This window comes from Rissa tridactyla, chromosome 2, assembly GCF_028500815.1.
Source record: "Rissa tridactyla isolate bRisTri1 chromosome 2, bRisTri1.patW.cur.20221130, whole genome shotgun sequence".
Lineage (NCBI taxonomy): Eukaryota > Metazoa > Chordata > Aves > Charadriiformes > Laridae > Rissa > Rissa tridactyla.
Genome location: NC_071467.1, coordinates 26,069,331 through 26,130,278, shown reverse-complemented (window position 1 = coordinate 26,130,278; position 60,948 = coordinate 26,069,331). Strand labels below are relative to the sequence as shown.

General features: G+C 41.1%; 2 protein-coding genes across 10 annotated transcripts; both read left to right on the top strand.

Moving 5' to 3' along the window:
• Window positions 1-4,491: 4,491 nt before the first annotated feature.
• Window positions 4,492-24,800, top strand: NDUFAF6 (NADH:ubiquinone oxidoreductase complex assembly factor 6). 3 transcript variants are annotated; one of them, XM_054190528.1, is made up of 9 exons: window positions 4,492-4,678; window positions 8,149-8,248; window positions 9,208-9,330; window positions 13,926-13,982; window positions 15,559-15,661; window positions 18,379-18,512; window positions 20,292-20,393; window positions 24,094-24,150; window positions 24,657-24,800. In XM_054190528.1, exons 1-9 carry the CDS (start codon window positions 4,497-4,499, stop codon window positions 24,783-24,785), a joined length of 987 nt encoding a protein of 328 aa, XP_054046503.1. In that variant the 5' UTR covers window positions 4,492-4,496; the 3' UTR covers window positions 24,786-24,800. The 3 variants fall into 3 exon arrangements, with proteins under 3 accessions (XP_054046503.1, XP_054046504.1, XP_054046505.1); XM_054190529.1 differs by having other exon boundaries at window positions 4,544-4,678; window positions 8,149-8,252; XM_054190530.1 differs by lacking the exon at window positions 24,094-24,150 and having other exon boundaries at window positions 4,544-4,678; window positions 8,149-8,252.
• On the top strand, window positions 20,292-56,971 carry PLEKHF2 (pleckstrin homology and FYVE domain containing 2). 7 transcript variants are annotated; one of them, XM_054190538.1, is made up of 2 exons: window positions 20,292-20,393; window positions 54,641-56,971. In XM_054190538.1, exon 2 carries the CDS (start codon window positions 54,655-54,657, stop codon window positions 55,402-55,404), a length of 750 nt encoding a protein of 249 aa, XP_054046513.1. In that variant the 5' UTR covers window positions 20,292-20,393; window positions 54,641-54,654; the 3' UTR covers window positions 55,405-56,971. The 7 variants fall into 7 exon arrangements, with proteins under 7 accessions (XP_054046513.1, XP_054046506.1, XP_054046507.1 ...); XM_054190531.1 differs by lacking the exon at window positions 20,292-20,393 and adding an exon at window positions 35,817-35,952; XM_054190532.1 differs by lacking the exon at window positions 20,292-20,393 and adding an exon at window positions 35,847-35,982.
• Window positions 56,972-60,948: the final 3,977 nt, after the last annotated feature.

Below are 60,948 nucleotides of genomic sequence, written 5' to 3'. Positions count from 1 at the left end.
GTTTACCAGCACACTTATCTACAGACAAAACTACAAAAAAATAAACAAATGCAGCAGCAACAAAGATGAAACCTCTTCACTGCAACATCCTTTTGGAACTTTCCATCTACTTTGTAATTAAAGACTTAAATGTACAAACCACGGAAAATGGGTAAACTGTGTTTTGAAGTGGCCCAGTGCTTGTTACCACATGCATTAATGTATTTTTCTGTGGCCAGCAGTAAAATGACTGCAGTTAGACATGTTTTCTTAGTGCACTACTTTAAACAAAGATTTTTTATTGAATATTTTTAGTAGTACAGGTAAAAATAACTGCATATGCTTGTTTGCTGTGGCATGGAACTGGACAGGAAACACTGTTGTTACTACACACAGATTTTTCCTTAACTCTGATACTGGAATGAATCCAGGATTATTCAGAAGAGGAAAATGAGAGAGAGGGAGAATATATCCTTGCCCATGTAAGCATAGAGAACAGACCTGTTAGATCACTGTTCATATTTCTGCTCTCATCGCTACAGATGAGGGATCCTGGTGCCAGTCTCCCATATTCCAGAGAACCCCGCAGCCTCTGGCCACTGGATATTCTGAGGCGTGTCTCTCTCTCCTCTCTTCTCCTCTGCATGAAGGCTTTTTTTGGTACAAGCATGTGAATATACATAGACCTCCTAAACTTCAGCCTCTGTTTGGCCATCATGGGACAGCTGAGGGTCTCTTTGTCTCATTTATATGTTGACAAATAATATCCGGATGTCCTTTTAACAAGGGTTGGCTGTAACTAATTGGTATTTCCTGACACAAAACTCGTTGGGTTTTTTTCAGAAATTCCGGGTTAGAGCAATAACTGAATTATCTCTACCTAAATCAGCCATTGCTGTCACTAACACTGCTGCCCAAGGACTTCAGAGTTTTATCTGAGGAGTCAGCTGGACAAAACACTGCAGTAAGAATTACACATCAGAAAGACAAGCAATCACCTTTCAACTTCTGAGAGAAATATTGAAAAAGGTGGTGAAATGTGCTTTTTGACAGAAGATCACGGAATCACGGAATCACGGAATCTTCAGAGTTGGAAGGGACCTCTAGAGATCATCTAGTCCAACTCCCTGCTAGAGCAGGATTGCCTAAAGCACATCCCTCAGGGCTGCATCCAGGCGGGTCTTGAAAATCTCCAGAGAAGGGGACTCCACAACCTCCCTGGGCAGCCTGTTCCAGTGCTCTGTCACCCTCACCGTAAAGAAGTTTTTCCGCGTATTTGAACGGAACTTCCTATGTTCTAGCTTGTGCCCATTGCCCCTTGTCCTGTCACTGGGAACCATTGAAAAGAGCCTGGCTCCGTCCTCCTTAAACCCACCCTTTAGGTACTTGTAAACATTAATCAGGTCCCCCCTCAACCTTCTCTTCTCCAGGCTAAAGAGTCCCAGCTCTTTCAGCCTTTCCTCATAAGGGAGGTGCTCCAGTCCCATAATCATCTTGGTTGCCCTACGCTGGACTCGCTCCAGTAGTTCCCTGTCCCTCTTGAACTGGGGAGCCCAGAACTGGACACAGTACTCCAGTTGTGGCCTCACCAGCGCAGAGTAGAGGGGGAGAATGACCTCCCTCGACCTACTGGCCACAGTCTTCCCTATACAGCCCAGGATGCCATTGGCCTTCTTGGCGACAAGGGCACACTGCTGGCTCATGGATAATTTGCTGTCTACCAGGACCCCCAGGTCCTTCTCCTCAGAGCTGCTTCCCAGCATGTCCGCCCCTAACATATACTGGTGTTTGGCATTCTTCCTTCCCAGGTGCAGGACCCTACACTTGCTTTTGTTGAACCTCATTAGGTTCTTCTCTGCCCAGCTCTCCAGCCTGTCCAGGTCACGCTGGATGGCAGCACGGCCCTCCGGAGTGTCGGCCACCCCTCCCAGCTTGGTATCATCAGCAAACTTGCTGAGGATACACTCTCTCCCCTCATCTAGGTCATTAATGAATATATTGAACAAAATTGGTCCAAGTATTGACCCCTGAGGGACACCACTCGTTACAGGCCTCCAACTGGACTCTGTGCCGCTGATCACAACCCTCTGGGTTCTGTCACTCAGCCAGCTCTCGATCCACCTCACTGCCACGTCGTCTAGCCCATACTTCCTCAGCTTCCTAATGAGGATGTTATGGGAGACAGTGTCAAAAGCCTTGCTAAGGTCAAGGTAGATGACATCTACGGCTCTCCCCTCATCCAGCCAACCTGTTATAACATCATAGAAAGCTATCAGATTGGTCAGGCATGATTTGCCCTTGGTAAATCCATGCTGACCGCTTCCAATAACTTCCTGTTCCTCTATGTGTTTGGAGACGACATCCAGAATGAGTCGCTCCATTACCTTCCCAGGGACAGAGGTGAGACTAACCGGCCTGTAGTTCCCTGGGTCCTCCTTCTTGCCTTTTTTGAAGATTGGAGTGATGTCAGCCTTCCTCCAGTCCTCAGGCACCTCTCCTGTTCCCCATGACCTTGCAAAGACAATGGAGAGTGGTCTAGCGATAACATCTGCCAGCTCTCTCAGCACTCGCGGGTGCATCCCGTCAGGGCCCATGGATTTATGAATGTTCAGCTTGGCCAAGTGGTCTCTGACCCGGTCCTCCTCAACTAAGGGAAAATCTTCCTCATTAAAAAAAGTTTGTAGACGCCCCTTACTGAGCATAAATTTTCAATACAGTGTTAAAAACTCACTAAAACATTAAGCCAAATCATTACTACCACTACGTTGGCAACACAGAAGGCTAACTTACTAGAATCAACACACACTTGAAGAACCTTTTCAAAAACTATACATGATAGGTGAAATATTTACTTAAGGGAAAAACGCAGTAATTTAATGAGAACAGTAAAGGTACAAAACAATACGAAAAAAATGTCAGCACACTGAGAAAGAGGTCAGGATTATTGTTTTTATATGACACCTGGTTTACACTTTCCTTACTAGGGGTTTAAATCAGTTTAGCACCATTTTGGTTCATTCAGAGATTAACAAAAGTTAATATTTTATAGGATTTATTTATAATACCCTTGAGGTTTAGAGTATGTTTATGTAACCCTTCTGCCAGGAATTGGCAGCAGCTGAAAGAGCTGGATTCATTTATCTAGGGGTTCTCTCTGAAAACTTAAACAACAGCAGTTTCGGCCTCCACCCAAAGCTAAATGACCTCCTTTGGGTGCCTTGACAAACAATAAATCCTGCTCAAGGCATAGCAAGGGTTTAAAACAAGGTCCAGAGTTTCAAGACAAAGAGAACTTTACAGGCGAGAGAATGGGAAGAAGAAAGGCTCAGGGGAAACCCGCAAGAGCCGCTAATCAATAAAATAAATAATGCTTAAGTGAGATCCCTAACCTCCCTCTCCTCCTCGCCTCTGTGACACAAAATAAAGGCTTGCTCTCATTTCCAAACAAATGCCTTGTCACATGAACGTCACAGCCCACTCAAAACTCTCCCCATATTTACTGTGTGGCTTCACTTTACAGCTAAGCTAATGAACATCTGTATTACTGTCCACAAACCGGGAGATCCTACCCTCTTTCCAGTGCACAGCCCCTGTGCTGGAGCTGGTGCTCTGACCGTGCAGTGAACTGATTCAAGGCACCAAACTGGCAGAGAAACGAACTCAGAAAAACCAAAAGCGAGCAGTGGATGTGTTTCTGCTGGTTTAACTCCCTGAAACAACTCACCGTACCATAGGCTGATGGTTAAAGCTGGCACCAGGGAAGAGGATGGCAAGGCTGGGGTTAGAAAAAAAAACCAGACTGCTGTTGCTTCTCATAATAACTAGGTTGGGCTAGTTATTAATAGGTTGGGCTGGCGTAGTTTTAAGATGAAACTGTTCTTAAGCATGGTGACACTTTTGTGTGAATTTGCTGGCCTGTCCCCATATAGGCCAAGCTTTGAGGGAGAACAGCTACTCTGTCCATGACTACAGGACTAACGGGCCCGTTGTGTCTCTAAATAAACTCCAGCCATCCTGTGCGGTATGGAGCCCCTCTGCCAGCCAAGAGGAGGAAACAGGGCCTCTGTTGCAAACCTGAAACACAACATTTTACTGAGGACTGAGGCCTGGGGTCAGCTCTGCTGCCCAGGCAGAACCACCCTGCTCCATTCCCGCATCCACCAAACCCACCCAGAGGCTTTCCCCCAGTCCCACAGCTGCTCCTCTAAGCCTCCTGTGCCCGTAGCTTGGACATTTTTACAATTCACCTTCCTCAGTTTTGGGGGGGTTACCGGCTTAAAACCCCAAGTGCCCGGTTTCCCGGGGAGCAGAGGAATTCACCTCAGCCGGGGGAAACTGAGGCAAAGGCGTCAGGACGGACGCCATTTGCAGGACAACAAAAGGCCGTAGGGCTCCCACAAAACCCCGGGTCGAAACCGCCGCATTCTCGGGTGCCATCTACTGGTGTTGCCTCCGTTAAACGTTTAGAGCGAGTGGGCCCCGGGCCGGCTGACGGGAGGGGCGGAGCGGCGGGCAGCATGGCGGCCGCCGCCATGGCGCGGGGCGGGCTGCGGTACGGGCCCTGCCACCCCAGGCTGAGGGCGGCGGGCGCCCGCGGCGGCCTCCCGTGGCCGGGGCTTGGCGGCGGGAGGGCGGCGGCGGCGGGCTGGGGCCGCCCGGCGCCCGGAGGAGAGGTGCAGTACTGCGCCGAGCTGGTGCGGTGAGTGACCGGGAAGGCGAGGGGGGAAGGGCCCGCAAGGCGTGGGGTTTCCTCTTCTTGGGGGTCGGCGAGTCTGTCGGAGGAAGGCTTGCGAGAGCTTCCCTCCTGACGGAAAGGCGGCAGAGTTTCCCGGAAAAAGAGGACTGGCGTTTTCCTCCTCGGCCTCGCCCGGGCTGCCGTGACCGCCAAAATAACCCCCGCGGCGCTGAAGCGAGCGGCGCCGGTAGGTGGGGCTGGGCCGGGGCCCGGCCTGCTCGGGGGCAGTAGCGGAACCTCGAGAAATACTTAAGCTTACATGGATGATTTAACCTGTGAACGGCAATTTCCCTCCCCCGCTTCCCGCACAGCTGCTTTTCTTCGGCCATACTGAACGTTTCCATGTCGTTGTGTCGGCTTTTTTTGGAGAGAAAGATCGCCGAAGTGGATTGTTTAAAAACAAGAGGTGCTTTGAGATCTTCTTGGCTACTGGGAAATAGCCGAGCTTCCAAAGTACTGCTTGGAAAAATGAGCAAAAGCAGAGGAAATCCAACAGCTGGGCAGACAGCCCAAGTAACTGACCTGGATACAGGAGGGGGAAGAAGTCTAGTTTTCAAAAGTACCCATTTTTGTCAAATCCAGAATGCTCCAAGAGGAGCAGGAGCGCAGCTCAGACACGTCCAGGCCAGGCAACGTTTCCTGCTTGGCATGTGGGCCATAAACAACGTGTGTAAACAAGGCCCTTCACTGCTTTTTAGTCCACAAGAGTTCAGAGGTACAAAGTAAAAAATTAAACAAGTCTCTGTGCAAAAAGACTTAAGTACTTTCTCTTTGGGTACAGCTGTCCTAGGTGGTTGACAAAAGCAGGGAGAAGGCTTCCAAGTGTGTATAGAAAGAGTGGAACAGGATCGTTTTCTCCAAGCTGATGCTTGCAAAAGATAGAAAGGTGTGTATGATCAGCAGTAATGTTTGAAGTAGGAAAACTAACGGGAAGAAGTGTGACAATCTTAGATTTTCTGTGCAGCACGAAGCAGCAGACCTTTACAAATGCATCAGAATGCATAGCCAGGTTGCATTTTTCTTGACAAAACTTCAGATTACAGCTTTTATTTTTCCTGGTTACTCTACCCAGGATTTACCTGTTACTCAGGTGATCAGTGGCTGTCTATACGGTTAATATACAGGTAAAATGTTTTCAAACAAACAACTGTGAATAGAGTAGTTAGGTTCCAAGGCACAGAAGCTGAGATGGCTGAATTTAAACTTTTTCTTCGTTATTTTTGTTAAAGCATAAGAAGGAATGCTTATAAAAATACACAAGCACAATACACAAAATTACACAATATTCAGAATAATAAAATGAAAGGCGGTTATGCTATTGACATCATTTAATTGAAGCTGCTGTTCACAGTAGCCCATATATTGCATGGAAATCATAAGTTATAATAAAATAAGAGAAAGAGAAAGGAGTTACTGTTCAAACAGAAATAAAACACTTGAGGCTATGCAAGCATCAGCAATTCTCTAGTCCTGAATTTGAGTCTCCCACACGTTAGGAAGAACAACAACTGAATTATGCTTTAATGGTGTAGATTGCAATATGGAAGGTGTCCTTTCTCTTCGGTTTTCCTTTTTATGTTAAATAACTCTTTTACAAGTAGCTTTAAGCTATTTGATTAAAAATACGTTTCCCTAGCAGGTAATTTTTCTGTCTCTTCCTGTTTATGATGTCTGCTCTGAAAGACAAGCTTGTGACTTGATGGTATAATAGAGTTTTGTAACATGTAAGAAATTCTTTTTAAGACTTTACATTTTTCATTATTCTGAAAGTCCAGTAATGGTCATAACCGACTTTTCTTCCCTCTGTAGGTTCACATGGAAGCTTATTTGAGAGGGAAACTCTGAAAAATAATACTAGACTTAAGGTCATTCCCTCCTTTCTTCATTCCTTACCCTAATACACAAAGAGAGTTGGGGTGGGACATGATCTATGGCAATATCAATTTTATTTTACAGGGTGAGGCTTAATGGATTTGCTTTTCTATTGTTATGTCCAAGAGCATGCTGTCAACATAAAATTCACGTTTCTTTCTGATTTTTTTCTTAGCTATTTTTTGCGACACTTAATTTTTAAGCTTAGAGTAATTGGAAAAAAACCCAACATGCCACCACCATTACTAGAGGGAAGACAAATTTCTCTATTGTACTGCTGCTTATTTTGTGTAATGTGTTTCTTTGTTTCCTTTCTGGAAGTAGAGGTGGTTCTGTGTTGTGTGAACAACGCAGTGTGACTGGAACTGGGAAAATGTAGCTGTGTAAACCTTTCAGTTCTGCCCAGGATGGGCATTATTGGATATTGCTACAGACGGGAAAAAAATAGTAGGTTTTGAGCTGAAAATGCTTTTCAGAAAGTGTCTTAACTGAGGGAGGTTTGATGCATCCGTTCTTTAATATGAAGGTAACCTTTAAGGCCTGGTAAAATTCACAAATGGCACTTTTTTGTTGATGCTTCTGGGTTTGCATCAAGCTCTAAAACAAGTTTCACATGTGTTGCGAAAACTCTAAGCATTTGCTAGTTGTCAGCTGCTGTGTTTGTAGGGGTAAGAACCCCTGTTAAATCTCACTTCCTTTTTGTTTGATGCTAAAAGTAGCAACCCTAATAACTCTTGGTTTTAGGTTGGCTTTGCTATTTTAAGCTCACATTCAAAAGAAAAATGAGTACATGTAAGAGTAGCAGACTTCATGAAAATAAGTAACTGTGTTTTCCTTGATACCTGCTTCTCTACTCCTGAGGCAAAACTTGGAGTTGCTGGTCCTGTTCTAATAAAGAATCAGGTTACAGGGTTATCAGAAAGTACACAAAAATGTTGTTCAAAACAAGCAATTTAGCTTTTCAGAGGTGACCCAAGTGTTTTTGTTAGCTACAGTTATGTATGATTTTGCGATGTATGATTTTGCGATGTATGATTCTGTGCGCTGTGATTGTTTTTAATTTAATGGCACACCCAAGTGGCCAAACAAAGGCATATCACTCTGGGTTGGCAACAAGTTACCTGCAGTGAAACTGCCAAGATCCAGAGTTTTTGTGCTTTGAAAATAGTTGCCAATAAACAAAAACGTACTGGTTAAGTGAGTGCTCTTCTGCCAAGATCCAAAGCACAATCTCTTAAAGAAATGCGGTTTCATGTTTGGAACAGAAGTCTGGAAGTTGGACAATCTGGATTCTGTTTGCAGTTCTGCCACAGCCTTGTTCTATGCCCTTAATCAAATATCTTGAGATCTGGATTTGAGAGGTGCACTGAGAGTTCAGGCAGCATCCCCTCTTTCTTGGAGTTTGTCTTATTTTAAAATAAGCTTAAAAGCCGCTACTTTTGCAGAGTCAGAGTTTTGAGCTATAACTTATTGCTACTATTTTAGGACTTCAGTGCTAAGCAATAGCACACCCAATTTACATAGAGCTATAAATAATAAAGTATTTTTTCATTCTTTTATAGAAAGCGTGACTATGAAGGGTTTCTGTGTTCTCTGCTGTTACCTGCGGAATCTCGAACCTCTGCTTTTGCCTTGAGAGCCTTCAATGTGGAGCTGGCTCAGGCAGGTATTAAAATATATTTATGAACTCTGGAAATGTAAAATAACAGTTTTAGTATTCTAAATTACACTAGGAGGTGGTGTTTTGCTGAGGTTAACTCTTTGTACTGTAAGGGGCAATGAATAAATAGTGCAGTATAAACCTCTAGTTTTGAATGGCCCTTGGAAAGTAGCTAGCCTCCCCCAATTTATGTTGTTTATGTATATAGTTTTTCATATACATAAACAACATAAATTGGGGGAGGCTAGCTGCTTTCCTCTTTGTTGTGCAATTTAAAATTAAATTATAACAAACAAGCTGTGGTACTTGATACTGTTATGTGATTGCATCTATGTCTTGGCTTCAAATGCAGTGGTTGAATTGGTAAACTGCTGATAAATCCTATATGTAGAAGGTCTGTCAAAAACTTGGATGATATAATCAGTCCCAGGTCTTTGTTGGCACAAGCTAAGTGATGGAAAGGCTGCCGAGAGGAAAGTTTGTGATTAGAGAGTTGTGGGAGGGGAGTGGCTGCAGTCTCTCCCCTTTGCTAGGTGGCCAGAAACTGCCAGTGCAACCAGGAAAGCTGGAAACGCATGCCAGAAAGGAGTGATCTGGGAAATGTGCTGACCAAGCTAAATCCCGGATAAGCTTCTGTGGGCTGTGCTTCTGGCAGCCTGTGGTGCTGCCCTCCCTTGCTGCTGTTGCCACTACTTCTTTTCCTTATGGGAAGAAAGCTAAGGTCAGGGTCGCCCAGGACTTGATCTCCATGGGTTTCAAGGTCAGGTTGTGGTGAAGATTTTTTTTTTTTTTTTTTTTTTTACTCTCCATAGTGTTCTTATGCTTTATGAGGAATAAATGTAAATTCAGAACTGAGCGCTTTCCCTACTGAGTTTGGCTAGGTCCTGTGTCTGTCTTTACAGTGTAGATAGACCAAGTGCCTTAAAGACACTGAATTTCACTCCAGATGTATCCTTTCCAGATTAAAGACTCCATAACTCAGAAGACTACAGGACTGATGCGAATGCAGTTCTGGAGGGACGCTGTGGAAGAGATATACTGCGATAACCCACCACATCAGCCAGTTGCTACAGAACTGTGGAGGGTAATTATGTACTTTTATCGTCCTATAATTCGATTAACTAAAATATTACTGTGGGAAAAAACGTCATTGTTTTATGTGTGCTGCGTTGCATAGTTAACAGCATTATTTTATATAAAAAAGATTATGTAAATTGTATTCGTGTCTGCGTGTGATGTTTTAAGCTAAGAGCAGAGCTGGAGGAGAATACTTAGGTAGGACCTACTTGGAGGGTCAGACTTTAAACCATCTGCTTTTTTCTCTTGTTTAGGTGAAGGACAGAGTAAATTGTGGTAAGCCGTAAGTTGATAGCAAGTGAAGTGCATAAGTATAGTTTCCTGAGCCAGTGCTAGTCCTGCCTGAAGAGATTAAGCTGTACAAAAAGGCGGGAGACTAAGCACAGGGGTTGAACTAGCAAATAGGGTATGAGGAAAAGCCCAAGATCTTCATGCCTAGTTACCGGGTAATAGGAAGAATATTAATGCAGTCTTCTTCTCGCATAAAGAGTTGCTTGATGGCGTCTATTTATGTATTATGTTTTGCATAGATCCTTTTGCGTGCATTGAGTAATAGGGAGCGTACTTGTGAACTTAACAGTGGATTGAGTAACAGGGAATGTACTTGTGAACTTAACAGTTTATTTTTACCAAGATGCCTGAGTTCTGCAGGCACTAGAACATCACACATAAAGTACACCTACAGATCTGTTCCTCTGCTGGTCATGGCCAAAGAAACGGGGGCTTTCTTGCAAAATTTTTCGTTCCTAGTTAGGACTGTCATTGATACGTTAGATGAGTGATTGAAGGTGTGAAGGCAGTTTAAATGGATTTCCCTTTGACGCTGATATAGAACCACAGAATAATTTAGTTACTAGGGATTTCTGGTTGTCATCTAGTCCAACTTGCCATTCCAAGGTCTAACATCAAAGTTAGGTTGGGTTGTCAGGGTCACATTGAGTTGAATTTTGAATTTCTTTGAGGATGGAAATACCATACATTGCTAACTTGTCATCTTAGGGCCATGGGCCACAGCAAGTCTCAGAACCTTCCAAAAGAGCAGCTACTGTAAGGTCTCTATAAGATCAGAACTTTAAAGATCTCTGAGCTCCTGGACAAAGAAAAGCTGCAGTTTGTCTAGGTCTCAATAGTTGAATACAGTTAACGTAGATCTCATAGGTAGGTGGTTTTATGGACCTGCTGAAAAACAGGCAGTGAAATGTGGAGTCTTCATCCAAGTATTCATCTGCATTGTTCCTCTTAAAATCCTGGGAAAAGCAGGACACTCACTGTAACAGTGGGTTAGAACAACGCAGTTCCAGCGGGATTAGAGCATTTCACTTGTTGCCATCTTGGCTTCACATCCACTCTGTTGCACCTCTGAGACCACAAAAATGAATCCTTTCCAAATCCTCTTTTAATGATTTTTGGCACTGCTGAAACTGTGTCCTGTCCCTGACTCTTCCTCCTTCAAATGTGAAATAAAGCACAAGTGAGCATTTGTTCCTGTCCGTCACCACTCATGTTCAGATTAAAATTGGAATTTAAACAAGACACAGTTTGTTTAACTAAGAGAAAACATAGGTAAACCCAAGAAGTAAAACAAAGGGAAAACACCTGTTACAGTCACTTTTAGGAGGACCAGAGCTATTCATAGGTGTCTGCAGCTCAGATAATCTAAGTGTGTGCTTTAGCCACAACAAAGTGTTTGTACAGTTAGAATGAAGACTGGCAAATGTTGTGAGCCTTGTTATGGGATTATGGGAGTTGAAGATGCACCTAGGGTGATTTTTTTTTTTTTAATGCAGACATTAAAATGCTAAATTGGTTGTTCTGCATGTCAATCTGTCTGTGCTTTTGCTTTTGTTTCATTCTTTCTGTCTCTCTTCGAGCATAGGGCAAACTTCTGAGGAACAAGACTGTTTTCTTCCAAAATGCTTTTGTCTCCTTTCCAAGGAGGAACTTGCTTTAGCGTAGCTTAACTTAACTTTGTTTCTGAAGATATCCTCTCATTTAGTTGTCCGATTGAATGGGTTAGGTACAAGTTCATTTGGGATAGGATTGTATATATTCTTTTGACCACTTTTAATTTCAGGCTGCTTGCGGGTGTATCAGTGTGGGGTGGAAATGAACAGTAACTTATAAAAAACCCAAAACATTGTTGTGGTTTAACTCCAGCCGGCAACTGAGGACCACACAGCTGCTCACTCACCCCCTCCCCATGGTGGGATGGGGGAGAGAATCGGAAGGTTGAGAGAAAAACAGTTCAATAATTAAAAAGAAATAGTAACAGCAATAATAATAAAAACTGTAAGGAAAAGAGAAAAAAAAAAACAGAGAAAAATAAAACCCAAGAAAGACAAGTGATGCAAATGAAAACAATTGCTCACCACCAAGTGTCTGATGCCCAACCAGTCCCTGAGCAGTCCCCGCCGCCCCCAACCTCCCCCCTGGTTTTATTGCTGACTATGACATCATATGGTATGGAATATCCCTTCGGTCACTCGGGGTCAGCTGTCCCAGCTGTGTCCCCTCAAACTGCTTGTGCACCCCCAGCCTGCTTGCTGACAGGGTGGTGTGAGGAGCAGAAAAGGCCTTGACGCTGTGTAAGCACTGCTCAGCAATAACTGAAACATCCCGGTGTTATCAACACTGTTTTCAGCACAGATCCAAAACACAGGCCCGTGCAGGCTGCTCTGAAGAAACTGAACTCTGTTCCAGCCAAAACCAGCACAATGTTCAGATGTAAATCATTCAGATATTGAGATAACAATTGCAGCCCTTGCCTACGGCTAAGACTGCCAGTCCATACTCCTTTCTCACAAAATAGAAAATTGATTTTGAAGTCGAAGAATGAATTGGCCTATCTTTGTGATAAGATTTAACTTTAAGTATGATTTCTCTAAAGGAAGACCAATAAAAGACAATCCAAACAGAACAGGTTGTGAAATACGATGTTGAAAAATAATTCAGAAGGTATTTCTAGGAACGCTAATACCTCTGCATGTTGCAGAGCACTGGAGGGAGCTAACAATCCAATCTGACCTGGTGACCTTTGCACTCAAGATGTGATTTTATTTCTACATTCCAGCAAATACCCCAAGAATGACCAGTTTGAAGAGCACAGCTTCACAAATGTTCAAGAATGTTGTTGCAATTCTCAGAAAGAAGGATTTGGAAAGACAGTTGAACTCACGAGTATTGCAGAGCTGTTAATAGAATTAGTATGTCTTTTGCGTAGCATATTTTATGTAGACTCTTTTCTTGCTATTAAGTTTGTATGAGGACAGTTTTGATTCTCCAGAAGAAATACTGATTTATCGTGTTAAATGTGTTCCTGAAGTTTTGTATATCCTAGAATACTCACATTTGGATTCTAAGAGTTTTATGCACTAGTAAAATATATAAATAGCCTTTAATAGTATTTCTAGAATTATTAATAGCTCAACTCTCAGAGAGTTTGATATAAACTTATATGGCAACTGTATGATATTTGTTCTTACTTATCTGTCCATTTTGAACATATGAAAAGTGAGGCCTACTTCTCCATTAATTTCTGTGGAAGAAGACAATTTTTAAAACTTCTGCAAAATGAGGATCTGTGTGTTTGAGTGAAGGTAGCTCAAAATGGATGTAATGTACAAATCCGGTGATGTAGCAGAACTCAGTTTGGTGCTTTAAGGCTTGACCTCTGACTATTTCAAGGATTTAATTTACAAAACAGTACTCAGGATGAACAAATGAGATGCAAAACTGGCATTTGTTGTTGTAACTTAAAATTTGCCTTTTCACATACCAAGTACTTCCTTAACCAGATTTTGTTGAGTCAACAAGATTCAGCAAGATGATCTAGTTTTGCCAAACCCTGAAAGAATATTTACAAATGTAATGGATGAAAAGAAGTTGAAAGTGAGCTGTAAAGGCTAAGATTGTGAGAAATGTGTCTCATAAGTTTTTTTAATAAATATTTGTATATGTGATTGTAGTGTTTCTAACAGTGTGGTCTGCAAAATTCAGTGTGTGTAAGAGGTAAGCTGACAGAATGAGGTGGTACAGGAAGGAAGTCAAATACAAGATAAGAGCCAAAAGAAAAACATGTGAATATGAAATGCCGTGGGGTACTTTTTTAAACAAAACCACAATATTTGTTATATTACTTTGTCAGGATGCTGTCTTTACAGTACGTATTGATACGTTGTGCTGATGTTTTCTTGAAAATTTCTAGGGGAAATCTTGTTGTTTGACTCTGGAGGAAACTGTGTTCTCTTTGGAGAGTGAAGATAGTTATCTGCAAATATTTTGTGGGAACTCCACAGTGACTCCATGAAAGAATAAATTACTTTCAAAAATATTTGTAAATAAATGCTTTTAGTTAACTGGCTTGATGTCCAAGATTTCATTTTTTGTGTAACAACTTGTAAGAAATGCCAGTTGATTTTTTTTGTATTTGAAGAAGCCAATCATATGATTCTATAATTTTCCACTGACATGCCACTTTGATTTAACCAAGTCAATACAGTCCTTGTAAGAAAAGACTATCTAAAATATATTTCAGCCTTCAGAATGCAGTACTACCATCAGTTTGTATACATTAACATGGATGTTTTATTTGGTAATTTTCAGGCTGTCAAGAGGCATAACTTGACTAAAATGTGGTTCATGAAGATCATTGATGAAAGAGTAAGTATTTACCATTAAAGATCTGATTCTGTTTTTAGTTGTATGTGGGTTTTTTCCCTTTAATTTTATGTATTTGTGTGTAAAACAGAAGTTTAAGTAATTAATCCTTTCCAGACAGTAGTATTTCTCTTTAAGAGTGGTACTGCTTTATTTCCTTTTAATTCTCCCTTGAAGCCTCTACTCATAATTTCTGCTCTTTCTGGCCAAAATGGCTGGTAGAATTTTTTGTTTAGTTTTGCTTTAGAATAGATTTAATTTGTGAGTCGACATCTTTCTTGTTCTCTGCTCTGATAACCAGTGTATCTGTGCTCATGTTTTCTGTTGCTGGTCTCTATTTCTGATTTGAAGAGGTTACCACTAGAGGTAATCCATTTGGAGTTACACTGAGATACCTTTCTGTATGTAAGTGAGGGAGGTTCCATCCTATGGGATTAAGTAGTAAGGTCTCCATATGCAACTGTTAAGAATTCTGGAAAAGTACATTTTAATAGAAGTGGAAATGAAGATGCATGAGAAGGGAAACTCATATGTGGTCTCTTTTTGTGCCATTCCGATCCTGCCCCAAGGGAAAGGATATCTTGCATATTGTAAAAAGTTGCATAAGTCTACACCATTGGCATCATCTTGTTCCTCCTCACCTCTTTTCTTACCATGTCAATTCTTACCCTAAATAGCCTTCTCTTGTTGATGAGTCATGGATATAAAATCTCAAAAATTAAATGATCCGTCTGAACCTTTCTGCCACACTTTTCTGCTTCTCCTTGTCACAGCTGTGGGTTTTTTCTAAGCAGTGTTGTAAATTGGAGCGTTCAAATCACATGAGTTTTAAAATAACGACCCTTTTTTTCGGGGAAAAACAAGAAGAATTATTTCACTAGTACAGTGATGCTGCTACCAACTCTAACACAAAGGCAAGAATGAATGACTGGGGGCAAGAATTTCTTAAGCTAGCGTTGCTGCTAAAGTCAGTGTCTCATGAAGTTGTACCTTGGGAAAATTGATGGTCTGTTACTTGCAGAGTCTCATCACTATGAAAGACTCAGAATTTTTTAGTCCTAACGCTGTTACGTTTTAACCACAAAAGCCGCTAGGACAGGAAGAATGCTGAAGGATGTTATATTTTTGGGGATATTTGCATATGACTTTGAAACTCAGGTGTGTATTTGATGGACTGATTTTTTTTTTTTGCATGTTTTAAAAAATACATACCTATTTATCTAAATTTCTCTGTGCTTCAGATGCGAATTAAATATTAAAATTGGCAACCCCGTAGTGTAAGAATACCATATGATGTTTTGTTTCAGCTGTTTTTTTAATGAAGAATTCTGATTTCTTATTATTGCAAAAGGTTATGTTTGCTTCAGTAACCAGACTTGGATGCAGTTGCATGTAGTTATTTAGTTATGTTAGACTTGCTGTAAGCTTTAACGACTACTTCTATCTGAGTTTATAATCTGTCACTTAATTTTGTCCTTTTTTTTCTAATAGTGGATTACGCTGACTTGACTGTAGTAATAAACTTGCACAAATAGCAGTTATATTTACATTTTACTGAAGTTCTGTGTTCATATTACAGGAGAAGAATTTGGATGATAGAGCGTACCGTAACATCCAGGAGCTTGAAACATATGCTGAGAACACTCAGAGTGCTCTCTTGTACCTCACCTTGGAAATGCTGGGTAGGTGTTTTCCCCTTTTAAGATTTTGTTGATGAGTCATTAGTGCAGGTACAGTATTTGTTGATGTTTCCAAAAGCCCACTCTCTATCCACTGGCGTTTAATTTCAGTAGAAGTTGTCTTAGGTAATACTTCAGATATCTTCTGAATGTGCAACCATACAACTGGAATCTTAGTGCACCTGTCCTAGAACTAAATATTTTCCTTAGAACCCGCTCAGTGGAAAGCTCATTGAAGGGAAGCAGTTTCCTACTGCTCTATTATTTGTTGCTTAACGCTGTTTTATCTTTTCTTGCTCCTGTTACAGTGCATGGTAAATTCGTCCCTTCACCGTATTTTCTGATTGCCCCACTTGTCAGAACACAAAGTGCTGTAGTTACTCTGCAGCTGTTGTTCTGTATTGCAGTGGTGTACACTGGTTATCTTGAAACAACTGACTTCCCAACCTATAAATGTCCCTGGGTGATGTTGTAAATTTGAGTCTGAATCCTCTCCTCTTTCTAAAAGTAGCTTAACTATCAATAATTGAATAGCTAGAAAAAATGCAACGGAAATGATATGATCCTTGTCGTTAAGAGTCAGTATCTGTGTCATGTTTGACATGAGAGTCACAGGTTGGGAAAGTACTGTTCATTTGCAGTGAAGAAGAAGGTGACTTTCTTTTAGGTGTCTGTTGCATTATGGAAATATTCCCTGTATGAGCTCAGATGGAAAAGAGGCGTGAGAATTATTTATTAGTATTTAGTACTGTAGTAGCAATATTTTCCTTTTGCTTATCAGAGTAGTCTGATAGAAGGCCAATGCTGAGGCTGAAAGGGTTTAAAAAGTAAGAAGAGAGATATGGTGACCACGTTCTTCTTGGGAAGAAATGAGGAACCTACCTCAACACCTGATGTTCGCTTCCTCAATAGGAAATCAGTGAAATGTTGCAAGTGTCTTGCTGAACTTCTGATTGAAGAAATTTAGGAGTATGAGACATACCAGCATCTTCCATTTTGAGAAATGTCTTCGATCCTGAAAAAGTTTCATCATGCTTGGGTCACTCCTGATACAAGTCAGATGATCATCATCTTGAAAATCTGTTGGGGGTGCTCTGGATTTTGTAGTGGCCCTATTGTCATGTTTAACTTCTCTTAAACATACCAGTGTAACAAAGTATCTAAGCAGAAGTCTCCTTCACTGCACATTAAACAGTTAACTTCTGTGGTTTTTTTCCCACAAATGGAGGAATGAATTGAACACAGCCCTTTTCTCGGTGTTTTCCATCAGCAGCCTTTTCTAGACTAGGGGGACCTGATCTCATTACAGGTCATGTTTGCGAAATTTCTTGTGCTTTTTAGCTTCTTTATTCCTGACCTGTCTTCAGTTTGTGTGTACCTCTCCCAGTAGTACTGCTGTTTTATTCTTACTGATTTTGGGTTACTTCTTTTGTCAAGCTTATTTTGTCTGGTAATCTTGTCATCCAAAGTCTGGTACTTCTTCCCAGCTCCCGTCATTTAAAAATACTAATACTGTACTCTCTGATTCATTGCCTATGTAGTTAGGAATCTGGTATTACTCAATAATTTTGTTAAACCTTTTCAGAACCTCACCTTTGGGATATATTCCCAGGTTGAGCATGAGTTACTGCAAACTCCTCAAGCTATTTTTTTTTTTTTTTTTTTTTAAATTCCTAGTTGTATGTAAAGCCTGAGCTGCCCAGTCAGTATCAGTAGCTTATATCCATGGATTCCTCCAAGCCACACTCCGCTTTGTGCTGCCATTGCCAAAATAACTCCATGTAGTTTACCTATAGCCACTGTTTCGCAAAGGCTTCTGAGACCCATGCAAGGCTCAGGCAGGCTTAGGCAGTGAATTTTGTACACCCAGTATCATTTTCAGGTGTCAGGCGCACTAGTCTGTAATTCCTGTATCCTCATTTCTTTCTTTGTAGAATGCTGCTTCTGTTAGAGCTTCCGTGAATTTTTAATTTCAATTTTCCTTTAAATTTTATTTTTTCGCAGGTCAGTCCTGTGAAAACATTGTGGCTTTATGATCAGTCTAAGCCAATCTTGTCATGAAGAGTGATGGTGCTGCTCTGCCCAGCTCGTTTCCCTCTTCCTTCAGTTCTCACAGTTGTGTGACCATGCAGTAACTAAAGTTAGTTTTCCATTGCTTTGGTGATCTGATTCAGTTTGCCATGCTACTGCCTCATTGCCCCTGACAGCATGAGGGAAGTGGCAAAAATACATGTTTGGCGGGGGGGGGAGCGTAGGACAATCTTCTTTGGCTTCAGTACACTGCTGAATCAGCTGCAGCTAATTGTGAAACCATGCTGTAAGCATTAATGCTTGTCAGGAATCTCACACTTGAATGATTTTTCTGGCAGGAAGAACAGTTCTTGGAATACAGTTATCCTGGGGGAGGACGTGCCAATGAAAATGAGTTTGAGTACTGATGTATTATGTCTGAATAGGTGCTGCTCTGCTAAGTATACCCTTTGCAGAAACTGCAACAAGCTAAGAGTCCTCTTGCTTCTGGATGTGGAAATCAATTAATTTGCCTGCTGTTTTGCACCTCTGAGATGAGATCTCAAGGCAGTTTATTAATGTAGACAGTTCTATCAAGGACCAACACACTTAGCTTCCCTTAAATATGACTCTGATACCCATCAGGGAAGATTATACCCCTCAAAAGGCTGTACAGTATGTTTTTAAACATATTATTTCTGCCATTTTAGGTGTGAGGGACATCCATGCCGACCATGCAGCCAGTCACATTGGGAAAGCACAAGGCATAGTTACCTGTTTAAGAGCAACTCCGTATCACAGTACAAGACAAAAGGTCTTTCTTCCCATGGACGTTTGTATGTTGGTAAGGAGAAGCAAGATGTCTGGAATTGAACAGTAATAGTGTTTTTAACTGTGTCTTTCAACGCTAGATATGAGATTGTAATTTATTAGCCCAGAAACAAAACACCTTTTTTCTTTATTTTAACTCTTTGTGCTGTGGCCTAGTAATACACCGTTGTCACAGGTTTGTATCTTTTGGGAGGTGAGAGGAGTGACCTTCATGAAACTCCAGGGTTTCTGGTTTTTTATTCTTTATTTTTTTTTATGAAATGTAGTACTATTTTAGCTTTCAGGAATTTTTCCGTTAGTGTATAGAAATACACGTATGAAATGGGGCCTGGGTTTTGGGGTTTTTATGTTGTTTTTGTCTTTTTTCTTTTCCTATTCCCATAAAGGAAACACTGTGAGAAATTTTACTTCTGAACAACCTTCTAGGGTTTCTCTTTACTACCTTTTCATAAATGTGCTGGTGGTTTTGGTTTTTTGTTTTCTTTGGGGGTTGGGTTGTGGGGGTTTTTTTGTTACATATTTGATAGCTATAAGCATATATTCCATACATCACTGCAGGAGATGGTATAGTCCTCCAATTTAAACTATACACCTAATATGCATTGGCATTTAGCAGATCTTGCAATTTGGGTAAAATGGGATTAAAGCTCAAATTTTTTCATTAAGGTTCTCTGGCTAGATCTGTAGGCATCTCAGCAGTTATTCCTTTATCTCCAGTCCTTATTTTTATATTTTAATGCTGTTCTTTTTATACTTCAGCAAAATTTATGTAATTATGGTGATGCTTAAGGCAGTCGTGTTAGTATTTTCTGAATATAATTTCAGTGCAATTGAAAGTTTTGATTTGAAGTTTAGTAATTTAGGTAGTTGCAAAAAACGTAGATAGTAATATAGGTCAGGGTTATAAGACTGCAGAAAGGAGCTGCACCCTGCTTTCAGCCCTTCTGGGACTGGATGGTATGGGAGGCCTTCCAAGTTTTTAGCTTTTCAAACATAGCCTGAAAATTCACAGTCGTTCCTTGCCATGGAAGGTGTTTTACAGTGAAACTGTAAAAACAGCTTGTAGCCCTTCTGTGCGGACTGAGCATCTTGTAAGCATTTCAGCTGCTGGCAAGTATCGCTGCATTCTACTGGAGTCTCTGTCTCTGTGAAGCCTACCTGCCTACCTTTACACAGCTTTCGTATGTCTGAGTGCTCGTGAGAACAGGCAACTGGTGCCATTGTGAATATACCATATTATGTCTTATATTGGTCATTATAGTCAAAGACTAAGTTTGGGGTGGGGTTTTTTGGGTGGTTTGGGTTTTTTTGTTTTGGGATTGTTTTTTTTCGGTTTGGTTTTTTTGCAAGCCTGGTGGTGCACACCAATCCCAAGATAATGACTGACTTCAGAAGCCAGCATGGCTTCTGTGTTAGCTATTACTAACTTTCTTCTGCTTAATACTGGTTCTTGGATTAGGGTTTTAAAAATTGGGCATCAAAACTGATCTAAATTCCCAAAACTTTAAAATCTGACTTGGTTATCTGACTGACCACAAAGTCTTTAGGGAACAAACTCATGCAGCGTGTGGCTGTACCAACTGTTCTCTTTGTTCTCTTGATTTTTTTTTTTTTCAAGTGACTGACAAAAAAACCAAAGGGAAATAAAAAAGGAGGGGACAGTGGTAAAACATTTAGGCTGTTTCAGTCTTGTGTCACTATTTTCATTGCTGGGGCGGATTTTTGAGAGGCTAAAAAGGAAACTTGCTATTTATTGAGGATTTTTCTTTTTGATTTTCCTTCCTATGTCTAGCATGGAGTTTCACAAGAGGATTTCATAAGAGGCAAGCAAGAGAAAAATGTGAGAGATGTAATTTACGACATTGCCAGCCAGGCCCATATTCATCTAGAACATGTGAGATTCCTTCCCTTTTATTTATGTAAATAAACATAATTGATGCTAATCTTCACAAAGCATTGTGCATGTGTGTTGTTAGAAGACTTACAGCTGCATGCTTAATTTCAAATATTTTCAAATTTCAAATATTTTACCTTTAATTACTTGGAGAGTAAAAGAAAAAAACACTACACAAAACCTTTACATACTACAACTACTTCCCTATGAATATTATATTTATCTGTATGTACAGGAGGTAGTTTACTCACAGCCAGGTCCAATTGCATGTATATAAATACAGCCTAAAAACCTTATTACTGGGAGGGAATCTTCAAGCAGACTTTTATAAATGCAACTATATGCCAGCATGGAATAGGCACCATAGAATGCGCTTCTGCGTATGGTATTTCACAGCACAGTGGAATGGCTGCCAGGAAAGCACAGCATGTTGCCTTTAACTGCTGGTTAGTGCGTGTGGGAGGGGGGAACCGTTCCCTAACATGACCAGCCACGCTCAAAGCTATGTTGGGAAAGGTGCTTTCTTGTTTATTTCTTTTCTGGCTCACAGCCAAGTGAATTAGGAAAGACTGTATTTGCTTGGAACAGTGGATAATGAATCCTGAAGAACTGCAGAGGCCTGCTGTATTTTTCTTTTATGCTCTTATTTTAGCTACACTCTGAACTGCTTGTTGGTACATAATGCAAAAACAAAAGAATGTTTCATCAGTGATGCTGTGTCTGCCTTTATCTGGAAAACAAAACTTGCAAGAAGCACTGTAAAGCGTTTCTTATGCCTGCAAGTACATGTACGCATATACTTTTGAGTACTGCACCCAATAGTTCCAGTCAAGGTAGTCTGAAAAGATACCACTTCAAAGTAAAGAAATGCCAGATTTATCTCCACATTTGCACCATTAATATAATCCTCAATTACAGTGTTACCTGTGATCACAGTATTTTTTGCTGTAGAGATAATAGGAGAACCCTCCTTCATTTTTCTGAAGGTAAAATGAGGCATCCGTGGTTTGTTCAGTCAGTGGTTAGTTGATTAATGTTTATAGTTTTTGTTAATAATATGTAGCCTTGGGCTTTATTTTTAATACAGACTATTTATAATTTGCATTTAATGCATTCCTGTTCATGTTGTTTCACCTGATGTTTCAGTTTTTGTTGTCACATGCCCAAGGAAACTGTTTATTCCATGTAGAAGCAGGGAACAGAAACAAAGAAAATGCAAGGTCAAAACTACTATCTTTGTTCAAGCTAAAATATTTTGATTTTTCTTTTTTTATTCCCCACATCTCAACCCATAATGCACAGTGTATAAAACCCATTGACTTTGGTTGCAATTGTGGCTTACAAAAATGCCAAGTGCCTGGCCTGAAATGCCTCATATGAGGGATGGGAGGCAGGGAAAAGGAGCAACGTGTATTTATTGTCCAGCTCTTTAAAATTTGGTCGCTGGTATTGCTTGGAAACTTTGGGACAGAAGCAGGGAGAGAATTCAGTTCTTCAGAGCCTTCCAGATAATTTGATAATTCTTAGTGCATTGGTCCCCTGGTTCCCAACGTGCCAAACAGCTTCTGAAGAGAACAGGCAGAACCTTTCCCCTGCCTTCCTTCCCACTCCATTCCTAGAGCCCTGCCCTTGTTATGCACTGGGAGGGTCCTGTGGAAAATATGCAATCTGATCATGTAATTGGAGACTATACAGAAACGTATAAACACAAGGAAACCAGATTAGGGCAGCATTAGCATTTTGTTCAACTGAATGTTGATCTTGGCACCCTTGCCCACCCCCCTTTTTTTAATGGATGGGTTATATTGTCTTAATTAAAATAAAAAAAAAAAATCCTCTGTGAATACTTGCTTCCAGCCTCCATCATCATCAGTGAAAAATAATTGACAGTGCAGGATCTCTAGAGTGTTCAAATCACTTGAACTGGCGATAATTGGCAGTAATAATAAGGGATTAGCCTCCTTGATAATCAGATGGTCTTTGTTAATGCAAGGATAAAGATACTTTCTCCCCTAATAGATGAAATGGGCTTTTGCTGGCAACATTTGATGGGTATTTCAAGACTTTAGGTGAATGTAAGGGGCTGGTGTCGTTAAATGCGTCTGTTCTCCTGTATAAAACCACCATCTTGTTTTGCCTGAGGGTCTTTTCAGCCACTTACCCTCTGTTTTAGTTGGAATTACAGGGTAGGGTAAAGTTTACACCTGCAGGGAGGTTTCAACAATCCCAGCATTTGTTACACAAACCACATATTTTAGAGGATGAGGGTAACAGTTACCAGCCCCCTTTCACGGTCAGAAGAAACATAATCCTCAAATGCTAAATTAAGTCTCAGCGATTTTATATGAATTTTATTGTAATGTGGCTTTAATCTCGGGAGAAAAGTTTCTGAAGTGTGGTCAGCTCTTCCTGATACTGCAACTGATGACCAGCAGAGGGCAAAATAAGACAATGAAGACTGTGGTTTTCTTTAGGAATTGTGTTGTATTAGAATAAAAACATATAATAAAAGTGCTCTGTCAGTCCCATAGTGATCCTTTCGAAAGCCTGCAAATACATATACATGTTCCCCTTCTTTTCTCTTAAGCACTCCCTCCCCCATTTCCCTTTAAAAATAAGGTCTCCTTTTGGCTTTTTGCATTTATCTCAATTATGCTAGATCATTATGGACTCAATTTACCAAGGAAGATAACGTGCTTTCTGAATGACGTGCAACCCATTCTGGGTTAAGAAGGTCAAGCAAGATTACTTTCTTTTTCCATCTTGCAATTAATAATAGTAAGGCAGAGCAATAGATCAGGGAAGAGCATTTTCCTTTTTTATTGATACGTGCACATACATATATTATTACATCTCAGAGTTTTAAAATAATTTGCCCTCTGGAAAGAGTCAGTATTTTTCCCTCCTGAAGTTTCAGCCTGATTTTCTCAGCTGTCTGGAAAGATCCATGGAAAACTAACAGAAACTCATGCATACGCATCAGTATTCATAAAGGGTTGGTTTGTTTGTTTAAACTGTAAGAAAAGGCCAAACAAGGAGGGATTTTGTATTTATAAAGAAGCATTACGGGAAGATTTGCTTCAGGTCTGTTAGATGTACCCGAGTTGTACATGGGTTTAAATTGTAGATTTGATTCAGCCATGGTTTAGATTCTTTATACATAGATTCTGAGGACCTGAGGCATGGAGATCCTTTCAGAGTCCCATAAATGTAAATGGAGCATAACTGGACTTGTGGGACTGATGGAACACTGGAGCAAAAAGATGCACTTGGAGAAATGTATTTCTGGTCTTCCATCATATCTGTCTCTTGGGATGCAAAGAGTTATTTGGCAGGGGAAAAAAAAGTCTTAAACTGTATTTATCAGGTGCAACCTGGAGCTTTGTTGGAACAAGGGATGCTAATTTACATTGGTTTATTACATGTAAACTGTAAGGTCAAGACATAAAAGAATTTTAGCAGGCCTCTCCCAGTATTACATACTTTCTGTGTAATTACTTTTATATACAGTGAGGGATGGTGCTGGCTTGCACATAATGTAAAATTATAGTTTCAGGATGTCAAAAAAGGATGAAGCTCATAATACAGTCTTTTGGCTCTAGCCATTATATATAGTACTTGATTTTTAATCTGAAATGTAAAATTCTCCTGATAAGTACGTTTGTTTTTTTTCTCCCACTTTACCCCCATTTACTTTCAGGCTAGGTCTTTCAGTAAGAAAGTTCCTGTGAAGGCATACCCTGCTTTTTTCTGTACGGTGGGTGTGATATCATGCACTCTTTAAGCGATGGACTCATTTCTGTGCTAATCTGTTTGTGAAGAGTAGAGTATCAAATTAAGCATGGTTAACTAATGCTTCACATGTCTATTTTGGGAAGAAGTAATACCTAAAAAATATGAATATCGTAATGTGTGTCTGACTGTGGAACCTCGTAGTTTTGATCAACACTTCTAATCCTTCTTTAACCACATAATTTCGCCCGAGATGTCTGTATATTCATAGACCATCGTTCTGATGCAAGGGCACAAAATCTGGTCTATTTTTATAATGTGCTGGTTGGTCTAGTAAAAATAATGCTTCTCTTCACAAGACCTGCCTCTTTTGTATCCTTTGAATGAAATGGTTACATTACCATTTAATAAAATAGGCAAACTGTCACACATTTTTGCACTTCCCCATTCCGTTTCATACATTGCTTTTTAAACTTAATGCCCCGTTATTTGTGTGCATCATACGGACTAAGCTTTTTTCTTCTTTTCTAGGTTGCTTTAGATGATTATTTATGTAATATTCGAAAAGTGGACTTCAATATATTTCATCCAAGCTTACAAAAGAAGAGTACATTATTACCATTGCATTTATATATTAGATCTTGGAAAAAAACATATTAAATTTTTTTAATATGGGTTTAGAGTGCTGAGTTTTTTCTTTAACGTCTTAACTTGATAGAAATGTTAAGTGTCTGACTTCACACTTCTGCAAAGTGCAGTTCATGGGAGACAGCAGATGCGCGTGAATCGTAGCTGTCAGCTTGCTGGCAGTAGTTAAGTTTGTTCTTGGAATATTAGGCTGATGTCTCTGCTTTGCATGTCTGCCAAGTCATATGTCCTTGTCTGAGATTACTTTTCTTGTCTTTCCTGTAATAACAGCAATATGATAGAATTCTTCTTGGACAAATTCTGTGCTAATGGATACTTCTGACAGTTCTGACGCTCTACTGAAAAAAGAAAAAAAAAAAGAAATGACTGTTTTGTTTGTGCCCAAAAGCAGTTACAGTAAATGCCTTATAAATCAGCTAAGCAGTTCTGTTCAGTGCAAGGAACAGACTTCTTGCAAGTACTAATGATGCTTCATAGTTGGAAGAATGAGCACATATATTTGAATGCAAGAAAACTGTCAGGAAAAGCTTTAGCTGTTTTAATTATGTAGCGTTTATGTAGAATTTCAGAATGGTGAAGTAGAGATGTAGTACACAAATTATCTAACTGCGTGTTGAGATCGAGCCTTGAAGTGACTACAGGTGGTGGGAGAAGAGCATTACAACATACAAGAGAACCCTTATACAGGTTTTTATCTCCAACTCAGCCAAAGGCGTTTTCATTCTGCGCTTAGCTCGGCAGCATCTCCCTCCTGGCCTCTTGTCTCACTCTTGTTGCCCCCAGCTGTCATTGCAGCGTGGGTTCGACTGCCCTTTGTTCGTATTCACCATGTCTCCCAGGACACCCTCCTGCCAGGCTTCCTGGAGTTCTTTTTCTTCGGTACTGTGAAGAAAAGTATTCCTGAATGTTCTACGTCATTTTAGTCCCCCCCCTCTGTAAAGATAACGCTCTGTTTTTTTGGTGGGAAATTACTGGGAGCTTTGTACTCAATGTCTTTTAGGATCAAGGTAAATATTTCTGCCCGATTTGTTGTTTGGTAAAATAATACTTCCTAACATCCAGCTTGATTCAATTGCACAAATCCGGTAGTTTATTCTGCCGTCATCCTTGTTCTATTAAATAGCCTTTTTTCCCAGGGATTTTTTTTTTTAATCAGGGTTAATCTCCCCAGATGCTTGGTTGTATAACAGCATCCCGTATTTTAGTGTACAATGCTACGTAATGAATTTCTGAGAACAAGATTCGTGGCTTTTTTAATCACAGAAACTGTCAACATGGTAGAAATCTTAGGAACCCAAAATTAGATCCTTCATTCAGTGATTTTATTTTACATGTTTGAAGTCGGTTTGTGGTACAGATCTTGGTTAATTCTGCAGTTTCCCATTCCCAAGTAGGCCATTTCTCTTTGAATTTGTTCAGCTCAGGATCTTGGTATCTGTTTTACAAGAGGTGTAATAATCAAGGTTGATACGAACCTAGAAAAACACGCGTATGCTGGATTAGGAGTATACCGGCTATTTTCTAAAAGTAAAATCTTAACAGGCTCTGTCCACTTCTCAAGTCAGCTGCTGTATCTTACCATGGGTGTTTTTGAATGTGGCTTAAGAGGCCTGGTGAAAAGAAAATGTTTCCTTCCTATGCAGGCACCGCAGCTCTTCGTGCCAAACGAAGAGAAAGGCTCAGGCTCTGTTGCTGCCACCAGGCCAGCTGCGCATTCACTCTGGTTTTTTTATGTTCTGGAGAAAGCCTTACAAATGTCTCTTTCTGCAGTTGGTCCTTGTTTTGTTCCGAGCGTGGCCAGTCGGGACAATAGGGGCGGCCCTGTCTGTCCTCTCAAAAGGGATCGCTCTCCTGTAAAGTTTAACTTTTGGCAGGAGCGCAGTACAGTAAGGAGGAAGAGAAGGGAAGCCATCCATTATCACCGGTACGTTGCTACAGTGATATTTTGCTTCCAGGCCACAAGGCCAGCGCTTCGCTTTGGTGTTGAAGTGGAACAAATCTTGACAATGTGCTTACCAAAGGCATCAATGGAAGGGCTGATTTGTTCTAGTGTAGAAAAGAAGCCATGTGAGGCAGTGAATGGTTAGCATGGTGAGAGGGACTTATCAGTGAATTAGTGAACAGGATATGGAATAAATAAATGCAAGTTATGACTTCAGTCACAAGAGAGTTTTGAGTGACCTCAGAAAGTAAAAGCAGCTCTTTGAATTGCAAATGCCAGGAGGCTGCTTGAATAAGCAATCGATGTCTCCTTTTGTATCCTTCGGGGAACAGCCTCTCTGGGATGGTCATGCCTGCTTCTGCCCTTAGGGACAGTGTTGTGAATGGAGGCATTAAATACCTGTCAAACAAGGTAGCCTTAATTTGTTTGCTTTCACTAGTATTGTCTCCTTTTATTTCTCCATAGTGAGTGGTGCCATATAAGAAATTCCATTCCTCAGTTCTGGTAATTTATCATTCCACATCCTACAAAAAATTGTCCTATTGTTGTTTTTATTTTTATTTAATCTGACAAAATATTTTCTCGTATTGGTGCTAACCTACTGGTCGTTTTTATCAGAAAAACAACTAACAGAATTAGCAAATCTATTACTAGCTGCTAATTGCGCTTTGGAAAATAATTTCCATGCCTAGTTACGTCATGTCTAGTTACCCTCGTCCCTGTAAAGCGGCAGTCTAGCGGCTATCCTCCTCAGTGAACTTATGTGTTTTGTGTATCTTTGATCTTTATGGTCTTGCTTTCTTTTGGGTTAAGCACAGAATTGTATCTTCATATTTCTTTTCAGAGCAGTTCGCTGGAGTCCGTTCCAGAATCTCTTCCCAAGTAGACTTGCAGGTTTAGGCTAGCAGAACATAACAATGGTATTACTGCTCTAACAGGTCATATTTTGTCCGTGGTTGGTAACAACAGTGGGGTCAAAAGTGCTGAACAAATTGAAACACGTCAGACATCACTTGCCTTGTGATCTTGTGGTTTAATTGGTTTCCCACTTAACCGTATAAAAGACTTAGTAAAAGCAAAGTGAAGATAAGATTAATTTTCAAGGAAAAATGCAAAAATCTCAATCATCACATTTGAGAAATACATCCTCCAGATTTTCCCCACTTCCCTCAGAACTTAGCATCTGAATATCTGCATCTTATTTTGGTCTTCTTTAGTGTCAGAACGTTCAACGGTACCAGAAAATGCTTTCCAGCCATAAACATAGGAACTGCTGTACTGCAGAGGGGAGGGCAATGCACTCCTCTTCTTTTACACGTGTATCCGTGTTTTTCAAAGGAAGATACAAGAGGAGCCATTTAGATGATTATGAGCGGTGCACCAAAATAGCAAGGTTTGTTTTTTTTTTTATTACTGCTCTGATGCCAGGTTAAGAACTACAAAGGTTTAGTTATAAAAGGATTTAGAAGGGGAAACAGCTTTATGCTGAATGTTCTCAGAACATTTTCCCGTTGCGTTTGCTGATGGCAGATGTGTGTTCTCAAAACTAGAATTGTCCTTCTGTCTCAAAACATCTCCATCTTTTTTTCAGCTTTCATGAATCTTGCTCTAAACCCACAAATATATTTTGAAATGTGGCTGACCTTCAAACACTTTGAATCCACTGAACTCAATCCAGTAAAAAATTGTCATAAATAGAAACCAGGACAAAATACACAAGCAGTCTGTCATGCCACATACATTGATTGGTGTTTGGCTTTATAGGCAGGCAATCATTTGTGGACAATCATTCACTGATACGTATTCTCAGCTGAAGCAAATGGTGTTTAGCACCCTGCTTCAATGGGGATAAGGTATATTCAGTGGGTTCAGCTATTGATAGTTTAGATTCTGTGTGCTAGAATGGGCCTCTCAGTACCTGCACAGTCAGAAAGGCGGCACAGATGCGCATTTCTGTTTTGTGGATAAAAAACTGGGAGCCTTTAAAGGAGGATGCTGGGTTTCTTTCTTCTTACTAAAAGGGGAACTTCCAAAACCTATAATTGTGCCATAGTAAGTGGTGGAGGTTTTTTTGGCAAGTCAGCTGTGGAAGGCAACCTGTATGTGGATGCTATTCCTGTGTAACCTGCTGTAAGGTCTAGGAGCAGCTACCCAAGCAGTGCTGTCTGGAGCTGAGCATTATTTTGCCCCATGAATCTCATGCTGACCACACTCCCTTCTTACCTGGGCTGTTCAAACTTCATATTTTATTGATCTGAAGTCTCCAAAAGAATAATTAAAAAAAAAAATATAAAGCTCTGTCAGTCACTATTTAGAAGGCTGGAATTTGCCTAAGAACAAAAATATTTTCTTTTTTTTTCCTTTTGTACGTAATGCACAAAACCTGCAGCTTATTTCAAGTTGTAGGTAGGCAGTGTGTGACAAGACAGGGTATTTTCACTAGTTCATCTCAAATTGATTTGTCCTTTCATTAATTAGCTCAGTTGTAGTTCATCAGCCTAAACGTTTTTTTCTGTAAGCCCCTAATGAATCGTTATGCCCACTTAACCTTCATGTTCACTGACAACTTGCTCTAATAGCCTGAAAGATCTCCTTTTCCCAAATAGCCACAAATGCGAGTCTTCTGTTTGCTTTTCCCTATGGGCAGTATCTTAGTGGGAACAAATCAGGTCAATTGGGCATACAGATCTGTTATGCAAACATCTTGATGATTTCACTCAGATATTTAGTGCAGCATCGTAAAAATAGGGCCGAAAGGGACCCTGGGAAGCAATTAAAGTACCAGTCCATCTATTAGCAGAATCAACTATAGCTGTAGCATCCTGTTACCCATTTTATGGATGAAATGTTATGCGTAAATGGATTAAGTTATGCATTAAATAACAGGATTTCATTTTTTATTGTCAGAGATTTGGAATTTATAATTTATTACAATTTAGGAAGATGGCAGAAAGGACTCAGAATGATTTTTGCTTTTGGTTTTTCAGGATTTACAGCTACTCTTCAGGATTATTTTAAAGCAACGTAAAGGATGTTTAAAATCTTATTGGGCTGTCAGTGGAGCACGGAGGGCAATACATCTACAGGTGATTCTCAGTCATATAGTGACTGTCATATAGTGACTACTCTGGGCTCTCATCTGTGCCAACAAGGGAGGTGCTATAATAGGCAGGGGAAATTTTGTATACTGATCAATCTCGTATGGTTTTCTACATCAGAATCAAAGCCACGATGCTGGGGCTAGGGTGGGGAGATCCATCAGACTTCTCTCAGCCTATGGTTTAAAAAAAAAACAAACCCAAACCCTCAAATGCTTAAAAATTCATAGCGCACGTCTAGTTTTGCCAGAGTGTATCTTCATGCTGTTCCTTGACATATTACTGCATATAATCAGTTAAAGCTGAAGCGTGAAAGCTTAGATTTTGTAATTTCACACCTTCTTTAGTTACCCCAGGCAGAGTAAAACATTGTGGTCTAGGACATCCATGCCTATTTACATTGTCATGCTTAAATAAGCATAAAATTAAATGAAGGGGAAAGAAAAATAGTTAAGATGTAACTCTTGGGCTGCTTCAGCGTCAGAAAGACCACATTCCTTCAACAAAACCTTTGCATCTGGCATTCTGATTTAGAAGTCCTGTCTCTGTTCTAACCAAAAAGCCCAAGCCAAGGTTGGCTGCTTTTGCTCTGTACAAATCTTGAGATTCCCAGACTCAGTCAGACTCCCCCAGACATTTTCACTCTAAACTGAAAAAAAAAAACCCAACCCCAACAACACAACTTTTCCCCCAAAACAAAACTCCATAGGAGGGCTGGGCCAACGGTGGACATGTGTAAGGGGCTTCATAACGGATACAATGTTTGGAAATGAGAGGTATGAACTGTAGCTGCAGAAGTTGCATGAAATCTGCCTGCCTGCAAATACTTCTTTTTGTGTAGTGTAAGTGAAGAACACACTGGAACAGGTTGCCCAGGGAGCTTGTGGCTGCCCCATCCCTGGAAGTGTTCAAGGCCAGGCTGGATGGGGCTTTGAGCAACCTGGTCTAGTGGGAGGTGTCCCTGCCCATGGCAGGGGGGTTGGAACTAGATGATCTTTAAGGTCCCTTCCAACCCGAACCATTCTGTGATTCAATGACATAAGCAACTAATGTGAGGCAGAGGAGAAATTGACCCCATAAATCTAAAATCACAATGCAAGTAACCCTGCCGCCCAAGAGCCACCGCTAATCTTTACAGACCCCTGTCTTTCAAATTCTTGAAAGTGCTTTCAGCTGTGTCTCTGGGCAGGCTCAGAGCTGTCCCAGTATGGGTAGTTTGATGTTTCTCTCATACAGACTCTGTATATACAGTGTCCTTCTACTGAGGCCTCTTGAGCCCCTGAGCGAGCCAAGGACATAACAGCTGGGCCTTCCCAGAATGCAGCCATGGCTGCAGTCCTTCATGGGCATCCCAGGAACAGAGACCCCCACCCCAGCTTCCCTCTGTCTTGTAGCACTTTCAAGGCCTCATCATGCAGAAGGGTGCCTTATCCACCAGGAGACAGCTAACCTGAAGCTATTGGAGATGTAAACAGGCTGCTCTGTGTGACTCAGCTTTTTCCACAGGAGTTATTCCACCATGCAGCACTGGATTCACAGTGCATTTGGAAAGCGGTGAGAAGGACCGCGGCCATACAGCTTAGCGGTTGTATTTGTCACCTCCGAGCAGCAGGCTCTGGTGTCTGCTTCTGAGGCTGGGAACTAGGCATTTGTGTACCTTTAAGATGTGGATTTGGGCCTCAGTCTGTTGGGAAGCTCCACTACAAACTCTTCCTGGGGGGATGGAGGTCCTGCCAGCCCACTGTCAGACATGGTTATCATTGCTTAAAAATCCCCACAGATCCAAATATAACATAACATCTATTTGTCATCTTCTAGCGTCAGGAGATGTAAAAGCACCCTGAAGATTTGTCCACCCACATTTTCTTAATTGAGCTATTGCGCTTTTCTGCCCCAGCTGAACACAGGATTTCATCCTCTTAAACAATAGCTCTGACCAGGACAGTTTAAAGATGGAATTCCAAATTTTGGCAAATGGGGCTGAACTCCTGCAGTGTTTTGTGGAACCCTCCACAAAGCCGGGTTAATATGATTTGTATACTTAAAAAATCCTATACTCTAAACTTTTAGTAAGGTAATACACTTTGAACTGCAAAAATGTTACCTTTATGGTACTTGGAAAGACTAAAAGTATAAAACTTAGGAGCTATTGAAGTTTTCCCCTTAAAAAAATCTATCTTATCAGATTAATTTCTTATAAGGAAGAGAGAATCATCTTTTGCTTTCAACCATGCAAGTTTAGAATTCAGCATTATGGATTATTTAATGAAAGATAAAGTTAAAAATTACATGAATATTTGCAGAGACAGAATGAGACACATTGATCCCTCGGAAACAAAGAGGTATTTCTGGTTCAGCTTCTGAGCCCTTTCTTCTCAGGCTGTTGGCTAGCAGTTTGGCTGTGGAAACTGAGAAAAACGAATGCTATTTGGAAGAAAACTGAGTTTCTGCAATGAAAATGGGATGAACATCAAATGAATGAAAGGTTGTTCTATGTTTATATGAATTTCTATTACAAACATTATTTTTAGGGACAGGCCTTGCTTGTTGTGGCTACTTCTTTGCCAAATTCTTCATACCTTAAGCTTACAATGAGTGCGGCCTCTTTGTTATGATGAATTCTCATCATACTCAGACCACAAATGATGGATTTTGTTAGTTTTCCTGTGGCCAATCGGAAATTGCCCTCAGGTTCCAAAGAGATTTTGAATATACAGATGGTGAGCAGAAATCCTTACTGTGTCAAAACCAGTGATCCCTTTCTGTCAGTATCGGAGAAGCGATCCGTCAGAAAATGAGCTTGGCTGGAGTCTTTCTGGCTCTGTTGTTTGTTAAGATACAGTGTTAAATGGTTATTGCTGAGTCTCATCCGTATGGGATGTACAGCAGAAGGCCAAAAAGAAAAAGCACTGCGTTGTAATCTCTCTTGATCTCACTTCAAAAAATAACCTATCAATTTGCAATTTAGCTTTTCAGGTTGGTTAAAATGTTAAATTCTGGTAATAGTTGTACATGGGCAGAGCTCAACCAAAACCAGACAGAAACCACAGATAACCATCTGAATTCAAGTTCACAGCTTGGGGCTAAATTTATAGAACACACTTGAGTTAATTTTAACCCAGAGAGGTTGGGAATCAGTCTGTGGTCTTGCATTTGAGTCCCCAGGTTTAGTTTCTGTTTGTACATGTACAGATACCAGCCTTCACAATAATACATCAGCAAGCTCTTCATTTGCACCAGTAAATGTAATTTTAATGCAACTCTCGAAACCTTTGCAACAATTTTTTTTTGGAAGATATCTAACAGACAGAAATTCATGTTACTAACATAAGCTCCACAAAATATTTTAAAAGGATATAAAATTACAGATGGTCCTGTTTAGCTGGGCATGTTGTTTATAATACATGAGACAGGCAAATGTTGTGCTTTTTCACAGCAAAAAAAAAAAAAGCCCATACATTTGCATGTTTTTATTTTAAAAAGGAAATGCTTAAAGGCATTGAATTATGTTCTTTTGACTGCCTCTTCTCATTAATGTTACATGGAAAATAAGAACCATAATTTATCAATTTTACGAGCATTAAATGGAGTTCCATAAAAATGGTGTGAGACTGTTTATCACTTGGCTATTTCCATTGCAACTGTGGTCTGTTTGCTACTAACAATTTTCTTTTTCCTTATGCTGAGAGTAAAATTCTAACCCCACGTTGACCCAACTTAAGGTAAAACACTCGCTGACCTGAGTTATGTTTAGAGAACCAAGTGGTGCAGAAATGATTAACAGCAAGTTTCCATGGTTCATCTTTGTCTCTAGTCGGCTGCGTAGTTGGCTGTGCTGGGTTTGTCAAGAATTAAGCGCTCAAAGGTTAGCAAGCAGGTGGAATAGCTTTCCAGATACAAACTATACTCTTAGGTGTGCTGGATCCCCTAGAATGAATAGAAATAGAGCGCAGCAAAATTTGAGTCAGATATATTTATAGATAATATATATTTTAATTTATTTTGAAATAATCAATTGAACCATCCAATCATTGAATAGTGAATTTTCAAAGAATAAATAAATTGACACATTTTGAAGGCGAAAAAAGGAATTAGATAAATTTAGGGGTTCATTATTAGCTGGTGTCTACTAAGGCACATATTAATTGCAACCCCTATCACATGAAGCCCACATTCCTTCCTCCCCCCTAAAAAGACAACTTATTAAAAGCTCAGTTAATGAGATAAATACGTAATTGCTCTATTTTTACTTGGTTTTCTTAAGCCTCCAGTAGTGGTGACTGTTGGGAACAAGGCACAAAGTTAACCGGACGTCAAGCACCACTTCTGGCTGCTGCTGAGTTTCAAGAACAGAGGGGTCTCTTTTGAGCATTATGGAGCTTTTATTTGTTAGCGGTTTTTTTCCCCCTTCTATTTTTGTCTACAACAAAATGAACAGATCCCAAAAAGGAGCGAGGAAGTGATAAGGGTGAAAAAGAAAACTCACATATTTCACAGAAACACTCTAAAAAATAAAATTGTTGTTGACAGGCAACATATATGGGTCTACATCCGGGCTTAAGAAGCTAACACAATATTGTTTAGGAAAAGAAAAAGCATTAATAAAAATCTTTTTCACGCATGCCTGGTTTTCTGCATGGAATCCAAGTGGCTTGCCATGGGTTTCTTGTCTTGGGGGGAGATTTGCTCTCCTTCACCAGGTGCTTTCTCCTTAGCACTGTTCATTTCTCTTTAGCACTGTCTTTTACAGCTGTCCATGTCACTTGTCACACCACCATGCAGAAGCTTTTGACTGTGCCCCACTTCCAGAGCCCCATTCCTTCATTTCTGTCCTCAAATAAACCCTTAGGGCAGCATTCGGCTCAGGATGAGCGCCAGGTGGATTTGAGGAGAGAAGCAGACCACCAGGCTGCCGTGCAGTAGGGTAGGAGGATACGCATGCTCAGCCCTCCATGACCTGCTCCCTTCCCCGTGTCCGTCTTCCCACAGCGGGAGAGAGAACCAAGGTGTTAAGAAATGATTAACAGCAAGTTTCCGCAGTTCGTCTTTGGCTGTAGTCAGCTGCTTAGTTGGCTGTGGTGGGTTTGCCAAGAACTTGGTGATGCGGCTCTTGCCTGTCCATGCCCCGGTCTGAGCTGGGATAAAAAATTCAGAAGAAACTCAGAAACTTCAGTGCGTTCGTGATTAACGCTGGAAAGCCCCACCACCTAACTACTCTATTTCTTTTCCCCAGAAAAGTCAGCCGCATTATTGCCCAACAATGTGAAATTTGGAAATTGAAACCCTGCTGTATTGCATGTAAGTGAAAACTTCCTTTTAAAAAAAAAAAAAAAGCCCCTCAGGATATTTTCCAGCGCACAGACTTCGGCACTGGAGCAGCGCATGGTGCTACAGCTGGAATGGGGGAAGCTGTCTCCCCTTCCCTCCCACCCCATAGCTCCCCAGAGCACCCCCAGGCTCTGCGGGCACCCATCAGCCTCCTGAAATCTTGGGAGGAGCAGATCAGCTGCTAATTTGGAAAATGCTGCTCTAGACGGCCTGATGCGTGGATGCTAAAAATGGTAATACAGGGAAGGGGCTCCTTGCGTGGTGTTCCCAGTGGGAGTCGTACTAGGAGACCTGGCATAGCTTCACCAGGCTGGCAACTCTTCAAGCTAAAACACGTTAGTAACTCCCTTCCACGGACTACAAAAGGTTTATGTAGAGAGAGGTAATGAAAAACGTGACCATCCGTATTTACTTCTGGGAGAGTGTGCTTGGAGCCATGGACGTAAAACATTAGCCTGGGACGGTCCGCAAAGAATGGAAATGTGGGGTTTTAAAAAAAAGGAAACTGAGGTAAATCTGTCGTGGCCTGAGATCCCCTGGTCCACCAGGTGCCACTCGTGGGTTGAGAAGCGCCGGGCCCACGCAGGGCGGCTCGGCGGGGCCAGGCCCGCGGCCAACCCGCCCGCCGCGGCTGGGACGGTGGCGCCGCCTCAGCCCTTCCCGCCCCGCGGCTCCTCCCAAGATGGCGGCGGCTCCGCCCCGCGCGGGCGGTGTCCCGGAGCCCGTCCCCCGCTGGCGGGGTGTATGACCGCGGCCGAGCTGGGTGAGGGTGGTGGGGTTGGTGGAGGTAGTCGGAGCGGAGCGGCACTGGGTGAGCAGCGCGGTTCCGGCCGCCTTCTGGGTAGGGGAGCGGGGGTAGTGTTTGGCTGCCGGGGCTGGTCGGGGAGGGTAGAGGGAAACTTTCCTGGCGGAGCTTTTCCCCGACGGGGCTTCAGACGCTGCTCCGCGGCCATGTTGGGAGCTGGGGGCTGCCTGGCGGGGAAGGAGGTTTGCCCGGCGGGAGGTGGTGGGGCTGGGGCAGTGGCGCTTCCCGCCGGGAGGCAGGCGGTGGGGCGGGAAGGACCTGGGGAGGAGCGGGGAGATGGCGGCGGGCGCTGGCGTGTCCCAGGGCGGTGAGGGAGTTGCGGGGCCTCGGAAACGACGGCGGGGGGGGGAAAACAACAACGGCCCCGGCCCCGCGGGGTTACATAAGTGCCCGAAACTCCCCCACTCGTGACCGGGGCCGGGCGGGACGGGGCGGAGGGCGCTTCCTTCCCCGCGGGCCGTGCCGCCGCCGGAGCCTTCCCCCGCCGCGGGGAAGCGCCTCGTTTTGCGGCTTTAACACCCCCCGCCCCGTCGTCGTCGTTCTGGGAGCGAGTCGCCTGAGAAGTCTGGATGCTGTAGTAAAAAAAAAACATATATAAAAAAGCAGCGGAACCGCGGGTGGTGCGGCTACGAGCATAAGGTGCTGTGGGTTTTTCTTGTTGTGTTTTTTTTTTGTGTGTGTGTGTGAAATCCTTGTATTTTGGAGAGGACTGCTCTGCTGAAGGTACGTGTGGCGCATAAGCTGTTGTCTGGAAGCGGCTGGGGAGAAGGCAGCCACATGTTTTTCCTCTCGCCTCCCGCGAAACGCCGCGAGCACGGGCACCGACGGTTGTACGCGGTACGAACGGCTCCTCAGGGCGAGAAGGGGAGCAGCGAGTCGGCCGGGCAGCGCGGCTTGGCATCGGCTCCTCCGCCGCCGAGGGAAGCGCAAGTCTTGACACGGAGCGTCGCTGCCATAGTTTTTAATAACCGAGATGACCCGTCGTATCCTTAACCCGAGATTGAGAGGGTTCCTTTGCCTGTATTTCGGTTGAATTGATGAGAGCGCTTCCAGAAGCGTCATTAGGTCCTAACTCCGGCTGTGGGGTGTGCTGAGTATTTGCCGAAGGGGTTGGTGCTTGTTTGGCCAACACCACATCTGAGGCTGCGATGTGCCTAGCAGTTTAAGTTCAGGCGAGGTTAATACAGGAGGCAAATACACGAGAATCGGTTTCAGAACTGAGATTGCCAATTCCTGTTTCTCTCCTGAAATAAAGAGAACTTAAATACTCAGTTTTCAAGTTCTGATGCTTGTATATTGAATTATTTTACGGATGGCTACCTGAGAGGAGGGAAGATTTAAAGATGGCAAATATTTAAAGGTGGCAATGTAGTCAGTGCTGAGATGCTAGAGATGATTTTCTTTGTATGCACTCAACATGTAGAAAGGAATTGTTCTTTAGCTCAGAAGGCAGTGTTTTTGCTGTTAAACTATATAATCTAAATACTGTTGACAAATCAAGTGACAAATAAAAATCCTTATGTAGTTAAATGTCGCGCATATCCACTGAGTTTGTTAAATAACGCTTTCCCAGTTGTACGAGGGCAGTGCTACTTATGTTGAAAACAGCAGTGAAAGTGAAGCGTTGTGTGCCTGAGTCCCAAATTCTTGCTTCTGAATGCAAATTGGCCGTGTGCTTTTTGGAGTGTCTATGAGTTTTGCCCATCATAGACACCCACATAAAGGAAATCTCTTAAATGCTAAATGAAAACGGGTGAGTAGAAATTTGGAGCTGGGGAAGCTGGATCAGTTTCCTCTCTCATATCTTCTAAAAAGAAATGGAGCAGTGTCTTTTCACCTAGAAGCAAGTTTTCATTAGATGAAGTGATGAAATGATTGTTTAGCAAGAGCTGCACTCTTGTTTCCTTTAAATTACGGGCTGAGACTTAAATCTAGTGTTAGTATGTCCATGGATGAACAGAAGATCTACCTGTAACATGCTGAAGCCCATTATTTTACAAAAATTATCGTTAAAATGGTTGTTCTGTTCAAACAGCTTTGTGACTTTTAGGTTTCACTGTTGTGGTTAATGGATGCGGGAGGGTTTCATCTCTCCTGAGTCAGCGCAGTAAAGAGAGATGGAACTGCTGTTTCAGGTGAGACACAATATGATGGGGCTTGGCACATCTGGCTGACCTTGCCAAGAGCAAAGTGAGGGCAAGAAAGGCAGGGTACAAGCACCTGGCTTTGCCACACTTGGAGCATTTTTGGTGACTTGTCCTCACCAAAGAGGGCTAGAGGTGTTAAAGTGAAAGGTTAGGGTCAAATGGCATGTAGATAGGGGAGAGTTGAGGTTTCTGATACTTGCAGATAGCATTTTCTGGAAAGGTGTCTGTTAGCTAAAATGTTAGAAGTGGTGGTGAAGCAAACAAACAGCGTGCAAGTTTTTGGTCTTAAAGGCCATTTATTAGTGGGTGATGTCAAATAATGAAACCCTAACATTGATGATGGATAAGTTTCTTGGTAGGCAAGAAAGTTTGTTAACTTCTTGGGTTTTGTATTAAGAAATTGAACCTTGTTCTGTACTGCTTCAAGTTTTAAAGGCATGTTTTCGCCTTATTTCAAGCTTTGTTAATAGTCAAGCATACTTTTCCATTTGATTTTCATGACTCTTTTTTAATGATAGATGAGGCTTGTATGTGCGTATTTTACTACTTGCAAGGATTAATTGAGTAATTTGGTGGAAGTGTGATAATTGGGATTGTTCCAAAAGAGAATAAATAAGGTGCAAAAATAGGCTTTTGAAGTAGAACTGCATATTTAAAACTCTTTCCCTATGCAGCAAATGCAAAGTTGACTGTTGTAGAATAACTTCTGTTTTCATGATTTAGCAGAGGACTTGTTTTTACAGTTGAGGGGGGTGAAAAGCTACTCTGTAGATAGGTGTGGTAGAACATGTTGAACATACTGAAGATTATTTTAGCATTGTCATAAGCTATAAGATGAGATGACAACTGTGTTAGCAAGCAGAGTCCTACAAATTCTGAGCCACATGAGTAGTTCTGTTGAAATAAAGGAGTCTGCTCGCATGAGAAGCGGCTTGACTGAGAGTTGTAGGACAAAGATTCTCCTTTTAAGAAAATAAATATTCTTGTGCATAAGTGTTATTGAACAGAAGAGTACTTCATGTTTTTCAGCCTGACACTGTAGTACTACCTAGTCAAAAATACACTCATATGTTTACTTTGGTTTTCTAAAGTTACATAAATAGGTAAGAGTGCTACTGCCTTGGATGTAATGATGCTTTTTTTTTTTTAACCTACTACTAATAAGGCAAACTTGTGGATTTTAAAAATTATTTTTAAGAGTGCCTCTTTTCTGTTTTTTTTCTTTGCATTCTTATATTTTACAATAAAACAGTTTCAACCATATTCTGTATATAATATAGCAGGATTTTTGCATTTTGTATAAGTGTAAAAGAAGGAAAAAAAACCCACAAAAACCCAGTTGAAAGTTAAGGATTTCAAATACAGGAATGTTCTCCCTACGTTTCCCCCGCCCCCTTCCTGAGTGTGATAAGATGACGTGAAACCTGTTAGTTACTGTGTTAAGATGCAATCTCTTGAGAAGCTATACTGATTCGAACAGATACAGCGGGGTTGTCAGGTAGTGATGTATCTTTCTATCAGCATCTTTAGCTTTCACTCGATACCTCTTGTACCTCAAACATATCATCTAGAGGTAACCGTTTTCCTTTTAAGTACTTAGTATGCCTTCTGCAAAAGGAAAAGTTACAGCATGTTCTCTGACATTTGCATTTCTAAAGTGTAAGCATAATTTGTTAATGCAAATTAATAGTAAAGAGTGTACTGCACACATTGCTGTGCAGGTTGTCAGATACCATCTTTCTCAGAACAGTGAGCTGTGCAGGTTAACTTCAGTGCAAACCTTTGTGCAGTTTTCAAACTTTCCTCTGGATTGTGTTGTCTTTGCTGCAGCAATAAGGGCCTAAGAGCAAAGGAAAATGGTTTGTTGGAAGAGAATCACGTGGGCCACGAGCCCCTGCGGTATTCTGGACGCTGTTTATTGCGCTCGGAGGCCTGGGCTGTGCTGAGTGCTCTAATGTCTGTACTCCAAGTGCTTTCCATATAACTTTAAAATGCATCAAACACATTTGACAAGCAGTAAAAGGGAAAAAGGCCAGCGAGTGCATTTCCCAGGAAGGCCACCTACAGTAAGCTGCTGTGGTTATGGGGCTCTTTCAGGAAATGACTTTTTTTTTTTTTTTTTTTCTTTTTTCCCTTCTGATTCTGTTTTAAATTTCTCCTGACTTAGCTGTCAGTACTTGGTAATGTAAAACTTCTGAGACTGATTTTTTTTCAATGTACTTCTGTTCTGATAGCTGTGTGTGACAGTGATTTTTTTTTTTAATTTTTTTTTTTTAACACTCCCCCCGTTCTGATCTAGGTTAGCAGCACAGACACCCTTTTAACACACGGGTTATGACTGAAAAGCTGGTGACATTGAAGACCGACAAGTTATATTTATGGTATCATTGTTAAAGCTTTCCTTTTGGTTTTGGTTGATAGCTGTCAGATGTCGGTTTTCTAGACCTTCACTGTCCACCTTTATGTCACCAGGTAGCACCATTGGGTGTAAAAAAGGGCTTATGTCCCTTGCTCAAGAAGGAGCAATTCAATGCTTGGCTTATGTATTTTACATATTGCTGGATAAATAAATGTTAAATATTGCTGGGAGGCGACAGGGACAGGTCCATGATTGCAGCACTTCAGTGTTGTCAAGCTTCCTGAAAATCACAACATGTAGTTTGATTCCAGGCCCCAAAATGTATTTTGGCTGCCTGCAAACCCCTGGTTTCTGCTGGGCTGGTGGTTTGTAGCCTGATGATGGCCCTGCTGTGCGCATGCTTACTGGGGCTTGAGCCATTTTTTGGTACCAATTTGAGCAGCTTCTTTCAAGAGGTTTAAATGATAGGAAAAAGATTCCCTGCAGCCAGCCATACTTGCCCTTAGTCTGTTCTTGCTGGTGAAATAGTGGTAGGAATTGTTTGGCTGCCTTTTTTTGTTTTGTTTTCTTCAGGATTTTAAGGACCTTAGTATGTCTGAATATTCTGGTTTCCTATTAAAATATTGAAAATGTTCTGCAGCAGTGCTTTGTCTGACTCTGTTAGGTAGTGGCCAGCTGCCTGGCCTCCTGAGAGTATTTCTGCAGTATTAGGGTTGCCCCCTAAAGTGGAGATTTCTTAACTTAAGTCAAGAGCAATGAAAAGGTGAGGTAGTTGCACCTGGTCAGAAGACTTGAGTGTTGTTACTTGGCTTGTGTCTTGTTTAGTTGTGTGGAAATGTTTGGAATTACTGAGCTGGTAAAAGAAACCTCTTTATCATGCAGCTTCTTCTCCTATAACAAGGTATCTGAATTTAAAGGACGCATGGAAGTGAAAATAATGAATATTGGTATAATAAAAAAAATGAAATAATGATGTGATTATGCAGCTGTGCTTGTAAACTGTGAGACTGCATGGAAAACTTTGTTTAAAAAACATGTCTGGATAAAAGCAAAAGTCCTTTTGTGTTGCAGTAATTTGTAGGAAGTTAATGTCTCTTGCTGAACTTTGACTACTTGGTAAGTCTTTCTGTAGCTTGGTCACGCTATAATCAATTACCCATAGTCTAGTCCCTGTTGGACTGTTAGTAAAATTCTGTACCTTCTCTTGTAATGACAATAAAAGTAAACTAAAAAAAAACTTAAACCAGAAAACTTATTTTTTTTTTTATGCTGCCTGTTTTAAGTACCTGTGCATAGTAAAAAGACATAAGCCAGTGATCAAAGTCGGGTGTGTCATAGGTGTGCATCCCTGAAGAAGGGGAAAATAAAATTCTGTTAACCTGAGGAAGCTCGTTTGAACATGTAGATGTTCTGGTAGCTCTCAAATGCTAAAACACGCAGGTGCTCTGAAATCTAGGAGGTGCTATTTTTAGTGTACACTTGTGTATGAGATATATACGTCGGAAATCCTTCTGTAAATGTTCTCTACTTGTAGGTTAAAGATGCTGCAAGAAGCATACTGGCAAATACTATTTATTTCAGTCACTGAAGACCAAATCCTCATTTTCATGTTGACCGAGAGACGGTCTATGTAGCCGAAAGCAAGTTGCCTCTGTGTGTGCTCTAAATACAATAGTCCATAACAACAGCAAACCACACAACCAATCTGGTTTTGGAGAACTGCTTGCAAGGTGGATTGGGCAAGACTTCTTGTAGAAGAGCTGTCTGTTTTTTCTATACTAATGATACTGGGTCCCCTCCCTGAAAGGATTTAAATAAGTCTATTTCAAGACTTAAAAGGTATGTTGATGCTGTGGATTCTCTTGGTGTGAGGGGTTGGCAAAACTTAAGCTTGCTCTGAAATTGGTCAGATCCTTTTGGTTGATTTCCACACCCCCCCCCCATGTCCCTCACCCAATGTCCATTTAATATTAAGTGTGGTAGTATTTGCCTATGTCAAGTTATTTGCTAGCCCAGATGTCCAGGTGGATGCCTCGGTGCTGCTGGAGTGGGCTGTCATCAGTTAAGCTGCTCCTTCGCAGGCAGTGTCTCGGATGGGAAGGGCACAGCGGTGCCTGTCCAGGCAGCCTGGAAGGGAGGGATAAGTCACTGCTGCCAAACTGGAAAATAACAATTGCTGGGAGAGTATTCAAACAGCTAAACAACTGGAGTAGGGAAACATTAAATTGTAAACAGAAAAACCTATTCCAGTGATTGGCATTGCAGCCTGGTTGAGTGATCCTTTAGGCACTGGCCCAGCACGTGTGGTTTGTGTCTGCTGGAGCTTCCTGAGCCGGAGCAGCATCCCAGGCTCCTGTCCTCCTCCCTTGACTCTTCTGGTGTGTTTCTAAGGAGTTGGTCTATTGTCTACTGTTTTTCTGATGGCTTTTAGCTACTCAGAGCTGAGGAGAACTCTGGAAGGATCTTAAATTTTTTTGGCCTTAAGATCTGTGGAAGCTGGTTTTGATACCATATTCTGGTGTATGTTCCCAATGCTTTGGTTAAGGTGAAAGATTCAGTCTGCTAGCACCAGAGGCTAAGCTAACTGCCGCTAGCACTCCTAAATACATGCAAATGCAAAGTCAAAATAAGAGGGTATTTTCCTGTAACAGCAAAGATTTGATCTGAATATTGGACTTTTTTCAGTTGATTGTTAATTAATTTAAAAGGGCACATGTGTGTTACATGCTTTATAAATATGTAGTTTTTATATATATACTTGCAAAAACTCATCCTTTTTACTTATACTCATTTCACTATGCTGACAGCTGCAAGTATTTGATATGCCCATAGCTGCCTGGATCTTGCTTTCTGTGCTTTGATGGATGAGTTTGGAAACACTGCTCATGGTGGGTCAAGCCTGCCTGTTCACCTGTTTGTGGAACTCAGGTTTTTGGGGTTGTGTGGCTCTAGGGTTGGATTTCTTGTTTGGGTGGGGTTTTTTTTTTGTTTTTTTTCTTTAAGATTCCTTTAATTCTAGCCGTTACCTTTTTTTTCCACATGCATGCACCTCCTCTTTCACATCTTGAAAGGCATTAAAAATTTTCTCATCTAAATGGCAGCAGTACTGTGTTTCATAAGTGCTTTTCAGACCCATGTAAGCCTGTACTGGTGCTTGGGGATGCAGATGGATAAGGATGTGGAGATGAAACGAGTTTAGGAAGTTGCTCCTTTTGTTGCTTCAGCCCTTGACTGCCAGGTGGGGGATGGAGAACTGTATTTCTTTCCAGCGGCAGCTCTGTCTCCGTCATGCCAGGAGACAAAAACAATATCAGCTACCATAGTTTATTATAAATAGAAGCCTGACAGTGGTAACAAGCAGCTGATTTCATTAAAAATCTGGATCTCTTACAAGAACATTGCTCCTGGGCTTCTGCAGTGAGGTCTCCTCTCCCCTAACAGGCATTCATGGACTTTCTCCAGTGAAGTTGGGGATAAAAGGGAAACACAACCATTTCCAGTTTGTCTAGGAATGGATTGAAGCTCTCCTGATCATGTACTTCTCTGTGGTATTGTTTGGGTTTCCATCTTTCCTATTTTCTGTTACGGCCAAGTGGGAGAAGGTAGTGAGAGCAGCTTTGAGACTCAGCAATTCTGGATTTTCGTGTGTCTTTAATGGGCGCCACATGCTTCTTGCTTGGAGCAGGGATGCTGGCATGACGGCACGTGGCGTTATGGCCAAGGTGGTTCCTCTTACCCTTCATGCTGGGCGGGCTGCAAACTGGCCAGACTCGTCTGGTGGGGCAGCCCACTTACGCATGCTTTCATTTTCCTCGGGTCTCCTCTGTGATTATTTAACATTACAACTCATTTGGGATGTGGGAGCTAGTCTTTCTGTTTACAAGCAGATCGAATTGGTGTTCTGTTTCCGGCTGAGGTTTATTGTGTTAAATACCAAACCTGGTGAGAAGCTGATTGTGCAGAAGGTGGATGGGTTTGCCTGCATACGGCAGCTCGGGCAGTGTGCTAACTGTTCAGCAGAGCAGCCTGGATAGTAAACCAGCATTGCTCTGCTCTTGCTGTGCTAATACATGTGCTGCTTGGCAAAAGAGAGAGTCTTTTGCTAAAAATAGCTTTCTCTACCCAAACTAGCTTCTGAGTGGATTGGGGAATATAAGGTCATACATCTTGAAAGATCTACCTAGAAATGATCTCCATCCCCAAAAAGGAATTGGTCTTTCCAGGCATTCCTCGCTCAGTTGGATACTAGCTATTGCAAATTTGAAGAGTAACACACTTGCCATGCAGGTTTGATAATAGAGGGTTTTTTTGTTGTTCTTCATTTAGAATCACTTACATTCTATGAGCAATTCTTATACCACTGGTCAATTAAAGTGAAATGTTAATCTTTCCTTGTAACTCAGAAATTAGAATATACTAAAATTAACTGCAATGTATTGAAAGAATTACTAAACTGTAAGATGTTAGGCAGTTAAAATAGGGATTTCTACATTGTACCTTTCAAGAAGAGTTTTAGTGGGACTAGACTTGTGACAGTCATTTGCAGCAGTTTAAAAACAAAAAACAAACATCTGTCTGGGTTGTTACGGTAATTATAGGTTTATGGTGGCATCTGACTAGACAAATGCATGGATTTTCTTTCATGATTAATTTGGACATGACTAAATGCTGGACTGAGAAATAATCTAAAGATTTCTAAAATACTGGCAAGACAGAGTATTCGTAGTTCGCACAGTATGATGTTATGTGGATGCTTTTAATGTGTTTCCAGCATGGTTTCTGTGAGTCTGTGGCTGATGCCAGAACACCAGCCAACAGGTTGAGACAAATGAAAGGTTAAGGCTGCTGGTTCATACTGGATATACCAGTAAGGGAGTGAGTTAGCTCATCTGTGTTTCCCCATGTCACAGCTATTGCTCCACAGGCTTGCGCAATGCAGGAAGCCATGTCTTCACAGTGGGGAAGAAAAAATAAAAAAATCATATTAATGTAGAAAACATTACCCTGAGAATCATAGAAATGAGACTTGGGAGAGGTCCACAGTATCCTCTCTTCTGCTTTCCTGCCAGTGTAGTATTGATTGGTGCTTACACTGTTTTCTCTGTAGTGTTTGGATGAAAAATGTCACAAACATCTTTGCTTCCTTAAAGTAATCCGAAGCAGCCTTAGTATTGCCACCATCCTTTTCCGGTGTTTTCTCTTGCTGCTTTTTTGACTTTATTGAAGGCCCATAATTAATAAGAGCATGAAAAAATGGTGCAAAGAGGCAACAGCATACATTGCCTTAAGGACAAGGTAATATTTTTTTGTGTGTGTGTCTGTAAATAAAGTTAAAATTTCTGTCTTGCTACCGGTACCTTTCCGAATGCTGCAGCCCTTAACCAGATTAGTCAAAAGTGATTCTGGATAAAGACTGTATTGAAGAAGTTCAGAGGGATCTTATTGCCTCCTTTCCTGCTGTCATCTCTACTTTGATATAGTATCTTTAATCTCTTGGTCCTTCTTATTTCTTTGCAGTATTCTGATGTAGCTTTTTGTCATTTTTGATACTTGTATGTTTCAGATACCATCAGGGTTATCCTCTGCATCCTTAGCAGCTGGTTACAGTAGCAACAGCAAGACAGTTTGTCAAATACAACAGTTTTGGAAATACTTTTGTGAAGAGAATTATTAGAGAACTGCTTGTTAGAAGGCTGTATTTCTCTTTAAGTGACAGTTGTTGTCTTGTGTTTTAAATAGCATCCAGGACAGCTAGCTCCAGCACAGTTACAGGCATTAGCTCTTAGCGGTGATAAAGACCTTTAGAAAGCGTTTGTCATATACGTATCTCCTCTCAACATAGTATTTCTGGGGTGAAATTTCTTTTAATTTCATTTAACTTTATGGTCAAATTGATCTTTTTACTCTTTCATAAAATGCAACTGGCGAATAATGGAAATATATAGTGAAAACCCTGCAAGTTAATTGTTACAGATGTATTTAAGTAACTGTAAAATATAGAATGAAATATTAATGGATTTATAAATGGGTTAATGGATACTTAAACCTTCATTTTCCTCAATATTTTATTCTACATACTGGATGGTAGAAATAAAGTTCAATTAAATACCTCTTGTTGGTATTTCTGTATAATCTTTAATCCAGCTCTTGGTATTACCTTTATGGTCCCTGACAGGTGGTGCTGACTTGTGCATGAACGCTTGGATTCTGATTACAGCTAATCAGATCTAAGTGCACAGAAAGCTTAATTTTGCCAACAGAGATGACACAGTGAAACATTCAGGACAAGCGATGGTATCATCCTTCTCTGTATGTGTTGGAGGAGGCTGTGTAGGAGAAGAAACTAGTGAGGCCAAAGTAAGATTTAAAATTTATCCCAATTTCTGACCTGTATCAGAAACTTAGAGTATCTGCTGTGCATGTGTTTAGTTTGGCACTTTCACACACCAAAACTAGACATTGATAAGTTTCCTTAAACAGGCTGCACTTCAGAAATTTACACTGTGTTTTACTTGGCAGTGGTGCAGTAAGTCAAGTGTTGCTCTTAAGAGCAATATGTCTAATATTAATAGAGATTAGAGTACTGTATTTACAGTACTGAGATGCCTTCATAGCTGAAAGTTTGTCCACAAAAAGTAGCGATACTACCATTTCAGACAGTTTTAAGTCAGAGGGGTGCTTGAGGGTACTGGGTAACTTAATTGTTTGTGTTTATTCAATCGTAAGTCAAATTAGCACATCTTCCTTGCATAGGTAAAGTGCAAGAGGAAAGCTGAATGAGTCTGACGTGATAATGTATAATGATTATTTGAAACCTGTTATTAAAAAAAGATATGTGACTATGTACTAAATGACTGATTCTGCCTGATGATCTCTTTTTAAGGAGAGTGTGATGTTTTCCTCTGTAGATCCAAAAGATGAGTCATTTTACAAACAGTCATTTAATGCACATTAGATATCTGGTCTGCAGATAGTCCTTGTCCACTTTAGGTTTACAATTTACTTGTTTCTGTCTTGTAAAAGTTTTATTGATCTTATGTACCTTTCATGTATGTTTAACTTGTGTGATTAAGTATAATAAAACAAGACTCAGTTCTGCTTGAAATCTCTATTTTATTCAGAGCCTTCGAGTGGTGGAGTCAGATGTGGTAAAACCTTTGACTTTTGCCTTCAAGTGACTCTAAACAGAAACTTTCCCTATGAAACACATGTGTTACCCTTAGGCAAGAAGGAAAGTGGGTTACTTTGAATGTATGTGCTGGAACATAGTTGCTGATGGCTGTATGTACAAATGCAGGTGTGAGAACAAGGGCTCTGTATGACAGCTGGGTAATTATTGGGAAGTTTATTGGGTTGCAAGGTATAATGTGCTTTCATTTAGATCTGCTATTTCTACATATTTTTTCTTTATTCCTTTTGGATTCTGCCATTTCCGAGTCTTCTCTTTTTTGTTCTCTACATTTGCTTCACTGCAACAATATCTAGATCTCCTTTCATCTGATCTAATGGTGTGATCAGATACTGTGGTTAGAGACTTTTTTTTCTAATTGGACTCGTGTTACTGAATCTGGCTTGGAAACATCCAGTATCTGCTCCTGCTTTAGGACTGGATGGGCCTCTGTGTGGTTAGTTTTGAGCTCTTGTACTTTTTTCAGCAGTTTAAATACACTTTTCTTCTTTTTCCTTTAAAGCTGTCACCATAACTGTAAATGTACATAGTAATGGATGAGGTGCCTGCATCCTTATACCATGGCTCTGAGAAATCTAGACTGCCTGGTTTGTATTAATGCAATGTGTTAAATGTAACTGTTAACAGCCTAATTGCTAATTGTAAAGATGATGATAAATACACTGGTAATTGTGGCGGGGCCAGTAGTGTTTTCCTCCCTTGAAGAAAAATAATGCTAAAAATTAGATGCTTATTAATTAATGCTTGTTAGGGACTCGTTATTGGACAAGACTCGTTCTTGCCCAGGCCAGGAAGTAATGGAGCACTGCCAGTGCTGCTGTGTGGATAAAGAAACTTGGGAATTTGGATTGTGTTCCTCTCCTGCATACTGTTTGTGCCTGTCCTGCAGTCGTGATGGTGGTATGCCCTGAGCTGCGGTGAGGAAATGTTTTTGTGCTGAGCTGTATGCAAGCCGTATCACTATGCCGTACTAGCTCTTTTTCATCTCGTTTCTCCCCTCCAGCAGCTTTATGTTGTCTGTGGTTCTGCTCTGTGGCGATCAGGCCAAATGCTACAGTGCTGATGTATTAGTAAAAGACTTTTCTGGCAGTGCTGAATTAGGTGTAGCTATGTCAGCCGGGGTTGCTTTCTCTTTAGTTGACTCCTCGTGTCTGCCTTCAACTACAGCTTTTCTTCTGTGCAATTTAGTCTGGCCTCTATCAAGAGCAGAGCTAGCATATAAAATAAACATTTTCCTATTTTTAAGTAAGACCTGTAGAAGCATGGAGTCGTGGGAGATCACCAGTTTGGTCACCAGGATACAGTGGCAGAAAGAAACAACTATGTGGGGAGTAACTTGTCAGTGTGCAGCAACCCTAACAATTATTTTCCTGCTGTAATAGTCTGGAATGTTAATGACCGTAGTAAATACGTGACTTCCTCAACATGGGTTGTGTTTTAGGTAAGTGGGTAACTTCTTAGTTTTTCAAAGGTTTCAGTAATATCTATGTTGGCTCACTCTGAAGATGACTCTTCTCTCCAACAGGATACAAATGTAAAACTGGAGTGAAATAGGGGAGGAACAAGATCTTGATGTCTTGATAACAGAATTGTTACTTCTGTAGAACCTACTTGTGAGTAAAAGTAGAAATAACTTAGTGTGAAACTCCGTTCTGCATAGCAGAGGAATTGGGGCTTTCTGTGTCATGAAATATTTTGTGCCCTTTAAATAGCGTATTACGCTATGGAGATTAAAGCCTTTGCCTGGCATCTTCATAGTGAAATGGGCTTACTGAAAGCATGCATATGAGGAGGAGGACAAACTGAAGGTATTGCAGCATTTTGAGAGTTGAAATCTATTTATTTGGAAAAGCTGCTAAACCCTGCTCATGGTGCGGCTCTGTGTAGCTAATTTTTCTTACAAGGCTATCTATTTATTTTTGGAATGTTTTGACTAGCAGCTAGTTCTACAGTACAGTCTGGACACAGAAAATGAATCTGGTGTGATGGTCCTTATAGACAAATGGAGCCCTTCTTGCATAAGGGCCTGGGGACCTTCAGGAGTTTGTATGCAAATAGTGTGAAACGAGTCAAACATGATAAAAGTCTGAACAATAGGTTTGAGGTTTTTGACTTCACAGCATCCATAAACCTGGACTGTGCATAAGATGCTCACACTTTCCCCTTAAGTGGAGCTGTGTAGCCTGTCGTTTGAAGCCCATGGTTCTGCGTTATTCCTCACTTGCTTTGGGAAAGATCTGGGACATGTTTTCAGTGATTTGCCATCGCTTGGGAATTGCTTTGTTTGATCGGGTCTTGAGACCTTGTATCTTGAAGACAACCCCGTATGTGCTTCTTATAGTGGCCAACAGTAGAAACTTCAGAAGAAAGTTTTTAGCTGTCAGAGCACAGGATGTTGTCACCCAGTTCCAGGGTCTGATCTGTTACCTTTTACCATATATCTGAATATGCTTTAAGAAAAGATTGTAATTTTAAAAGACTGGTAACCGATAACCTTGCATAGCTTTCGGACTATGACATCTTGGGTTAAATGTTCCTTTGTGTGCCCAGACAATGTTTTAATTTAACAGCTCCTTGGTCTTCATGCTCATGAGAAGAGGTGCACCTCTTCTCCTAACTTTAGGTCTTGTGACTTAGGGATGGCTTGTCTGGTCTGTTTTTTCCACATTTCGTTATTATTTGTAATTGTGATACTTTCTAGGTGGTTTCTCATGATCCATTTGTGAACTTCCTTCCTTTCTCAGAAAAGGCTAATGAAGGTGAATGAGCATCAGCGTGCATAGGATTTCAGATGGATTTTTAGTTTTTAGTTCTCTTAAAAACTTATGAGAAAAATGTTGGAGTGCCTATTTTAAAAAGTCTAATCTATTAGTGTAGGAAAATACAATTCGTGTCCTGGAAAGGTGGAATAATCCATCAGCAGTCTGTGGCTTTTATTGCCTTAATTGAGGCTGGTAGGTGAGAATTTGTTGAATGTTATAGACAAGAGTTTCAGTCTAGAAGAGATGCGATTATCTTGTCTTTCTTATTAGTCCTTCAGTTGCTGTGGATTCTTGCTTTAAGTCTGGTAAGTGATTATTTTCACAACAAGCTGAAAGTACAGTCCTCAGCACAAGTTCTGGAGTCATGTGGCTTGGTTTCAAGCCATGATGATTATTAAATGATCCTAGTTGGAGCTGTTTTCTCTTAGGTTGTCCTAGAGAACAGCTAATTAAAGCCTTTAGCATTTTCTCCCCCTGTTTTCTTCTCCCAGTGACTTCTATTTTGAAAGCTTTCGTGGTGACCTTGATCCAAGTTTGCTGTTTATTGGCAGGGAGTGCAGCGCGTGCTGGGTTGGAGTTGAAGTCGTGGGGCAGGGAGTGCTTCCTACAGGTCATTGTAGCTTCACACCAAGAGCTTGCTTCACTGAAGCTCATCAGTATAATTGTGGGTGGGTTTTTTGGGGGGAGACGGGAGGGAATTCCCTTGTGGACTAGCAAAAGCAATTAACTTGCTGTAATTTGCAGATAACTTGAATAAAAGTGTAAGTTTAGAAGTGGCACATGTTGATTTGTGCCTGCAGAAAAGTGTATTCTGGCCTGTCCCCTTTGCACTCTCCGGACTGATTTCCTTGCCCGCTTCACAGGGAACATGGGATTACTGAATAACTTTACACTGACCCTGTGACTGACTCCTTGCTTTCTAAGTCCAAAGCGGCTGTCAGCTCAGCTTTGGCACTTGCAAAGGCTGTTTATTGCCAGTATGTTGTTAGGTGGAAATGGTTATTTGGTAGTTAATGGCAATTAACCCTCATTCCAAATCCTGGGCTTTAGCAGTCAGGCACCTGAATTTGATTTTTGAGACTAGGGCTACAGCAAATACACATCAAAAAGTTCCTAGTTTATCTTTTGCATTCCCTCCTTTGTACTTCCTCATTGGTAGATAGATGAGAGTTGGGACAAGCCAACAGCACTTCTGTGGAGTGGCACCTCTGTGTTAGACAAGGCTGTAGTAGAAGTGAAGCCAATCACTTACCCGAAAAATTCATTCCCAAGTGCCAGTATGGTTGCTCTTTGCTGTGTGGTAGTAGGTAGGTGGAAGGTGTATATGAAAAAAAAAAAAGGGGGGGGGAAAAGTGGATAGATTTTAATGATGAATAAAACATGTAGAGGGTGGGTATTGTGTGTCCCCATGCGTGTAAGTTAGTATTGGTGCTTGGAATGCTTGAAAAAAAATAAGGTGTCTATTGAAAGGTAAATTTTGGACATGCCTGTATAGTCATAGCATTAAAAAAATGAATCATGTTGATATAACTTGAGTCTTCTGCTGTTCTCTAGGAGGAAAAAAACACAAACTGTAATACTTCTGTTTACTTAGCAGTGTAAGCCAATGTATGCAAGGCACTGTCTTAAGAACCTCCTTTCCCATTGTATCCCTCTACTGCGGCTATCCTGCCAACCTGAGACCTAAAACTTTCTGGTTTGTTCTTAACTTGATCAGCCCTGATCTAATTCTCTGTGAAGATAAAAGAGCCTTTAAAAAAATGGCACAAGGGAGCAGGGCAGATATCATAAATAGGTATTGCCACAGAAGGAAACAAGGCAGAACCGTGTCACATAAATTTGGTATTGCAGAAGGATTTAGGGAATTAGTACAGTGTCCACTTCTGGTCATCTCTTAGAGGGAATGATGGACAAAGCTTCGAGAACCTTGACAAGACTAATGGTTCAGAAAAGTAGGGCTGGTGAAGGAGAGGGAAATAACAGGGTTGTTGGTGTTTTTTTGGTTTTGGTTTTTTTTTTTCCTTCCACTTGGACTCCCAGTCTTCTCTCTAGAGATGTGACAAGCATTTCAGTCCTCAGAAAGCTTAATAGAGGAAGCAGTGATGGTTATTCTCATTGAAGAGTGAAAAGAAATGTTTGTTTTGCAGTGAGGATGACTTAAGCTTACTGTTAAGAAAATACTTTCTAACTGATCAAATAGGGAGCCACTGGACAGGGAGGAGGTCAGCCTTTTTTTATGCAGCACAATAAAATCTCTTGAACCCTTTTTATAAGGCAGTTTGTTTGGTCTTGGCCTTCTGCAGATCAAAATAATTCCAGATTTGGTGGCTTTGTAATTCCACTAATCATAAAACTGGTTAACATGATACTTGCATATTGTAACTAGTGCTGTAAGGCACATAAATAAAACTCAAAAGTAGTGCTGAGTAATATCTTTAATAGATTCTTCTGTCTTCAGTGTCAGACTTTCATACAAGATAATGTTGCGTGCAGAGCTTAAAAAGAAAAGTCAGTTTAGTTACATCTGAGCAAGCCCACTTGTCAAACTGTTTTAGTGTGGAATTAATTAGACTCTCAAAGCAGAAACTTAGAAGTTATTTTTTAATCACACTTAACATTGGGCATGTGGATTTGTATAATCACAGGTAACACACTTACTTAGATGAGGCCTGGTGAGAGGTTTCTCTGCTGCCAAATTTCTGTGAAGAAGTTTCATCCATATTTTGTAAGGAAGTATCTGAGCTTTCATTCATAGGAGGAAGATTGACTGGACTGGGTTATGGCAGAGTGAGTGAGTTTGAGCCTTTTTTTCAGCCCAGTTTGTTCTTGATGACAGGCAATGTAGATCTAAAAGAAAAGGTAGGTGAACACAGGGGACTTCCCAAACTGCAATCGTGTTGGGAAGTGCAAACAGTAGGCACTGGAGTGTTTGCTCTCCTTCAGGCCTTAGTGGCTGTACCAAAGGGTGTCATGAGCATCAGCCCTGTGGTGGCTGGAAAGGCCAGCACAGGAGAGCTGTCTTTTGCATGCTGAGAGACAAGTCTGCCCTCAGTAGTTGCCTCTGTTGGCTGTCTCAAGCACAAGGGTTCATGGCTGTACTTGGGAGGACCTTGTGGGGAGCAGATCTGGATCAGACTGGCAGGAGTTCCCTTTGCCTGACATCTGCCCAGGAAGCTCTAGGGTAAAAGACATGCTAAAGAGTGGTTTGTTGAGGTATGAATCACTATAGCGACTTCTTATTTTCAGTTCTCTGTTAGGAATTTTACCCTTACAAGAGAGAATCTAACTTGCTACTTGTGGATGGATGAGGGGTGGTTTTAAGCTGTAACTGGAATGTATGTACTCTTTAGTTCATCAGCACCTCCTGAGAGACACAAAGCCTTCTTGCCTCAACTTTCAGCTGGTGCAGGTCACTTAATCTTTCTCAGGAGCAGTTGTGAGCGGTGTGACTTGTCCTCTGTGCTGGGCCATCTGTGTACATTGCCTGATCATGATGGATGCAGATGTGGCTCGAGGAGGGTGGGTCTGTGGGGCCCCTGCCAAAAGAAGGCAGCAGCAAGCAGGTGATGGGCCACCAGCTGTGACTCGCTCCCTGCTCCTGGCTCAACAGTTTGCCATGAAAGCAGATGTGCGTGGGGTGCAAGCTGTGGTCTGTACAAAATGTTTCTAGTTCATGGTTTTGGCCTGTGATTTAAGGTTTACGTACTGAAGAAAGAGCGATACTGAGGTTGGGTATGGTGGTTTCCTGTGTGAATGTCAATTATATCATTTTTTTTTGTGATGTTAACATGGGTCTTCAAGCTGCTCAGTTAAGTTGGTGTTTCTGTCAGTATTAGAATTTGGAATGATGGATGATGTTTTCTTTTGCCATACAGAGAGCAGGTGCAGGAGGATATACAGAGAAACCTGAGCGTTGAACCAGGATGCAGTAACCTTACTAGAGAGGAAGGCTCCTGGTCTGTTGCCAGAGGCTCTCAAGAGCAGTGCTGTAGGTGCTGGCTGTGTGATAAAGATAGCTGTCAGCTGGATGGAACATTTTTGCTTTCGACAAAAAGACTAATCGACTGCTAAAAATTCTTAGGTGTTAATACTTATTTAAATCTAGCCCAAGTTGATGCCTCTGAGCCAGCGGGTTCTGTGAGATATTTTAAGAAATGCGGGGTTGGTACCTTCCTTGGGGAAGGCTGCTGTTGAATCAGTCCTGTTCTAACAACAAACTTTTTTTTTCTAATTTTAGGATAGTTGTGAAAGATGGTGGATCGCTTGGCAAACAGTGAGGCAAATACTAGAAGAATAAGTATAGTGGAAAACTGCTTTGGAGCAGCTGGTCAACCCCTAACTATTCCTGGTCGTGTTCTGATCGGAGAGGGAGTGCTAACAAAGCTGTGTAGGAAGAAGCCCAAAGCAAGGCAGTTCTTCCTGTTCAATGACATTCTTGTTTACGGTAACATTGTCATCCAGAAGAAGAAATACAATAAACAGCACATAATCCCACTGGAAAACGTCACTATTGATTCCATCCAGGATGAGGGAGACTTACGGAATGGGTGGCTTATCAAGACACCAACCAAGTCTTTCGCGGTTTACGCTGCCACCGCTACAGAGAAGTCTGAGTGGATGAACCACATAAATAAGTGTGTTTCCGATTTGCTTTCCAAAAGCGGGAAGACTCCTAGCAATGAACATGCAGCTGTCTGGGTACCAGACTCAGAAGCCACTGTGTGCATGCGCTGTCAGAAAGCAAAATTTACACCCGTCAACCGTCGTCACCACTGTCGCAAGTGCGGCTTTGTTGTCTGCGGGCCTTGCTCTGAAAAGAGGTTTCTTCTCCCAAGCCAGTCTTCCAAGCCTGTGCGAATTTGCGACTTCTGCTATGATCTTCTTTCTACCGGGGAGATGACTGCTTGTCAGTCCACTAGATCAGACTCCTACAGCCAGTCACCTAAATCATCTTTAAATGATGTATCTGATGATGATGATGACGAAGACAGTAGTGATTAAGGACCAGACATTTTTTCCATGTGTTGCAATTTGTGTTTCAAACCATATGGAGCTGCTTTTGGGGAAGTCTGTAGTGAGGTTCCTCAGAAAAACCCTGTTCTAGCCATAAAATATGCCTGAATAACTTCAATTGCGATGTGCCTCAATCTATGAATTCTGTAGACAATATTTTTTTCACTCCTCTGCAGGGACAGACTGTTGCAAATGTTATCAGAATATTTTCCAACTTCTTATACTTGAGTTGTGTCTAGTTTAGACTTTTGTGGAAGATTGGAGAATAAAATGTACTTTCTTAATTTAACAACCCATATTTCCTAATGCTTCATATTGATATGTTATATGGGTTTTTTTACATATGGGGAGGAAAACTGTAAGCATGCATGGAATGGTGATGTTTTGGTTAATCCCTCAGACCATCTTATTTTTCTAACCATTGTAGATAATAAGTTGAAATGTGACATAACTTACAAACTTAAATGTCACAAAACTTGGAAATTGTCTTGTTTTGCTCTTATTTATGACTTCCTATGCCAAGCAGTGCCTTGTACCAATTGTGCTGATTCAGGAAGAAGCAAACCTATGTCCTCTGTATTTGTCTGATGCTGGTATCTGAGAGATTGTTGGTGCTATTGAAAATAATGGCTGTGTTCAAAGTGGAGCTTTGACAAGGTCATAACTGTACCCTGTGGTGGGTGATAGAGACCCGAATCTCATGTCCTCACCTGTGCAGGCAGACCCGAAGACTCCACAGATTCCCACAGGCTTCAGTGGGGTTCTTCTTGCAGGAGTTGCATTGCGGGTCGGGATCTTGAGATGAGAAGCTTAGGGTGACTCTTCATGGGGACTTCCATGTTTTCTTTTCAGAACAGTTTGTAAGTTTCAAATTTGGCAAATGCGTATTGAAATTTTAGTTGGGTGATATAGCATTTGAATGTGATGGCCTCTATATTTTTTTTTAAATAATTCCCCCAAGCGATGCTAAATTGTTTCTTAAAACATTGGTGAGAGGGTTGGTTTGTTTGGGTTTTTTGTTGTTTTTTTTTTTTTTCTCCAGGAGTTTTACTGGCTTGTTTAAAAATAACCTCCTATTCTGAACAAAAAGCCTGCAAGTATCCTTATAAAATTGGCTTTCCTTTTTACACAGCTGACCTCAGGTTAAATGTGACATGCAAGTTATTTCATTCTAGATGTATACCCAGGACCAAGAAAGATGTATTTAAGAACTGTAATGAAATCGTCAGTGCAGAAAATGTCTCTATCATAGTATTCATTTTTACTTTTAATAAGTTCTTGAATACAGAAATGTCATATTCCTATATAAATGTAAAAGTTAGACTTGCAAAGACGTGTTAAACCCCCAAATGCTATGTTTCTATATTTTTATATTGGTAGTGTCAATTTTGAAGCAGAAAAACCTCTTTGAAATAGTTGTATGAGTATAGTAGCAACTGACTTTATACAAAAAAAATGTTAACCTTTTGTATCTCTCTAAGTGACAATTTCTGCACTGTTTGCCTTGGTTGGCAATAATTGGGTTAAATATTTATTGAATAAACAATCAATGCTGCATATTGCACTAGTCTCCCATTCTGTACATTGTAAATGTCAGTCAGAATCTTTTTTTAAGAAAAACTAGCAGAGCACTTCAAAGCTGTAGCCCTCCATGAGGTTTCTGGTGGCTAAAGACGCACTTAGCATCGTTAGGGGAGGCTCTCTGCATTAATAGTCTGCAATATATTGCTTTGGGTGAAAATTGCGTTAATGTTTTTAGCTTGAGCAATATCTAAAAATAAGTTGGGTGGTTTGTTTTTTTTTAAAAGCACTGAAGAGTATTTAATCTACATTGAAATAAGCATTAAAAGGGGAAAATGCTTTCTGATGGAGACTAGGGACTAGGAAGATTCTGTAGAATTGCCCGGTAAGCAATAAACAATTGTACATACTCAAAGACTGTCTGAAATAAGTAGCTACATGTACTTAACTCCGTAAAAGATGAGGGAATGGTGACCTGCAGCAGGGGAAAACCATCTGTTTCTGAGAAGGCACTTTCAGTTGATAGTGCTTACTTTTTGTACCTCTCTTACTCAATATTTATATTTCAGGAATGGAGGCTTGTCAGCTTCAGTTTTTCTGCAGAATCAAAGTACAAACCTCCCTTGTACATACCTTCTGATGACTAACAATGGTTTTCTTCCTGATGCAATTGTTCCCTCTTAAGCTGTCAAATATTAACTTGTCTTGTTAAAGAGTCCGTCTCTTTGTGTACTTTCCCTGTGTTTCTATATGTTGTGCTTACTTTTCAGCACTTTTTAGGGGGTGGGAAGAGGGGTGCCGACAGTTAGATCACATCCTATATTTTGCAGAATGTTCTTGTACGTACTTCAAATATCTTTTTATCTGTGAAAGCAAATTGCACTATGCTGCACTGATCCCTGAAGCTGTAACCAAACCAATGCGTGCGTGTGGGATTTATCATCTGCAATTGATGTATGTGCTCCAAGCTTTTTAAGAAAGCATTAAAAAAAAGTATTTTATGGTAATACTCCTATCCCTCCGTGGTATCTGTTTAGAACTTTACAAAACGGATTTAACATCAACTTCTGTTGTACTTAAAAATTACTGAAAGGGCTTGTTTCGTACTTTGTAATCTCGTTCTGTCAAGTTATTTTATTTACAAATATATGGTGTAGCTTCAACTCTGTGTTTAATTTTCTTTAACTGTGGGCCTTCAAGAGTGACAGAAGATAGGATGGCTGTCTTTTGTCTTGGCAAGTATTGTAGCAGCAAGTGTAGTTACTGTCAGGAGGGATTAATAAACTGTGAGTGTAAACACACAAGAGATTTAAGACTAAATTGGATATAAATGTAGTTATGGATTTAGAAGCCACTTATGTGTTTGAGTAACTGTTTAAGGCAAGGATGACCAAGTGTGTTGCAGAGTTTGGCTCTTGTTGCACCGGTGGCAATTGAGCCAGCGTCAGAGGCTGGAGGACCCCCACCATGCGCGGTGGGGTGCCAGGCAGCCCCCCCAGTGCTGCAGGTCTCAGCCCCGTTGAACCACCCCTGGGGATGAGACTTCTCATGGTATCAAACTGGAGAGTAACTTAATGCTTCTCCCAGAACTGCTACACTCTTAAGATCTTAGTGATTAAATACGGTCAGTCTCTGTGTATTTTAGGTACTTTTTTTGTTTGTGGTAGACTTAACCCACTCATTTATTTTTATAAGCTTTCCAAATCCAATGGAACAAAAGCAGCAGCATCTCTCTCACAAGGGTCTGCAGTCAGCTTCTGCTTTGTAGAAGATGCTATATTGGAGAAATAAGTACATATTTGCTTTATACGAGTTCACATTTTGCACACTCTTTGCTTGTACTTCATTTGCTAGAAGTATTAAAGGAAAGGGAAAAGTCTCTTTTCTGGAGGTTTTAATTAAAGCCTACTAATTTTAGCCTCTGCACCTAAACTTGCTGTTGTTATCTTGAGATAAATTAGACTGTTTTCCTTTCAGGTTTGATGCAGCTGAACTTCCTGTAGCTAATGAGCAATCTGTCAGGGTCAAGCACTGTTACTCAGTTTAAAATGAAGCTTAAAAAAAAAAGGGCGGGTGGATTAATGAGCGTTGAGTTTGCAGTGGGGGTTTCATGATCTCTTCTCTAACAGAGAGATTATGAAAATGACACGCGGAAACCTTGTATTTATGTGGGGCTTTCCCCCTGGGGGGATACGCTTTGGCTAATCTCTTAATGCAAGTGAAACGGTGGTTATCGTAGTTGCTGGTTAATGTTTAAGTAGAAGCAGATTATGGATTGTATTATCTTGATTTTTTGTTTTGTTTTGTTTTCCTATAATTTCCCTGAATTGATAGAAGAATGTCTGGTTCTGTCAGCAGATACAGCTGGAAAAGAGTCAGAGTACTGATTTCCACCCCCCCAACTCCCCCCATCTCCCCTCCAGTTGCAAATTATTGTAGTAAATATTAGAAAGTATCTTGGCTGTTTACTGCCTTTCATTTGATGAAATCTGAGCTACTTGTTTGTGCCTGCAGCCGGTCTCTCTCCAGCGCCGGCTCCGGTGGCTCATGGGGGATCCGGCACTCTCACTGCCAAGAATCTCTGCTCTGTTCCCTTGCTGCGATGGAGTTTGGAGCTGCCGGGGGTGCGCGGCACAGCGACGATGGGCCTGCTGTAGCGTGATAGACAGCCCTACTGCTTCTCTATAAATATTCTTAAACTCCATCAGGAATAAGAAGTCTGAATCTTGATCTTCAGACTGGGGGTTCGTTGCTTTCTATGTTATTTTTTTAATTGTCTGTGAAATACTCCCTGTGCCCTGAGTAAAAATTACAACACTTCAACTGCACTTAGACACATTTAGGATAAAAACTACCAATGTAAATTGATTGGCGTGACAGTGAAATAATCTGCTAAGGAGCAGGAGGCGTTTCAGGGTCACTTAGTGCATCTAACTGTTGTTTAACCTGCCTGAGTGGAAGAATCTTTCCATTAGGATGAAGTTTTACATAATAAAGCTTGCAGTTACTTGTATCTAGTATTTTAAGAAACTCTGTCTTGGGTTAATTTCTGCAAGCATAAAAAGCTACCAAGTAGCAGCAGCAGCAAAACTGAAGGTGATGCAAAGAGACCTGATTCCATCCCCCCCGTTCTGGATCATTCTCAGTTACGCAGAAGGTAACCGAATTAAATGGTAAGAACATATCTAAAAGAAACCTTTAGAAATCCTTTTACACAAGATGATACCCCCAGCCTAAGCAGTGTTCAGGCAGAAAGCAAGAGCTCATTTTATTCAGATGTTCTGAGGTGTGATGAGCTCGTTTTATTCAGATGTTCTGAGGTGTAGTGCTAATGAGTTCAAGGGCTCAAAACTTTGAACAATCAGATCTTCAAGAGCACCTGTTGACCTTTCTTAGGTAGTCTTTTTTAGTCATGAAAAGTAGATGTGGTCGGCCCTATTACAGGTGTGAGTGGCTTGCTTGCTTGCAAGTCACTTTAGCTTCTGGCTAGACTTACTATTTAGATTTTTTTCTCTCCAAAAGCTGTTGCCTATATGCAAATTTAATCATAGCCTGTGTTGTAGTAAGAGTTAGGGCTTTGCTGGCCGCTTTTTATAGAGCGTTGAGCACTTCTAACCTGTGGGCTTGTAACGGGTTTGCATAACAGCAGCAGTCTCTGAGAAGGCGAAGGAAGGGGACCTGCTTGATCCGCCTGAAGTAGCGGTTGGTTCCTTCTGGTACCCGTTTGCCCCAGTCCAGGTCTGTGCTGTGTCTCCAGAATGACAGCTCCAAAATGAACTGGGACACCTGCTGCTGTGTATATAAATATATAGGTAGAGTCACTTCCTTCCTTCTCCACCTGGTTTTGCTTCATACTTGCCTTATCGGGGTATTACCCTGGAAGATGAGCAACCGAGGGCTGAGCCTGCCTCTCCTGTCTGACAGGGATGATGTGAGCGCTGCTGTCCTGTTACGCTGGGTTGTGGGATGTGCACAGATGTGTACCTGCGTGCCGGGAATAAGGAGGGCAAC

Bases quoted from the DNA above. Each gene is read 5' to 3' on its own strand.
- PLEKHF2 (XM_054190538.1), top strand. From the start codon at position 54,655: ATGGTGGATCGCTTGGCAAACAGTGAGGCAAATACTAGAAGAATAAGT.
- NDUFAF6 (XM_054190528.1), top strand. From the start codon at position 4,497: ATGGCGGCCGCCGCCATGGCGCGGGGCGGGCTGCGGTACGGGCCCTGC. The intron at 4,679-8,148 runs GTGAGTGACCGG...ATTCTTTTATAG, and splicing joins TACTGCGCCGAGCTGGTGCG to AAAGCGTGACTATGAAGGGT. The intron at 20,394-24,093 runs GTGAGATTCCTT...ATTTACTTTCAG, and splicing joins CCCATATTCATCTAGAACAT to GCTAGGTCTTTCAGTAAGAA.